Source organism: Engystomops pustulosus, chromosome 7 (genome assembly GCF_040894005.1).
Source record: "Engystomops pustulosus chromosome 7, aEngPut4.maternal, whole genome shotgun sequence".
In the NCBI taxonomy this organism is placed as follows: Eukaryota; Metazoa; Chordata; class Amphibia; order Anura; family Leptodactylidae; genus Engystomops; species Engystomops pustulosus.
In genome coordinates this window covers 11,120,565-11,192,055 of record NC_092417.1, presented here as the reverse complement: position 1 = coordinate 11,192,055, position 71,491 = coordinate 11,120,565, and the positions used below count along the sequence as shown (strand labels likewise).

General features: G+C 43.5%; 3 protein-coding genes across 5 annotated transcripts; all 3 read right to left on the bottom strand.

The window, feature by feature from the left end:
• Positions 1–2,268: 2,268 nt before the first annotated feature.
• On the bottom strand, positions 2,269–10,988 carry LOC140069234 (Fc receptor-like protein 2). Its single transcript, XM_072114693.1, has 8 exons — positions 10,881–10,988; positions 8,696–8,977; positions 7,613–7,924; positions 7,149–7,277; positions 6,412–6,489; positions 3,484–3,552; positions 3,209–3,246; positions 2,269–2,695 (listed from the first exon to the last, which is right to left on the bottom strand). Exons 1-8 carry the CDS (start codon positions 10,894–10,896, stop codon positions 2,534–2,536), a joined length of 1,086 nt encoding a protein of 361 aa, XP_071970794.1. The 5' UTR covers positions 10,897–10,988; the 3' UTR covers positions 2,269–2,533.
• An 8,797-nt stretch (positions 10,989–19,785) lies between these two features.
• Positions 19,786–47,955, bottom strand: LOC140069208 (NACHT, LRR and PYD domains-containing protein 12-like). Of its 3 annotated transcripts, none has more exons than XM_072114645.1 (11): positions 47,871–47,955; positions 35,633–35,685; positions 32,589–32,752; positions 31,575–31,746; positions 29,126–29,191; positions 25,691–27,389; positions 25,332–25,502; positions 24,170–24,340; positions 23,530–23,697; positions 22,558–22,728; positions 19,786–21,752 (listed from the first exon to the last, which is right to left on the bottom strand). In XM_072114645.1, exons 2-11 carry the CDS (start codon positions 35,655–35,657, stop codon positions 21,665–21,667), a joined length of 2,895 nt encoding a protein of 964 aa, XP_071970746.1. In that variant the 5' UTR covers positions 35,658–35,685; positions 47,871–47,955; the 3' UTR covers positions 19,786–21,664. The 3 variants fall into 3 exon arrangements, with proteins under 3 accessions (XP_071970746.1, XP_071970745.1, XP_071970744.1); XM_072114644.1 differs by lacking the exon at positions 47,871–47,955 and adding an exon at positions 47,044–47,282; XM_072114643.1 differs by lacking the exon at positions 47,871–47,955 and adding an exon at positions 45,229–45,381.
• A 3,456-nt stretch (positions 47,956–51,411) lies between these two features.
• Positions 51,412–67,936, bottom strand: LOC140069978 (NACHT, LRR and PYD domains-containing protein 12-like). The gene is made up of 12 exons (XM_072116311.1): positions 67,903–67,936; positions 67,668–67,822; positions 64,569–64,746; positions 64,365–64,430; positions 59,914–61,618; positions 58,740–58,826; positions 57,919–58,089; positions 56,847–57,017; positions 56,407–56,580; positions 54,130–54,300; positions 52,996–53,160; positions 51,412–51,445 (listed from the first exon to the last, which is right to left on the bottom strand). The coding sequence occupies exons 1-12, from the start codon at positions 67,934–67,936 to the stop codon at positions 51,412–51,414; spliced, it is 3,111 nt and encodes a 1,036-aa protein (XP_071972412.1).
• Positions 67,937–71,491: the final 3,555 nt, after the last annotated feature.

The window sequence follows — 71,491 nt, the reverse complement described above, 5'->3', positions numbered from 1 at the left end:
ATTGTCACCTGCTATTGCCCACGCCACTGAACCCAGGAAGCAAAGGACATCCCAGTAGGTGTCTGCAGTGTGCCATTTTTTTCTTGCAGAAGACAGAATACGTGTCATTCTCACACTGTGCCACCAGTCCATTAAGTGTGGCCAAAACCTTAGCAATCTGAGCACCTGATGAATGACCAGGTACCTGCCTGGAAACATCTGAGGCTCCCCCTGAGCCTCCAGCCTGTTTCACTACCTCCCAAGTCACAAGGCAACTTGTCTCCCCATTGAGGGAGGATGTGAGGCCACCACTACCAATGCCACTGCCAGCACCAGCAGCAACATCACCATGCCTGTCCACAACATTGTTCAGCTCTCCATCTCGCAAATCATGGAGAGAAAGCAAACATTTAGGTCTTTCACATGCACAAGCTGATGTCTTGAATAGGAGCATTTCCAAATTGCTGGTATTTGAAATGCTCCTATGGTGGAGATGGACAGCTTTAAAGACCTGTTGGCGGTGGCTGTCCAAGAGTATGAAGTTGCCAGCCACCACCACTTTTCCCGGCAGTCCCTGCCCTGCACCAACAGATTGTGGACAAGATCAAAACTGGACTTTGCAAAGGTGCACCTCACAACTGACACGTGGACCAGTAAGCATGGGCGTGGACATTACAGCTCACTAACTGCCCACTGGGTTAATGTTGGGCTGAGGCAGGAAGTGCTCTGGCTCACATTATGCCCCCACCCAGAATTGATAAACATCACTCATCACTCATACTCTGCCAAGCCAAGCTGACACATGAGGAAGAACAGGAGGAGTAAGTTCCAGGTCAGTCCAACCAAGACTCACAGGGTGGGCTCCCAGACTGGCGGTCTGCTACTGTGCTGTCCAGCAGGGGAACAGTTTTGGAAAGGGATGAAGATGAGGAGAAGTTGCTTGAAACCCAGAACGGCTCACAGGTATCACTGGAGCCTGGCTAGGGAGATGCAGAGGAGGAGGAAACATCTCCCACAGCTTGTCCTTGCCTCTAAGCAGCCTAGGCCACACGAACCACTATATGCTCCAGTGTCTTCTAAATGACTCCCCACTTGTCCGGATACCCAACAGTCCCAAATACTGGATGGCCGCCTGGCTGGATCCATGCTACAAGGATACTGTAGCATCCTTCATTTCACTACTAGAGTGTGAGACTAAAATGAGAGATTATGAACGCACTTTGGTGAAGGCACCACTTGCCAACTTCACTGGGATCTCAGTGGTCACTCGAGGAGGAAAAAATCATGTGGCAGAGTCAGCATTGCCTCAATGTGGAATTCCTCCACTAACATCAGATGGGGTATGTAGTACCAGGGGGCAGAATATGTCCCACACTTCTCCTGGTACTTAATGATGGGTCCTCATAGTTCAATTTGGGGGGGGGGGGGGATTGGGATTAATCACATGGCCCCCTAGGCCTTGCCCCTATGCCAGTGATGGCGAACCTTTTAGAGACCGAGTGCCCAAACTACAACAAAGACGCACTTATTTATCGCAAAGTGCCAACACAGAAATGTAATGTGTGATTTATACTCCCTTCTCTGTCACAGCTTTCATTGATACCAGCACTCTTAGGACACCAATAAAGGAGAAAATAGTCCCAGGTAGAGCTGTCACTTTAAAATAGCTCTGTGCACAGCAAGTCCTGGGCTGTCTGGGACTGCAGGAAGATACCTGGAGTCATCTCTGGTGATGGCCTGAGTGCCCACAGAAAGGGCTCCGAGTGCCACCTCCGGCACCCGTGCCATAGGTTCGCCATCACTGCCCTATGCTTTCAAGTGCTGTCCTGCCCTTCGGCTAGTATGCTATTAGAGTGTGTGTTCAGCACACAGTGTGTTCACCTATAACCAAAGTTAATCTATATATATAATGGTTGGATATTTTGGTTCTGTAGTTGCGTGGTTTCTTAACAACCATCAGCATATCGGACATATAGCTTGAAGCTGATGGGCCCCAGTGCAATGTCTGTGCCAGGTCCCCGACTAAGATGTGTGGTTTATAGCACTAGTCTTCCCATATGGGAAAGTAACACCTTGTGGGCCCCTAATCCTCTTGGGCCCGGATACGCCCCTGGCTGTTACAAGTTATAGTGTCTGAAATCAAATACATCACATAAGAAGAATAATTAGAAATTTATTTCCACATAGAAATTGGAATATTTTTTATTAAAGCATATAATAAGACTTAATTCTATCTATCTATCTATCTATCTATCTATCTATCTATCTCCTATCTATCTATCTCCTATCTATCTATCTCCTATCTATCTATCTCCTATCTATCTATCTCCTATCTATCTATCTCATATCTATCTCCTATCTATCTATCTATCTATCTCCTATCTATCTATCTATCTATCTATCCCATATATCTCCTATCTATCTATCTATCTATCTATCTATCTATCTATCTATCTGTGTATTACTGTGTGTACACATTACATTGATATACACATGGGAGGTGCATATTTTACACTATTAGATTGGAATTCTCTATGTCTATACAAATAATTTCTCAGCCTTCTTTCATGTCTTCCATCAGATTTGGTTGACGATGATTGATGTCATGGGCTGTGATGGTATGGTAGATAGCAGTAGACATCTCTAGAGTCTTTTCATCTGTCGTGGTCTCTGGAGTCACGTCAGAACACTTTACAGTGGAGTACAAAACCTGGAACTGGTGGGACAAATTAATTCTCATCTGTAATCCATAAAAATATACTATGGAAAGACCAAGTACCAAGACCAAGAGCAAATACCAAGACCAAGAGCAAACACCAAGCCCAAGAGCAAACACCAAGACCAAGAGCAAACACCAAGACCAAGAGCAAACACCAAGACCAAGATGGCTGCAAATATGTACTGTATCTCTAAAGTATTTATGCTTAAAATGTAGTTTATTAGTGAAATATAAGTCCCATAGTAATAGTATGGACCAGAGGTGGACACATGTTAAGTATTGGTCCAGCAGAAGACCTATGATGGAGAAGATGTTGGGCCACCAGGATGTTCTCCTTATAGAAATAAGGTTATATAGAATTGGTGGGTGTTAGACTGGATTCTGATTTGATGGATCTCCACCATCGAGCATCATGGTTATGTGGGCACCAGGTCGTATCATACAAGAGCATACAACACAAAGGTGATCGAACCTTAGCACCATATGGTTGTATTATATTTCTATACTTACATCGTTGTCTCTGGCAGCAGCTGGGTAAGAGGAAGCAGCTAAAATTAGACATAAAGAAAGATTAGTGGTTGCCAGATGTTCCACATTCTACTGTTCAGGGTCAGATTTGCAGTGGTTGTATCTATGGTCCACAACCGGGACCCTCCATGCCATTTCCTATCTAGCAGTCACATGGCTCGAGAGGATTTTACTGAATATTTTATCACCACTCAACTTCATATAAAGTCGGTTGTATGGTTAGTATCTGGAATAACAGACAATATTGGGGCACTTACCTTGTGGTGCTCTGATATTAATGTAGGCGTAACTCACATCATCATCGATATCCCTCCGTGTTGCTACTGCTAAAAAATAGAAGTCAATCAACTTCTATTATACAAGCAAATACATTACCCTGCCGATGTGTCATCTGTGTGATGACCTACTGTAATAAAGGATGTACCCGGGAAGGGAAGGGAAGACAGGACAGTAAGCGCTAAACTGATCCCCCAAAAATGGATACCTTCTACATATCCTAAGATGGCATGGGACAACCAGGAGCAGTTCCTAGGCCACTGTGCAGACATAAAACATGACTCACAAACAGAAAATATAGTTAAGTGTGGTCTAAAGTCCTGGTCACAGCAAAGATGGCAGATAAGGCACAAAATTGGAGTCCAAAGAGATAGTCAAAAGCATGAAAGCCAAGACCAGAAATCCAGAAATATCAGAAGTATAGTAATAGCAGGAAACAGAATAATCTCACATAAAATAAGCAGCTCAAGCAAAACTAAAACCAGCTCTGGACTGAATGGGAACCAAACACTTACAGGAGACTGCTCCAGGGGATTGGGGTCGGAAAGAAGGGTTCTCCTTTTAACACCTTGGTCGCGTCTGTGTCTCCTTGCGCAGCTGCACTTTTCTCCGCCCGGCTGCGCAAGGTAGTTAAGTCACGTGCATGCGCTAGATTAGCAGACAGCTGGGTGATGTCACTGGCTGTCTGCAGCACTTGTGGCCGTCTACATGGGGGAAAATCAATGAAGGGGCGCGCATATTTTATTTTCGGACGTGGCCCAGAGGCCCTCGGCTAGCAAAGGGGTGAGCGCCTCTGTCTCATTTGCATAAAGTTATGAAGTCTTTATTTCTATGTAGCAGACATGCCGTAATGTGGCAGGAGGACACCCCTTTCATCCCTAAGGTAAGAAAAAGGCATTCGGTGACATCTGGCTGTTCTTAGTAATGTGCCAAAACGTCTCTATTTGTTACCTTGTAACACAGCTCTTAACATCAAGCGTGACTTTCTAGAAGCTTAATTACATGATGTGGGTAAGGTGAAAAAAGTATATCTATTCCAGAAGGAACAGATTCCCAACTGCAGACAGAGCTGTTTTGATCTGGTTGCAACTCATTGCTGCAGTGCAAGGAACTGGTTTGGAACTGGAGTGAGAGGCTATTGACAATGGTCAGAAAGTAAGGAGACTTTGCCAATTGAGGCTGCCTTGCAAGTGTGTAGAGACTTATAGCCATTGATACTCCAATAGGGATACTGGGAAATATGGAAATATGCTTTCCAAGATGAGGCAAGGAAAATAAAGCCTTTTTATGCAGAAAGAGGGATTGTTTTCCTTGCCTCATCCTGGAAAATGTATATGTATATTCTCAGACAATAGGAGCAGAAGTCTGTCAATTAAAACATTGGCCATGGCTGGACAGAGCAGACGGCAAGAGGATAAGAGTGGGGTGCAAACAACTCCAATTCAGACAGAAATTTAAAGGAAACAGAATAGAAAGTGATAGAAACAGAAGAGAAAGAGAAGATGGAAGAGAAAGTGATAGAAACAGAAGAGAAAGAGAAGATGGAAGAGAAAGTGATAGAAACAGAAGAGAAAGAGAAAAAGGAAGAGAAAGTGATAGAAACAGAAGAGAAAGAAGAAGATGGAAGAGAAAGTGATAGGAACAGAAGAGAAAGAGAAGATGGAAGAGAAAGTGATAGGAACAGAAGAGAAAGAGAAGATGGAAGAGAAAGTGATAGAAACAGAAGAGAAAGAGAAGATGGAAGAAAAAGTGATAGAAACAGAAGAGAAAGAGAAAAAGGAAGAGAAAGTGACAGAAACAGAAGAGAAAGAGAAGATGGAAGAAAAAGTGATAGAAACAGAAGAGAAAGAGAAAAAGGAGGAGAAAGTGATAGAAACAGAAGAGAAAGAGAAGATGGAAGAGAAAATGATAGAAACAGAAGAGAAAGAGAAAAAGGAAGAGAAAGTGATAGAAACAGAAGAGAAAGAGAAGATGGAAGAGAAAGTGATGGGAACAGAAGAAAAAGAAGAAGATGGAAGAGAAAGAGAAGAAGATGGAAGAGAATGTGATAGGAACAGAAGAGAAAGAGAAGATGGGAGAGAATGTGATAGGAACAGAAGAGAAAGAGAAGAAGATGGAAGAAAAAGTGATAGGAACAGAAGAGAAAGAGAAAAAGGAAGAGAAAGTGATAGGAACAGAAGAGAAAGAGAAGATGGAAGAGAAAGTGATAGAAACAGAAGAGAAAGAGAAGATGAAAGAGAAAGTGATAGAAACAGAAGAGAAAGAGAAGATGAAAGAGAAAGTGATAGGAACAGAAGAGAAAGAGAAGATGGAAGAGAAAGTGATGGGAACAGAAGAAAAAGAAGAAGATGGAAGAGAAAGAGAAAGAGAAGAAGATGGAAGAGAATGTGATAGGAACAGAAGAGAAAGAGAAGATGGAAGAGAATGTGATAGAAACAGAAGAGAAAGAGAAGATGGAAGAGAATGTGATAGAAACAGAAGAGAAAGAGAAGATGGAAGAGAATGTGATAGAAACAGAAGAGAAAGAGAAGATGAAAGAGAAAGTGATAGGAACAGAAGAGAAAGAGAAGATGGAAGAGAAAGTGATGGGAACAGAAGAAAAAGAAGAAGATGGAAGAGAAAGAGAAAGAGAAGAAGATGGAAGAGAATGTGATAGGAACAGAAGAGAAAGAGAAGATGGGAGAGAATGTGATAGGAACAGAAGAGAAAGAGAAGATGGAAGAGAAAGTGATAGGAACAGAAGAGAAAGAAGAAGATGGAAGAGAATGTGATAGGAACAGAAGAGAAAGAGAAGAAGATGGAAGAGAAAGTGATAGGAACAGAAGAGAAAGTGATAAAGACAGCAGCGAAAGAGATGAAGTAGAAAGAGAAAGTGATGGGAATAGAATGATATATTTGATCTTTCTTACTATTTTGGTAAATTCCTTCAGAACCGCTTGTATTATTCTGTTGGCCGTCATCTCCATTGTCCTTCTGTGTCTCCCGTCCTGTAGATGAGAGAAATTTGACATCCAGGTTTAGGTGATAGAACTATTTCCTTGTGAAGGCAGTTTTCCTGCAGACCTCATTGTGTAGGTTCTCTGGCCATTCAGTGTAAAAAAAATTTTACCTAGCAACGAGGAAGTGAAGGAAAAGTAAGTATTTTTCTGTTCTATTTCTCATATTAGATGTGGTCATCATAGCTGAGAAGGGGATTGGTAATAAACATCACTTCAGTCCCTTCCTGGTATAGTCCCATATCTCTGTATTGTAGCAGGGTCTTGTGGAAGGTTACATGGGATCTCTTGTGCAGCAGTGGGATGTGATAACCAGCCCCCACCATGCAGCTTAGTGCCGTTGTGGTGGCGGCTTCTAAACTACAGTTGGAGTAGGATGCAGATATTACTATCCATAGTGCATCTAACCCCAGGGGGTCGACCATCCTACTCCGCTGCATATATAACTCCTATTAGAGTGTTACAGCCAATATACTATGGAAGCAGCTTTCTTCCCACTATGTCCACAGTCCAGTGGTGGATCCTAGAAAAGGAACCATGAAAATCCTGTGAAGGTTGAAGAATATAACTCAAAGTTGAACCCAAGAACGGGAATTTTTTTTTGCCTGACCTGTAGTTTTATTAAGAGTATAGATAAAAATAGTCAAAACCTGTAGATGATGGAGTCTTGTGATCCCTTCCAGGACACACAATAGTTTCTCGGAATTTGAAGATCAGGGCAATAATAAGGATGAGGACAAACAGCAGAATCCCAAGCATCGCCCATTGGAAACTATGATCTGTGGAAGAGAAGAAAGTGATTAGAAGAGGAGGATTAACAGCTTGAGAAGAAAAGTGAGAAGACAACAACAATGAGGTACATGAAGAAAACAAAGAAGAAGTCAAAGAAGAAAAGTAGGAGAAAGAAAAGACAAATGTTGTAGGAGATAGTTAACGGCGATAAAGAGGAAAGCTCTGAAGAAGATTGAGAAGTAAAAGTAAAATGAATGGTCATAAATGGAGAAGACAAAGTAGAAAACAAGGAAGAAGATGACATAAAAAGAGAACCTGAAGTTGAAGTATAAGTAGATGAAGAAGAAGACAAGGCCATCTACTGAAGTATAACCAGTCCTACCAGCAGCACTTATGTCCACGATGTTGATGTTTCGGGTTTCGCTGTACACAGAGAAGGTTCTGTTGAGTGCATTGTTGGCATGACACTGGTAGGTTCCTTTATGGTGGTTCTGAAGCGAATCTATGTACAAGACTTTCCCATTGTCTTGAAGTTGATAATGGTCAGAACTTTCCTCCACCAAAGACTCATTGTGTTTCCAGAAGACTGAGATAGAGGAGCCACGCTGGATGGAGCAGGTGAATGTCAAGGATTCTCCAGGTGAAAAATCCTCACCTTCCTTATCTGCGGTAATAGTAATGCCTTCTACCGGCTCTATGGAGAGAGGAACGTTGAAAGCAAAATGTAATACAAATGGAAAACTAATAATATAGAAATAGGCAACATCTTCTTCTGACACCGTGCTAGATGTGATGCAGTACCCAAGTTATGGGTGGCCCCAATACTATGTGGCGTCCACAAGGCACTTTTGTTGCTGCTCTCTGGAAGCGATAGTAAGGTGTGGTGCACCCTAATGGGAAATAAGTCCAGAGAACAGTTTTCTTCTTTATTGAAGAAATTCAGGTACAAAGCAATACAAGCAAATCATAGGACTGACTTCTCCAATCTCTCCCCTGACAGAAGAAGGGTTAATGCTGAGGAAAGGCCTGGGCTAGCTGTCCCTCTTTCTCAGAAGGCTGGTACCCTGGTCATAGGTTAGGAGCCCAGGGTCCATGGCAGATTATCACCATCTCAGCTTCTCCTCCTGGTTATTCGCTTAGACTGGCAGTCTTCTCCTCCACACTCTATTCCCTAACCGCTCGACACTAGGACCTGGTTTATACTCTTTATTTACCTTATACTGACGGAGGAGTTGATACATTCAGCACATTCTTCAATATACTTAAGTTGAGTCCCCATATTATTTTATAGCAGCAAATTTCTAAGTTGGTAAACAACTTTCCAGACAGCACCTGTCATTTCCAGACAGCACCATGTACAGAAGAATGGATTTTACTGGTGGGCCCTTGATATCCCACTGTGATACAGAGTACAAGCTCGTTACTCCAATGTAGACTACATACACACAAAGTATCCAGCACTTACCCATCACAAGCAAACTGACTACCTCGCTGTGTTGTTGTTGGGTATGGAAATCGTTCTGTGAGATACAGTAGTAGAGTCCTCCCATGGTCAGTGACTTAATGCTCAGTCTTAGCTCTGTTGCCTCTTTTTGGTGGGTGGTAATATTTCCTATAAATGTCTGGTTGTGATAGAACCGGTAGTATATAGGGACGGATCCTTTGGAGGACTGACATTGGAGTACAACATCTCCTCCCACGGCAACCACGCTTGGTAAGAGGGTGAAGTTAGGTTTATTCACAGCAGCTGTAAAACATTTTTTTAGAAAAAAACTTTTTAAATGCTATTATATCGTTTTATACAATATTTTATAATTTTTCAATTGTCAAGCACTGGACATAGCCACTTTTGAGGACCCCCTGGATCTGTCCACTTCATTTTTGAAATTGTCTACTGTAACCATACATTTAGTGTCTATTACTCATTGACCACCCTCAGACCTGCCCCCTCTCTGATGGTGTCCCACAAGGTTCTATCCTTGGACCCTTACTCATCTCCTTCTACACCTCTGGCCTAGGGTCCCTACTTTTCATCATCTACATCTCTGGCCTAAGGCCCCTACTCTTCTCCATCTGCATCTCTGGCCTAAGGCCCCTAGTCTTCTCCATCTACATCTCTGGCCTAAGGCCCCTACTCTTCTCCATCTGCATCTCTGGCCTAATGCCCCTACTCTTCTCCATCTACATCTCTGGCCTAAGGCTCCTACTCTTCTCTATGTACATCTCTGGCCTAAGGCCCCTACTCTTCTCCATCTATATCTTTGGCCTAAGGCCCCTACTCTTCTCCATGTACATCTCTGGCCTAAGGCCCCTACTCTTCTCCATGTACATCTCTGGCCTAAGGCCCCTACTCTTCTCCATGTACATCTCTGGCCTAAGGCCCCTACTCTTCTCCATGTACATCTCTGGCCTAAGGCCCCTACTCTTCTCCATTTGCATCTCTGGCCTAAGGCCCCTACTCTTCTACATCTACATCTCTGGCCTAAGGCCCCTACTCTTCTCCATCTACATCTCTGGCCTAAGGCCCCTACTCTTCTCCATCTACATCTCTGGCCTAAGGCCCCTACCCTTCTCCATGTATATCTTTGGCCTATGACCCCTACTCCATCTACGTCTTAGCCTAAGGCATTCTATACGTAATGGGTGCTCAGTGTAGGGTTCTCAATCCTTTAAACATTCAGGTTGGACATGGGGCACACCAAGCTGGCACGTTCCTTAGGGTTGGCACTTTTTATTTCATGCAAACAAGTGTAATCCATAAATAAGCCTTCACCATAATGAGTTTTCTTTAAGCATGAGTAGATTAAAGACAGAATACAAGGAAATCTACCATTGGAATAAAGCATGGATAAACCATGGACCCTTAGCCATAGATCTAGGCACAGTGACTGGAGATCTTCTTATATTTATTACCCCTGGTGTCCTTCCTTCAAAAAATCAACTTTTATAATTATGGTAATGGACCTGAAGTGCTCCAGGAGGTGTAACCAGACCCCCTTTCACAGGCTGTTACACTGTCTCACCCTACCCCCTGCTCCCTCAGCACTTTCCCCTCCCTCTGCTTGATGTAATCTCACACAGTGGGAGGGGCAAAGCTAGAGCACTGAGGTTCTATGGTAATTACCCCAGAAGCCCTTCAGCCTCATTAACATAATTGCAAAAATTGATTTTAGAAGGGTAAATATAAGTTGATTACCACAGTCACGTTGCCTTGGTCCATGAGTAGTGTCTCTGGTTTATCATGATGTTACACCCTGCCATCTCCACCTCAAGAACATCCTGCATCTGAAGCTTTCTCAACCAAGATTCTGCAAAATTTCTAGTCCATGCCCTCATCATCTCCTGATTGGACTACTGATATATTCTCCACTGGGGTCTCCAAGCTAATTTCCATAAATGTCTCCATTAATGGACTTACCAGACTGCATTATGGATCTGATACATGTACTGGTGAAACCTAGAGATACCCAGTGGTGGCTAATACACAGGTCACATCCCAAGGCTCTTTATGTGGTTAAATATTGACTTACAGGGTATGGGGTGAAATGGAGCTCATAGCGCCTCTGGATGGCCAGATGTGACATTACAATATAATTTCTTGGTAAGTGGTGATCATATTACAGACCTCTTGTATGTAGAATGATACTCACATAGTACCTGCATCATTACTCCGCTGCTATTTTTAGAAATACTTCTACATGTCCACGAACATTGGTAGTTTCCATTGTGCTCCTCGGAGGCGTGAGATATCTGATACTTGTTATACCCCAAACCCCTGATAGATAGGGCACTATGCAAAGCAGAAAAGGTACCACGAGAAAGATTGTTAAGGGGAAATAGAGGTACCCATAAGAATAGAGAAGTAGAAGAAGAAAAAAATAGACGCTTCGTGTTTACTTTTGATTACGGACCATGTGAAACCGCCATAAAAACAGCCATTAATAAACATTGGCATATTCTTAAGCAGGACCCTCAGTTGAATCAACTGACCATACAGAGACCTATGATAGCCTTTAGAAGGTGCACGACCCTACGTGACAAGCTGGTCCGCAGTAGATATACTTCCCCCCGGAGCACTTGGCTTTCACAATGTGCCCCTAGGGGGAACTTCAAATGCGGAACATGTCGCTATTGCGACTTTAACAGCCAAGTTAAAAATATTTCTTTTGGAGGAGTCACCCAAGAAGTTAAAGCCTTCATCACATGTAGGACGACTTTTGTCGTCTATGTTGTGTTTTGTCCGTGCCAGAGATATTATATCGGAAAAACGGTTAGAAGCATGTTTACCCGTTTTAGGGAGCACAAAAGGTCTATTACCACTGGTGTTGGCTGCCCACGCCTGATTGAACATGTGAGACTACAACATAATGGGAATGCAGATGTCCTCATGTTCGCTGGTATAGAGAGGGTGGAAAGTACCCCGGATGGAGGAGATCGTGCCCTAAACTTATTACGTCGAGAAAGTAGGTGCATCATGAAATTTGAAGCTATGGGTGCCCAGGGCCTCAATGATCGTAATGAAATGAAGGTCTTCTTGTAGTTAGAGTCATATTCAGTGCTTGATGTATCCCTCTATGACATGTGGGTGTCCCTTGATGTGTGTTTTTAAACTGTTTGTATTGCTTTTTGCATTTTTTAACTTCACATTTTTTACTGTACGTTCCGCTGGTTCGCTGTAAGAATTTATTATTATTGTTACCTCGCTGGTCTTATCGCCTATATAATCTATCAACTTATTGTTGCTAATTATAGCGATGGAGGTATCGTTGTTCCCTTCTTTGCGAACATAAGCGGAGCGTGCAGTATTACCAGATTGTTTTGCTGTTTCCATGACAGCGCGTGCGGGCTTCCGCCTTCTCCCTATTTCCGGCGAGAAGCGCGCATGCGCTGTCATAGCCTGGAGAAAGCGCCGAGTGGCGCGAAACGGCCCGTCGGCTCAGCGGCACTGCGTGCCTCCCTGTATTTTACCCTGCACCAATAAAGAAGACTTTTTCACCATCGGTGAGTGCCATCTCATCTTTTCTTTTCACGTAAGTGAGGTGTGTGCTGCAAAGATAGCCCCTACGGAATAAGTTATTGACATTCTTACTAATCCATTTGTTCGTAGAGAAAATTTAGAATGTGTACATACAAAAATTATTTTGAACATATGTAACACTCATGCAGTTGCTTATACAATAGCTCATCTTTCGCTAACAAGAAACTTGTGACATATCATGATCCTAGTCCCACCATTCCCCCCCGGTACCTGATAGTTTGGCTGCTGTGATCTCGGGCTCCTCTTACATCCCCGTCCTGCCTCATACTATATAAGATCCCGGCTGTGAGACTGTAGAGAGCCACAGCTACTCCCTCCCTCCCCCATGCTGTCCTATGGCTGACAGATTAGATTAGAATAATAATTCTTTATTTACATCATATTCCCCAGCGCAGGGTTTTACCTAGAGATAAGCGTGGGGCTACTAGAATGACTCTCTAAAAAGTCTCAGCTCACAAACACCCCCCCCCCCCCCCTAGTAGTCTGTTCAATCTAACATATGGTTTTAGGATAAAAACTTGTGATTTTTTATTTTCTTGTGGGCTCAGTTTTTACGACTTTCACTCTTCGCTCCAAATAACATATCTACTTTATTCTTTGGTTCGGTGCGATCGCGGTGATACCAAATTTATACAGGTTTTATTGTGTTTTAGTACATTTTCAAAAATTAAACGAATGTGTTTCAAAAAAGAAAAAAATTTTTTTGCCATCTTCTGACGCTAATAACTTTTTCATACTTTGGCGCACGGAGGTGTGTGGGGGGTCATTTTTTGCAAAATGAGGCGACGTTTTCATTGCTACCATTTTGAGGTCTGTGCGACATTTTGATCATTTTTTATTTAATTTTTTATGTTATGTAAAAAGGTGTAAAAGTCGCATTTCGGACATTTGGGCGCCATTTCCCGCCTCGGAGGTCACTGCCGCCCGTAACCATTTTTATATTTTGATAGATCGGGCATTTTGGGACGCGGCGATACCTAATATGTCTGTGATTTTTACTGTTTGTTATGTTTTATATCCGTTCTAGGGAAAGGGGGGTGATTTGAATTTTTAATATTTTATAAATTTTTTTTATTTTTTAAACTTTTTTTTTTCTTTTCACTATTTTTTAGACCATCTAGGGTACATTAACCCTAGATGGTCAGATCGCTCCCACCATATACTGCAATACTTCTGTATTGCAATATATGGCATTTTTGCAGCTCATTCATTACAATGAGCCACTGGCTCATTGTAACGAATCTGCAGATGCCAGATAGTCTCGGGTCAAACGAAGACCCGAGGCTACCATGGCAACCGATCACCGGCCCCTGATAACGTTCGGGCGCGCGGCGATTGTAATAAAGATGGCGGCGCCCGCACGCCTTTGTGACTTTGCCGGCGACTTTGCCGGCGTCGTTGAAAGGGTTAATAGCCGCGGTCGGTGCAAAATGCAAAAACCCCCACCTTTGTATGAAGAGGACTCAGCCCGTGAGCCCTCTTCATACACTTCTTATACCTCTGCGCCGTAGAGCTACGGCGCAGAGCGTTAAGGGGTTAATAAATAGAGCTCAAGGTTCTTAGTTACATTTTGATGACAAATCAAAGAGATGAATAATATGAATGGAAACAAAAGAGCTCAGAAAAACTTCTATAGAGATTAAAAGTGAACTTCAAGCTCAAGGAACATCAGTGTCAGATTGCACCATCCGTCTTTGTTTGAGCCAAAGTGGACTTAATGGGAGACGACCAAGGAGGACACCATTGCTGAAAACAAATCATAAAAACCCAAGACTGGAATTTGCTAATTTACAACTTGACAAGCCACAAAGCGTCTGGGAGAATGTCCTATGGACAGATGAGTCTAAAAGCAAACTTTTTTGGCAAGGAACAATCGCTCGATGTTTACAGCCATTAAAATGAAGCATCTCTTGAAAAGACGCTGTCCCTACTGTGACTCATGGAGGAGGCTGGTATGTTCTGGGGCTTGGCTGCATCTGGCACAGGGGTCATAAATCTGTGCAGAGTACAATTACATCTCAAGACTATCAAGGGGTTGTGGAGAGAAATGTGCTGCCCAGTGTCAGGAAGCTTGGACTCAGCCGCAGGTCCTGCAACAGGATAATAACCCAAAACACAGATAAAAACACCTAAGAATGTCTGAGAGGAGAACATTGGACTACTGTGAAGTGTCTTCTATGAGTCTGGGCCTAAATCCTATTGAGCATCTTTTGAAGGAGCGGAAACCCATCACCCCCCGGACACTGGAAAAGCTCATGAGGAGCGACCATATCCCTGCTGAGAGGAGCAGAGGTCTCCCTGCCAGGAATCGTGTGATCGCAGCGATCGCCTCAAAAGGTTCTGCAACAAGTCAAAGGAACCATCATTACTGTCCAGGACTGTGTCATCAAATTTATTTTTCCTTGACTTTGGGACTTAAAATTACCGTTGTGAAACCCAACCCCAAACCCCCCCTTCACTCATTAATGGGCGTACACAGACGTTGGGTGTAAAGGCCACAGCGGCCGCATTTATTATAACAAAACATCATCATTAATCAATAACATTGTATAACATTACAATTTACATTAAACTCAGCTAGCAAAGGGGTTCCGGGGGGCATCTAAATTGCCATCCAATCCGTTGTCACGAAGTCTCACTTGCCCCCAGCCGTATATGCGCCTGACCAGGGACCCAAAATGGAGACTTCCCCACCTCCTGAGATCCTTGTTCCCAGGAATTCACCATTTATCTGTTAATCCAACTATTCAGGGGACTGGACACCCCCCGTGGTGCCAGCTCCCCCATCTCATCACCTCCTTTTTGCCCCCGAGAACCCCTCCTAAATCCGCCGCTGCGACATTCGTTTTTTGGTTCCCCATCTGCATCCCTTGACACTACCTCATGTCCGTATATTTACAAATATTCCCAAACCCTCCCCTGTACGTGACTGCTCACTACTTACTGTAACATCTCCCCCTCCCATCTCTGACCTTCACCTAAACCCATAGATAGCTCCCATTTAACCCCTTGTCATGCCGCCATTGCGTTACATTGCATTCACTTCAATTCTGTTGCAGTCTGGAAGAAAAGCAATGTCTGCCTCTCGTGTCTTCATTCTCATAGAAGATTTAAATTATTTCAGTGACCATTGTGGGTTTTTCTTTCATTACACGAGGGGAACCAACAATTTTGCCCAGGTGTGTAATTCTTCCATACCCCTGGGCTCAGTAGTGTCTTCTCCTCTGGTGTCTCCCCAGTCCTACTTGGAAAATACAGGTATGAACCAGGCAATATCTCATTTCCGGGGTATTCCAAGGTACATTTAGCTTGTGCTGGCGTATCCGTAAGCCACACCCCCTAATACGCTCCGTCCTCCTGATGTATTCGGCAGGGCAGCGGCGCTGGTGTTAGATACCTCCATGCCCTGAGCGGCGTAGAGTTACACTGTCCCTGTGCCACATATCAGGTTTGGCTTTGTGTATTTGACAAAGGTCTTATCTAAATAGCCCTAATGATTTTCGCCCTCTAACCCCTTTACAGGGATCTTTGGCTGTTACCTTTCAGAGCAGCCCCATTAGCAACTGACCTAGACAGCGCAAAAGATGCCGATTCTTGGTCAGTTCATATAGACGGGGATATTTTTGGCTTTTTTGATTTCTTGCTTTCTGCATCCAAACCTTCAAGAATAGTGATGAGTGGGACCCAAACCTGTAATGTCAGGACCTGTGCTGTAATGTCAGGACCTGTGCTGTAATGTTAGGACCTGCGCTGTAATGTCAGGACCTGTGCTGTAATGTTAGGACCTGTGCTGTAATGTCAGGACCTGTTCTGTAATGTTAGGACCTGTGGTGTAGTGTTAGGACCTGTGCTGTAATGTTAGGACCTGTGCTATAATGTTAGGACCTGTGCTATAATGTTAGGACCTGTGCTATAATGTTAGGACCTGTGCTATAATGTTAGGACCTGTGCTGTAATGTTAGGACCTGTGCTGTAATGTTAGGACCTGTGCTGTAATGTCAGGACCTGTGCTGTAATGTCAGGACCTGTGCTGTAATGTTAGGACCTGTGCTGTAATGTCAGGACCTGTGCTGTAGTGTTAGGACCTGTGCTGTAATGTTAGGACCTGTGCTGTAATGTCAGGACCTGTGCTGTAATGTCAGGACCTGTGCTGTAATGTTAGGACCTGTGCTGTAATGTCAGGACCTGTGCTGTAATGTTAGGACCTGTGCTGTAATGTCAGGACCTGTGCTGTAATGTCAGGACCTGTGCTGTAATGTCAGGACCTGTGCTGTAATGTCAGGACCTGTGCTATAATGTCAGGACCTGTGCTGTAATGTCAGGACCTGTGCTGTAATGTCAGGACCTGTGCTGTAATGTTAGGACCTGTGCTGTAATGTCAGGACCTGTGCTGTAATGTCAGGACCTGTGCTGTAATGTCAGGACCTGTGCTATAATGTTAGGACCTGTGCTGTAATGTCAGGACCTGTGCTATAATGTCAGGACCTGTGCTGTAATGTTAGGACCTGTGCTGTAATGTCAGGACCTGTGCTATAATGTCAGGACCTGTGCTGTAATGTCAGGACCTATGCTATAATGTCAGGACCTGTGCTGTAATGTCAGGACCTGTGCTGTAATGTCAGGACCTGTGCTATAATGTTAGGACCTGTGCTGTAATGTCAGGACCTGTGCTGTAATGTCAGGACCTGTGCTGTAATGTCAGGACCTGTGCTGTAATGTTAGGACCTGTGCTGTAATGTCAGGACCTGTGCTGTAATGTTAGGACCTGTGCTGTAATGTCAGGACCTGTGCTGTAGTGTTAGGACCTGTGCTGTAATGTTAGGACCTGTGCTGTAATGTGAGGACCTGTGCTGTAGTGTTAGGACCTGTGCTATAATGTTAGGACCTGTGCTGTAATGTTAGGACCTGTGCTGTAATGTTAGGACCTGTGCTGTAATGTTAGGACCTGTGCTGTAATGTCAGGACCTGTGCTGTAATGTCAGGACCTGTGCTGTAATGTGAGGAACTCTGCTGTAATGTTAGGACCTGTGCTGTAATGTCAGGACCTGTGCTGTAATGTTAGGACCTGTGCTCTAATGTCAGGACCTGTGCTGTAATGTCAGAACCTGTGCTGTAATGTTAGGACCTGTGCTGTAATGTTAGGACCTGTGCTGTAATGTCAGGACCTGTGCTGTAATGTTAGGACCTGTGCTCTAATGTTAGGACCTGTGCTCTAATGTTAGGACCTGTGCTGTAATGTTAGGACCTGTGCTGTAATGTCAGGACCTGTGCTGTAATGTCAGGACCTATGCTGTAATGTTAGGACCTGTGCTGTAATGTCAGGACCTGTGCTGTAATGTTAGGACCTGTGCTGTAATGTTAGGACCTGTGCTGTAATGTCAGGACCTGTGCTGTAATGTCAGGACCTGTGCTGTAATGTTAGGACCTGTGCTGTAATGTCAGGACCTGTGCTATAATGTTAGGACCTGTGCTATAATGTTAGGACCTGTGCTGTAATGTTAGGACCTGTGCTGTAATGTTAGGACCTGTGCTGTAATGTCAGGACCTATGCTATAATGTCAGGACCTGTGCTGTAATGTCAGGACCTGTGCTGTAATGTTAGGACCTGTGGTGTAGTGTTAGGACCTGTGCTGTAATGTTAGGACCTGTGCTGTAATGTTAGGACCTGTGCTGTAATGTCAGGACCTGTGCTGTAATGTTAGGACCTGTGCTGTAATGTCAGGACCTGTGCTGTAATGTTAGGACCTGTGCTGTAATGTTAGGACCTGTGCTGTAATGTCAGGACCTGTGCTGTAATGTCAGGACCTGTGCTGTAATGTCAGGACCTGTGCTATAATGTTAGGACCTGTGCTGTAATGTCAGGACCTGTGCTATAATGTCAGGACCTGTGCTGTAATGTTAGGACCTGTGCTGTAATGTTAGGACCTGTGCTGTAATGTCAGGACCTGTGCTGTAATGTCAGGACCTGTGCTGTAATGTTAGGACCTGTGCTGTAATGTTAGGACCTGTGCTGTAATGTCAGGACCTGTGCTATAATGTTAGGACCTGTGCTATAATGTTAGGACCTGTGCTGTAATGTTAGGACCTGTGCTGTAATGTCAGGACCTGTGCTATAATGTTAGGACCTGTGCTGTAATGTCAGGAACTGTGCTGTAATGTCAGGACCTGTGCTGTAATGTCAGGACCTGTGCTGTAATGTTAGGACCTGTGCTGTAATGTCAGGACCTGTGCTGTAATGTCAGGAACTGTGCTGTAATGTCAAGACCTGTGCTGTAATGTCAGGACCTGTGCTGTAATGTCAGGACCTGTGCTGTAATGTCAGGACCTGTGCTGTAATGTTAGGACCTGTGCTATAATGTTAGGACCTGTGCTATAATGTTAGGACCTGTGCTGTAATGTCAGGACCTGTGCTATAATGTTAGGACCTGTGCTGTAATGTCAGGACCTGTGCTGTAATGTTAGGACCTGTGCTGTAATGTCAGGACCTGTGCTGTAATGTCAGGACCTGTGCTGTAATGTCAGGACCTGTGCTATAATGTTAGGACCTGTGCTGTAATGTCAGGACCTGTGCTGTAATGTCAGGAACATTGCGGGTCCAGGGCTCCTGAACTTGATCCCTGACTTCAGTCAGTAGGTAAGGTTCACTTGAGTTTTTGCTCACCCCCTCCCAGCCCTTTAAGGTATTAAGGTAGATCCGGTGGTAGGTGCATCTAACGTATGTAAGGATAGCCCTTTACCCCCCTCTATCTTTTCTAATCTTTAATCAGGGTAATATGCAAACTTTCTAAAGAGACTCCTGGGTTGTTTAGTAGCCGCACCGTGTAGCCTCAGCTCCGGCTACTCCACGCCCCAGTAGCCTCTTTAAAAATATTTGCATATTACCCTGATTAAAGATTAGAAAAGATAGAGGGGAGTAAAGGGCTATCCTTACATACGTTAGATGCACCTACCACCGCATCTACCCTAATAGGAAGATCCATAGTGGTAGGTGTCCTTTAATAGCGGGGACATTTAAAGTGGCCGCCGTCATTTTCCCTGAGGTCGTCGCTCCCCGATAACGTCATGGAGATCAACAATCCCCGGCAAAATAACATATTACAGAAGTCTGGGGTGGAGCAAACTCTACATCAGGTGTGAGAATTGGTGGAGGACGTTGGCCCAGTCTGTACAGCTCCACCGTAATGTGCAGGGTGCAACAGATTATAGTGCACCGGCGCACGCTCTCCAGTTATCTGGCGCCCCCTGCACTCCCCGGGGGGTGTGCACCAGCCTTCTTTGGTGCACAGTTACTGGTATATACAACGTGCAACACAGTTCTGTGAAGTAAATGTGGTGAATGGTCCAAATCGGCACCGGACGCCCCCTTCATGTGCACATACATATAGCACACGTTCACCAGGGGTCCTTATACAAGCCATGGCTCATGATAGGGCACAGAATCATACAGCAGCACTCTACTCGAAAAGTAATTACACAGAAATACTTTATTATATAAAATTCATTAACATATTGCATAAACAGACACTTTACATAAAGAACACTGTAAGTATTTGATACTAAATCCTTCATCGTAGGGGGTGATTTATCATTAGGCTCCCTGGGACAGGTCTATGTCTATTTTTGGAGCTCTGGTGCCCATCAGATTCATTATAGCAGCTTCAGCCCTCTATTAAATGTTCTTATGGTCTATTTTCTATCTGGGATTTTTTTTTTCAAAAAGTCCCAAAAAAGTCTCAAAATGCATAAAAAGTCTCAGCACATAGAGCAGCAGGGGACTGGAGTAACTATGAGACTTTTTATGTGACTTTTTGCAAAAGTCCCAAGTCATGACTCCGTCTTTGCTTTGGGTTGTACTCGCAGTAGTTCTAGATTAAAGAGGAGGTGTTTGTAGTCCTGTGAGACTTTTTAGGAATGAAAAGTCCCAAAAAAGCTCCATGTGACTTTTTATTGTACCCAGGAAAACCAATGATAAATCACCCCCCGTAGTCTAGATGAAGGAGAACATGACTCAAAGTGGATTCACAGTGGATTTCTATTCTCCTACCGGAATCATGCAGATTTCTGTTGTGTCTTACACGTCCATGTGCATTTAACCCTTAGTTGTCACGGTCACTAGTGGCCAAGGAGTATAAAGGGTTTTACAGTTGTGTTGTCACCCCCCATTGTGGGGGTGGCCTCCTCTATCAGGCCACTTACCGCCAGTCTCTATCAGCATAATACTGAGAAGTATAACAATATTGGAAAATGTGTGTAAATAAAACAATTCTCCCTGTAAAAATGTATTATTGCATCAAAAAAAAAAATAGAAATAAAGAAAAAAAAAAAAAAGCTAATTTTTTTTTTTCAAAGATATAAATGAAAAAAATGTCAAAAGTTTTACGCTGCACGGTAGACGAGAAACAATTTTGTTCCCTCAAAATGGAAATCCATATGTTTGCGTTAACTCTATAAAAGGAGGCTATTAAAATGAAACACCCCCCTACACAAAAATATGCTGGCGGAAAAAAAAAATTATATAAAAAAAAAAATCCATCGCTGTTTTACCTTTGCGTCACGATGCAAGCAATTCTCTTTAACGTAGTCAGGATTTGGATCTTTACCCGCTCATAGCATCAAAAGTACCATCCTTAACCGGCTTTATCTATGAGTCTCAAATCACAATCTTTAAAATGACGCCAGAAATAGGGTTCTAGGTGATATAAAACTCTCTTCTACACAGCATTTAAATTTGCCTTTGTTGTCATTTTTATAGGTAAACAGGTAGGTTTTAATTTACTATAATGTTAAAAATATCCAGAGGATCTCTACATTAGCTTCATCTATAACCTACAGATTCATTTCATACCAAATAATGTCAATTTTTTATGACACGTGACATACAATGGTAACAGAATGTAACAGGACAAGGGATTTCTAATTACTACTACATTGTAGCGGAATCTCAGCTGTATAACATGAGTCCAGACCGCTCTAGACGTGTCAGACATGCACCAAGCATCACCTATACATGGAGGAACCGTGAGGACATCCCTGAAGTGATACTTGTCCCTTCATCACAGATATTATATACAGGCAGTCCCCGGGTTACGTACAAGATAGGGTCCGGAGGTTTGTTCTTAAGTTGAATTTGTATGTAAGTCGAAACTGTATATTTTATAATTGTAGATCCAGACCAAAAAAATTTTGGCCCCTGTGACAATTGGAGTTTAAACATTTTTTGCTGTAATGGGACCAAGGATTATCAATAAAGCTTCATTACAGACACTTTACAGCTGATCATTGCAGCCTGGGACTATAGTAAAGTATTCAGAAAGCTTCACCAGAAGTCAGAGGGGTTTGTCTGTAACTATGGGTTGTCTGTAAGTCGGGTGTCCTTAAGTAGGGGACCGCCTGTATTCAGAAATATATCCGGAGGTCTGGTTTGCGACTTTCCAGCTCTCGCAAGGCGTCCTTCTCCTTTTTCGTCCATCCATTTCTTTCTAGGCTACAAAAAACAGACATAATTCACCAACATCAGGGACTTTGTATCATGAGAACTTTCTTGAATTATCAGATCAGTTTAATACATTAGTCAGATCCACGCATGGTCCCTAAAGGGTTTTTCCCCCCACGAACACAAGATTCCTAAATATACTCAGGATAACAAAATAACACATTCTCTAATTCACTGTTATTAATTAAAATACAACATTTCACAGATTTATGTCCAACCTATCTCTATCAGTCCTGCTGTACACAATTTTGTTTGTCCCTGGATAAAAGTGTAAATCTTCTGACTATGATCTGATTCTTCTTATGAATAGCTTCTCTTGTCTGCACACTGCAGTGCTCTCTGCCTCCTGCCCCGCCCCCCTGAATTACAAGACCAGCTCAGACACAGGCACAGAAGCAGTGTAGAGACTTACACTACAAGCACTACTAGACAGATGCGGTCTTTATGCAGGATGGAGGCATGTAGCAGAGCTGACTGTATGTGTTATAGGTGAGATAGAAGAGCTGGAGTGCGTCATTGTGTATTATATCCATTTCATGGATCTGTCATCCCTGATCTGTCTCAACTCCCTTTCTATGTGTCAGATACTAGTAGAATGTTCAGAAGCTAAATGAAAGTGTATATAACCCTGTACCCTGATAATCTAAGCACATTGTCAGCACACAGCATCTCACAGCACTAGAGGGATCATGAAGTGCCTGCTCAGATAAATTAGCAGTACGTATATTAGACTTTAAATAAAGTAGGATAAATCTATGTATAAATTGTCCCCACATGTATCATCTCTTATACTCACTGTAATTCCTCTATCCTGCAGCCTGGATTAGACAGAGCGTCCAGCAAGTCACGGAGGTGAGGACCAGACAGATGGTTATCAGACAGGTCAAGTCTCTTCAAGTTATGGTTATTCCTTATTCCAGATGCCAACGGGATGCAGGAAAGGTTTGGTAGATTATTCCGACCCAAACTGCAACAATAAAAAGGTAAGACACCAGTGACACCTCAAACTAACGTTAGCGTTACACCTACCGGAGACTAAATGTCCAGGAAGTCCCCTCTTATGTGTGGCCAATGCCAGGAATGATGTCAGCTATGAGGGTCTCAGAAACCTGGTGGCTTTTCTATTGGTCCCCCATATCATCTGATACATGTTTTGTGTGGCGCTCTATGTGAGGCGCTCCTCCCCAATCTCCGATGAGACCAGGGGAAGACGGGAAAGGGAATCTCACCACCCAAAACGTCACCTATGAAGTCCAAGCCATATACCTCCTCACAGTAGTATGCGGTGCAATAAAAATGGAGAGTGTCATGTCCAGTCAGCTCCGACAGAAGTCATCCAATAGAAGTGTTGACTCCAGCACTCAAGGGCTTTTAATTTTCTTTAAAACTTCATATTTTTTGACTATTTTATTAGTAAATACACATGGCAGTGCTTTTCTCTAGAATGGACCAGCGCTTTTTGACCGGTTCACGTTAATTCCTTACGCATGGTCTGGCGACCCAACAGACGCAGAGTCTTTATGTGGGTTTTACAAAACATTGGACATCACACTCAACATCAGGTGGAAATCTCGACCAAGCGAACTCACCAGAAGTTCTGAAGTTGTAAAGAACCCAACAATCTGTGAAGTCCTGAATTCAACACATCTACCAGATGACATTCCTGACCATCTTCTTTCCATGACAGGGAATAGAAGTGAAGCGAGGAGGAGGATAGACACATAACTCGGTATATTCAGAAGCTTGTGGTGCCATCTCTTATACTTACTCTAATATCTCTATCCTGCAGTGTGGACTGGACAGCGCTTCCATCAATTCCTCGATATGAGGACCAGAGAGACTATCAAAGAGGTCAAGTTTCTTCAGATACTGGTGTTTCCTTATCAGAGATGCTAGCTGGATGCAGGCAGTGCCATTCAGATTACTGAAGGTCAACCTGGGACAATAAAGAGATGAGTTGGTGGTGACACATCCATAGAGGGTTAGTATAACAAAACCCGAACAATGAGAGGCATTAGACAAAGTGTCGGTGAATAGACCAGAGCAAAGTCAAACTCCACAAGTCTCATTCTGCTCCAGATAACTCAACCACGGTGTTAACTGTTTACATTCCTTTGGAAAAAGCCATTGGTGGCGTGAATTCTAGGATTATTGCTCTCCGAGGATGTCACAGGGAGCGATGATCCTCAGGAAAATGATGCCATGTGAGAACCTCTGGCAGTATTTAAAGGTGGGGCTGAGCGTTTGGGTTCTGAACGGGTCCGCTCACCCCTAGTCGACAGTTATTACTATTTTTGAATAGGTTATAAACCAAAGTTTCCTCCGATAAGAAAGAATTTCAGAAATATCTTCATCTGTATCGGTTGTGCAAAAATTACTCAGGTCATATACACATCTAATCCACTCACCGTAACTCTTCCACCCTGCAGCTCGGACAGGACAGAGCTTCCATCAAGTCACCAAAGTGAGGACCAGACAGACGGTTACTGGCCAGGATAAGTGTCTTTAAGGATGGTTTATTTCTTACTATAGATGGGAAATGTAAGTAGATGTTGTCCGGTAGATCATCCTCATAGAAACTGCAAGAAAATAAGAAGAGGAGAAGTTTAAATTGTGAATTTGGAGAGAAATGGTCTTGGTCTTTCTCTCATATCTATAAGTGCCTTCACTAGAAGCTGCCTCTTGGGTGCTAATGTGGTTGGAAGCTAATCTGAAAGGGTGCGGGTTTGTCCAAAAAAAAAAAAACGCTAGGTAGAGTTTCCAGAAATTCATGCACTTAACGCCAAAACGACCCTATTCGTATGAATGTAAGTGTAGAAATGTTGACCGGCCGGCTTTATCTCATGTTCACTGTCCACAACTTGTTTCTGATGCCCTGCGCTGTTGTCATTGTGATTTCCCGTTGTGACCCCGGTTCCGTTCCTGACTACGGTCCTTCACTGCCTGTCTTGACCTATTGCTATGTCCCCGACTCTGATCCCGTACTGCCCATCCTGACCTCCTGCCTGTCCCCAATTACAAGATTGCCTGCCGTTACTTTTCCCCCGACCTTGGCTGCCACCACGGACAAGTCACGCCTGTGGAACGACCTGGTGGTACCACGCCGCAGGAAAACAATCCTGCTCTGCTTAAGAGGTCCCAGGTGTTGGCCTGTGTCATCGTCTGCAGTGGTTCTGAGTTAGAACTACCTCCGATCCTGACAAGGTTGGTCTTTTTCTCAGTTGGGGCTGTCATGTGGATTCTCGAGAAGAATAAAATAAAATAATACCTGGTATCCAACATTCCATTGGTGCCACCATGAAGAACGTGTAGTACAAAATAGATTAAACTCCCCCCCCCCCATTTCTCATCCTATATCTTAACATCTGCAAAGAGTATGTATGTTCTCTCCGTATTTGATTGGGTTTCCTTAGGGCCCTCCGGTTTCCTCCCACACTCCCAAACATACTGGTAGGGGAATTAGATTGGGAGGTCCATGGAGAAAGGTACCGATTTGGCAAACTCTGTGCAGCGCTGTGTAATCTGTGTGCGCTATATAAATATAGAACTTATTATTATTATTATACTTACTCTAACAACTCTATCTGGCTGGCTGAACTGGACAGAGCCTCCATCAAGTCACTAAGGTGAGGACCAGACAGATGGTTGCAGGATAGGATAAGTTTCTTGAGGGACCGGTTATTTCTTATTACAGATGCCAACTGCATGCAAGACGTGTCTGGAATTTTATTTCTTGTCAAACTAGAAGAAAGAGATTTGATTTTGGTAACTTACTTTTGATTTCTGGAATTTATAAATCATTATCTTGGGCAACCCTTTAACTTCTGGGGGCCATCAAGTAACCTGAAGCCAACGAAAGTCAAAGGGAGAAAGAAAATGACCCATTAAGACAACCGGCAGGTATATAGATAAAATAATTATTTAAGTACCTCAGAAATTTTAACTTTAGTAAACCTGGTGCCAGTCTTTCTAAACCTTCATTGTCTAAGGAACTGTGTTCAAGAGCCAATTCTTCTACATATCTGCAGTTTTCCAGAATAAATGCCAATAACGTGCAGTCAAGAGCAGACAAGTGAATTCGAGAAAGATCCAAACTTCTGAGTGATTTAAAATATTCCTGCACTAAAACCTTATTCCGGGATTCAAAGAGATAGTAGAATATATTGAGAAGAAGCTGCTTGTTTTCATTACTGAACATGAGTTTTTCTTCTTCAACATTGAGGTCCTTCACCCAAGTGATGACTTCTCTGGAGGCCTGAGCTGCTTGTGTGTCTAGGTATTCAGATAGTATTGACCTGGTGGTGTCATCTGATAGACCACACAGGAAGCGGAGGAACATCTCACCTCGTCCATCAGGATAAAATTTGGCTTTATTAAGTGATTGCTCTAATTTCTCTAGTGAAAAATCAACATAATGGACCAATGCAGAGAAGAATTCCTGGACAGTGAGATGTAAGAAGGAATAGGACACAGGTTCCTCCGATTCCATCAGAAAACTTGACAAGAGCCTTGACCTATTGTCCACCTCGAAAGACTCCAGATCCCGACCATCAAATATAATCGTGTGATTCATGACCCCATGTTCTGCCATCCATCCCATGGACTGCAGGAGCTTCTGGGCGCCACTTTTCTCCGGGCTGTGATTGGACAGGATGTTGGCGACAAATATGGCAAAGAGCTGGGTCACGGTTCTGGGTAATAATGAGACCTGCTGGTCACTACTTGTGGTCTGGAAGCTCCTGGATAATACTGTACAGATGATCCAGCAGTAGGACGGGAGGTAACAGAACGTGTACAATGTGTCATTCTGCCTCACATAGGTAAAAGCCTTTTCTGCCAGTTCAGGGTCACGGAAGAAATTGTCAAAGTAAATCCGTCGCTCTTTTGGAGAAAATCCACTGATTTCTACCATTCGCTGGAAAGCCTCACAATCCATTGATGCCAGTCTGGTCGGGCGACTGGTCATCAGAACAGAACAACCATTAAGAAGAGACTTTCTCACCAAACTGACCACAATGTCACCACAACGTTCCGGCTGTTTAGGGTCGGAGCACAAGTGACGTGATGTGAAATCCATTGTCTGATTGCTTTCATCTAATCCATCAAATATAAAGAGAAGTTTCTCTGGATCCTGGAAGATGTTCCCGAGCTGCTGCCACAGATATGGGTAATGATGAAGGATCAGGGTCTCCAGACTAACCTTATCCAGTCTGTTGAGTTCTCGGAATTTGAAGAAAAAGACAAAGGAGAATCTTTGATAGAGATCCCCCTTCACCCAGTCATAGACAAACTTCTGCATCAGCGTGGTCTTCCCTACCCCGGGCACTCCAACCACCATCACCATATGTGGCACAAGTTTGGATCGGTGGCACCAGCGGAACATCTTGTTGAGGGAAATACATTGTAATTCATTTTGGATTTCTCTTAAATATTCCTCATGTTTTACCCCGGTCTCTATGAGCTCATTCTCAGAGCGTTCCCTAAAGTGATGAGTGGAGACAATGATGAGGTTCACATAACGTGTACAGAAGGGAAAATGTTCCTCTTCCTGGTTACATCTTGGGGGCTTGAATTCTCTAAGTTCCTTGGACTTCTCATACAAATTTTTTTTGTGACAGGTCTGGATATCTAAAGAAAATAAAGATGAAAATAAAATTAGTATTTTTCACAGACTCAATATATTGTGCAAATTACTTACCGTATAAACTTGAGTATAAGCTAAAACCCCTCACCTCGGCTTATACACGAGTCAATAATAAAATAAACATACTGTACATACTCACTTTCCGGCGTCCCCGATGCTTGGCCCGGGTCCTCTTTTGTCTTCTCCACAATGCTCCTCTTCTGTCTGCTGTAACAACCGGCAGAGCCGCGGCCATGTGGCCTGAAAGGCTGGCACACAATATGATGCGGCCGCTGACAACGTTGTAGTATGCGCCGGGCTGTTACAGCAGAAAGAAGATAGAAGAGGAGCCACAGGGACCGGAACATTGGGGAGCTGTGCCAAGCATCAGGCCCACCCGAAAGTAAGTATGTAAGTTTTTTTTTTTCATATGCTAGGCAAACTGGGGGCTGGCTGGCTACTAAAGGGGGCTGGCTGGCTACTTAAGGGGGCTGGCTGGCTGGCTAATAAAGGGGGCTGGCTGTAGACTACAGGGGCCTGGCTGTATACTAAAGGGGGTTGGCCAGCTGGCTAATAAAGGGGGCTGGCTGTAGACGACAGGGGCTTGGCTGTATACTAAAGGGGGGGGGGGTGGCAGCCGCTGTCAGCGTGCCGCATCCATTTGCGATCCAGCGGCGGGTTCTTTGACGCTGATTCGGGTCTTACGACGATTCACTAAGGTAGTGCGCCTGATGTCCACCAGGTGTCACTGCTGTGCTGAAGTCCGTCGGAGTTCACTGGAGTTCACCAAGCTATTCCTGGGTGCAGGTTAGCGCGCGTCGAGCGACACATTTTTGTTAAAAAAATGCGGCGGTTTTTCCGAATCCGTCAGGTTTTCCGCTAGCCACACCCCCCATTTCTGTCGCGTGCATGCCGGCGCCGATGCGCTACAATCCGATGCGCTAAAAAACCAGGGGCAATTCAGTGCAAATGGGTAATTTTCGGGCAACCCAACGAAAAAATGTGAATCGTCCTTCCCTCCCGTGTGTTCCCAAGGCCGTGCCTTCCAGGGTTCCAGCCCAGCGGTGTCTTCACTCCGTACCAGCGTTACCAGTGCTTCCCTGTGTTCCTGCTGTCATCTCAGGCTTTGACTGTTTCCTGCATTTGCTACCTTGGCTGCCACTGCGGGTCTCATACCATCCCCAGCTGTGGCCCAGAGGGTCCAAAGACTCTTCCCATAGAGACTTTCCCTACACTTGTCAACTCCTTGTTATAATCCACAAATTACAAAATGTATTATGACTGCTGATATCTGATATCTCCTGACCCCCTTGGCTTCTATACGGGTATCCCTTTAGTCTACCGATTTGGTACTTTGTTTGTTCTTTTTTGTGACCCCGCTCTGGTAACCAATCATATCTGTTTATATTGCTTTGTAATTATGTTTGTGTTTTGCACTATGGAGCAGGAAGGGATCGGTGCCCAGTTACTGGCCACCATTTAGGGTGGTTATAGTAAGTAGGGCTGGTCTGGTGGGTCAGGATTAGAGCTCACTTTCTGTATCTGTGTCCTCATTGTGTTCGTAGACCCCGTGTTACACTGTGTATCTCTGTACCTGTCTATTGATCTATATTGATATCGATGATGGTACCAGAGACCAGGATGTTACCGCGGATGTGGAATAATGTTACGTTAGCTTCCATTGTGATCCCGTTTGAAGGCCAAGATTACATTTCAAACAGTCTCGATTTATCACTCGTACCTTTCAGTTCTGGGTGAAGGTGATGTCCCTCTTCATCCAATAGGATTTGCTCCACCAGACTGTCTCCTGAAAAGAAACAACAGAATTATTGCATTTTCCATGACATAGTTGTCCTCAGTGCTGGATATACAAGTAACATGAGAATATTTAGTGGCTACAATCAGGTTCTCTGAGGGTAGATGATTAGTACTTACCTCCCCATCTCCTCCCTCTGTGCTGGAGTCTTAGTTTGTGTTGAGCTGGAACGGCCTCATTTTTATGAAAATCTAATATTATAATATCTTTAAAATAAGTTGAGGTTGTGACATCATCGACTCTTTGTACGTCCTGTAGGCGGTGCCAGGCGGGACAATGCAGGATCGGGGGCGTGCATAAAATAGGCTTTGCAGAGCCCCTCAGCCTTATTTGAATAACAAACTACGGTTCGAGCACAAGGGGTGAAATTTGGAGGTGAATTTAATAAATTGCACAGGTTATAAAGTAACTAGTGACTAACAGTGTCTTATTTATCAGTAGACACCGGAAGGCTGGTGGCACCTTACTGGGGGATGTTACTATTATTCAGACATCCTATGGAGGTGTTATCCAAAAATTGTGCAAAAAAAACCTGGGGTTCCTGGTTTCGGTGTCGTTGTAGTCGGCTGAGCAGCACATGAGGCTTAAATTCATCTACTACACCATGTGCAACGTCTCCATGTGCTGCGTAGGCAATAAATTGGCTATAGGGGGCTCCATGTGCTGCGTAGGCAATAAATTGGCTATAGGAGGCTCCATCTGATGCGTAGACAATAAATTGGCTATAGGAGGCTCCATCTGATGCGTAGACAATAAATTGGCTATAGGAGGCTCCATCTGATGCGTAGACAATAAATTGGCTATAGGAGGCTCCATCTGATGCGTAGACAATAAATTGGCTATAGAAGGCTCCATCTGACGCGTAGACAATAAATTGGCTATAGGAGGCTCCATCTGATGCGTAGACAATAAATTGCCTATAGGAGGCTCCATCTGATGCGTAGACAATAAATTGGCTATAGGGGGCTCCATGTGCTGCGTAGTCAATAAATTGGCTATAGGAGGCTCCATCTGATGCGTAGACAATAAATTGGCTATAGGGGGCTTCATCTGATGCGTAGACAATAAATTGGCTATAGGGGGCTCCATGTGCTGCGTAGGCAATAAATTGGCTATAGGGGGCTCCATGTGCTGCGTAGTCAATAAATTGGCTATAGGAGGCTCCATCTGATGCGTAGACAATAAATTGGCTATAGGGGGCTCCATGTGCTGCGTAGGCAATAAATTGGCTATAGGGGGCTCCATGTGCTGCGTAGTCAATAAATTGTCTATAGGAGGCTCCATGTGCTGCATAGACAATAAATTGTCTATAGGGGGCTCCATGTGCTGCGTAGGCAATAATTGGCTATAGGGGGCTCCATGTGCTGCGTAGGCAATAATTGGCTATGGGGGGGCCCCTGTGTTCCAGATATAATCTCCCTGTGCATGAATATCTCTGATATATGTAGTTATATACATATGTTCTAAATATATTTTCTACTAGAACAGTAAGTCTTCGTGTAGACCATGGTTCAGTTAACCTATTCATAAACAGAGAATTGGTATAAATTCTTAATTCTTATAAATTCTTGTTCATTTCTCGTTTTTCTCGTTCTCTTCTATGTCCTGACGTCTTCTCTCGAGCCTTCTCTTTCCCATCAGAATTATTATAACCACAAGGTCATTCAGGTTCCTCCTCAAAGTTGTCCTTATCCAGGATGTGTCTCCAGTCTCCTTGTTCCCATAACAATTATCGTAGGTCTAAGGCACCACGGTTCCTCCTCGTTGTTGTTTTTAGTTACAAGGTCTCTCCAGGCTTTGTTTGTCTCCATGTTTGTTCGGCAGGGATTGTGTCCATGAACTCTAATTTTCTAGAGGGCGGTTGTCTGAGTTTTCTTAAGGGGTTGAGGCCTATAAAAAACATATACCGGTATGTGGCCTTTCTGCCTAAAAAAATAAACTTGTACTTACCTCTGTAGTCCCTCCTGGTGTCCCGCGCCGTCATATTTCCGGGCTCAGACCAGCTTCCAGACCAGGTGGCTGACTACGCTCACCTAGTGCCTGGTATAGCCCTGGGAATGGTGTCAGATGGGCGTGGCCGGTGGAGGTAAGTACAAGTTTATTTTTTAAGCCAGCTCCTCCCGGCCACATTCTGTTTTTCGTAGGTCTCTGACAACCCCTTTATCACTGTGCTGTATACTACCATGTGATTCAAATGATTGCATTACCTAAAATGTTAATGAAATACAATGGAAGTGGTGAGGTATTTTATGGTGACAAACTTTAAAAGCCCAGATGTCTAGTGATGCAATAGTATTGTAGATATCTCTGTTGCTAGGGGGGGGGGGTCTTTACAAGACCCCAATAGACTGATCCATCCTATACACAGTGTTACCTCTGTGGTGGAGCTCTTCCAGTAAAGCTTCCAGGGTTGGGGATCCATGATCCTTCTGTAAGACGTGAAGACTGACCCACAATGTTATTACAGCTTCTCTTCCTCTAAGGAAAATATCGTTGAGTAAATCATGGGCGATTGTGCTACTTCCCTTTTCTAGACCCTGATATTTCTAGAACACAAGAAAGGACAGACATAAGGGTCATTATACATGGATACATAATATAAGGGGTAAGTTTGTCATTACAAATGGAGCTTAGCCAAGACATGGCTAATCAACCTGAGCTACATCACTCATAAACAGCAGCTGGGGGATGGTTCAGCAATTGATTATTCTGCCTTCAGGGACAAAACAGGGATTACATCATCCTGTGAGCACTAATGTGCTAGGAATTGCACTGAGCCCAGACAAAGGAGCGGGACAGCTTCATTATCATAATTTTATAATTGATTTATAAGCAAAACCGCTCAGTGCAGGTATTAAACAAGATATGTTTCTGCATCAGTGAAGCTACAGCATTCTCAAGCTATGTTTGGTTTATAGTGCATCAAATTAAATGGTAGATTTTCTTTAAGAACCTTTGCAAAAAGTTACACCAAGACTTAGTCACCGCTAAAAGTAGACTTGCCACCCTGTCTTGATGAAGGAAGAGACTTAAAACTGAGGATATTGGAGAGAAGGCCAGTTGCCTACAAGTAAGTTTGGTCAGTGCGGCACAGAGCCGCACGCTGGACAGAGGGGTGTGGGCGCTGGTGCCCGTCCATAATGTTGGCCAAGCTGTATCTTTTTCCCATCAATGGTACAGTACAGTGACACCAGTGGGTGCTCTCCACACCGTGGCCACATAGTCATCTATGTGGACCTATATATACGGTTGTGCAGCTGGATATCAGTCTCCACAACGTTCATGTGAAAGGGGCCTTAGAGAGATGCCAGAGAGATGGATGTAACATCCCACTCGTGGCAAATTGTAAAGGACCACAACAAACCTGATGTAGATCATGTCCTCTCACCTTAAGATCTGGGATATTTCGGGAGCTCAACTCATGCAGAAGTGACAGGGATCTCCAGTTCTCCACAATGTACTGAAGATCCTCCAGGAAATATTCATACGTTGCCCTCAGGATGTGATGTTCATACAGACAAAGCTTCTGGTAAAACTGCCGGGTCCAATCATCTTGGAAAGGAAGGAGACACAGAAATAAAATCTTCTAAAACATTGAAAAACCCGACAACATTTTATGGAGAAGGTGATTTATTTCCTATGTTAGATTTTCATAACCTGATAGAATAAATTATCCTAATCCTAACTAAATCAAAGTATTGTGTCATAACAATGGGTGGTCCTGTACGTCTTGGAATGTTCTATTAATATCACAGAGTTACAGGATATATTATAATCCGTATACATGATTACAGGGGCCTTCAGGTCTGCACTTTGAATGAAGCAATAAGGCACCTGTTAGTTTTCCACTTCATTCTTCTAACATGGATGGTCTCACCAATTAGCTTTCAGGACACAATAGGGATAATTTTGTGATAATATGTGATCATTTAGGTCTAACCGACCGATCGCAAGAATCGGGATCCTAATCCTACTCCTCCTGAGGTCTATGGTGGTCCTTGGATTATAGTATGCAGTGCTCATGAGAGCGGGAAAGCCAAGAGATGTGTTTGGCTGCTTCCGGCACTTCCTATGGACATTGAAAGTGTCCAAAGGATTCATGTTCAGCCTCCCTCTCCAACAGTTTGGGAAATAGGACACCCATTCTAATGATTAATGGGAATTCCTGTATTTGGTGCTTACAACCAAAATAGGTGAACCCATTTAAGCCGGGAAAACCCCTATGAGTAGTAAGATGTCAAAAAGAATAGCTTTTGCTAGACTTCTTCTGTCCCTCATTTCCAGACCTCATTACAAACTCCAGTAGATCCAGGTGAGTGGTTACAAAAGATTCAGCTTTGGTTAGGGACAAGATGGCACCATCGGCAAGGTGAGAGGCATCAAGTGGATCACCGTGTTGTGACCTCAGGCAATGACCTTGACAAGAAGAGCATAACCAGGCCATAAATACCGAACAAACTCTTCTAACAAGTACAGGCATAGAGCAGATATACACTCACCGGCCACTTTATTAGGTCCACCATGCTAGTAACGGGTTGGACCCCCTTTTGCCTTCAGAACTGCCTCAATTCTTTGTGGCATAGATTCAACAAGGTGCTGGAAGCTCCTCAGAGATTTTGGTCCATATTGACATGATGGCATCACACAGTTGCCGCAGATTTGTCGGCTGCACATCCATGATGTGAATCTCCCGTTCCACCACATCCCAAAGATGCTCTATTGGATTGAGATCTGGTGACTGTGGAGGCCATTTGTGTCCAGTGACCTCATTGTCATGTTCAAGAAACCAGTCTGAGATGATTCCAGCTTTATGACATGGCGCATTATCCTGCTGAAAGTAGCCATCAGATGTTACAGGGTACATTGTGCTCATAAAGGGATGGACATGCTCAGCAACAATACTCAGGTAGGCTGTGGCGTTGTACCAAGGGGCCCAAAGAGTGCCAAGAAAATATTCCCCACACCATGACACCACCACCACCAGCCTGACCCGCTGATACAAGGCAGGATGGATCCAAGCTTTCATGTTGTTGACGCCAAATTCTGACCCTACCATCCGAATGTCGCAGCAGAAATCGAGACTCATCAGACCAGGCAACGTTTTTCCAATCTTCTACTGTCCAATATCGATGAGCTTGTGCAAATTGTAGCCTCAGTGTCCTGTTCTTAGCTGAAAGGAGTGGCACCCGGTGTGGTCTTCTGCTGCTGTAGCCCATCTGCCTCAAAGTTCGACGTACTGTGCGTTCAGAGATGCTCTTCTGCCTACCTTGGTTGTAACGGGTGGCGATTTGAGTCACTGTTGCCTTTCTATCAGCTCGAACCAGTCTGCCCATTCTCCTCTGACCTCAACAAGGCATTTCCGCCCACAGAACTGCCGCTCACTGGATGTTTTTTCTTTTTCGGACCATTCTCTGTAAACCCTAGAGATGGTTGTGCGTGAATCCCAGTAGATCAGCAGTTTCTGAAATACTCAGACCAGCCCTTCTGGCACCAACAACCATGCCACGTTCAAAGGCCTCAAATCACCTTTCTTCCCCATACTGATGCTCGGTTTACACTGCAGGAGATTGTCTTGACCATGTCTACATGCCTAAATGCACTGAGTTGCCGCCATGTGATTGGCTGATTAGAAATTAAGTGTTAACGAGCAGTTGGACAGGTGTACCTAATAAAGTGGTCAGTGAGTGTATCTCCACAATAGACCATTCAGTCTGTGACATGAAGGGTCACCACCCCTAGGAGACCATATCATCCTGATGAGAGCCTGGATGGTGACATGCGCTGTCCCAAGGCTTCGATGAAAGGCCTGATTGTTTTTAGATATAATTGTATTTTTGTTAGGTTTAGTTAATGTGTGTAGGGAACATTGTAGGAGTTTGGGCTTTTAGAAGATGTCTGTAATGTAAGATGTAGAGTGAGGTTCCCTTAGATGGAAATAGACAGTGTGGTGGAGATACGTCAGGCTGCATCCAATTTTGCCGATAATTCTTTGTAAAATGATTATTTTGTGTCTGTTTTATGTACTATTACCATGAAACAGTCAATAAATTTAGAAATTAATTATGAAGAAATTGCTGGTATTGGATGTGGCTGGCCCCATGTTGGCCACGTCATGTACGAACTGGCTATTCGCACCATTGGTTAGACCTTAGTTTAGTCTGCTGCAGTGGTGTAGCTTGAAGCTGATGGTTCCCATTGAAAAGTCTGTGACAGGCCCCTGACTATAATGTGTTGTTTATAGCACTAGTCACACCTTACGGGCCCCGTAAGACTCTTGGGCCCGGTTGTGTCTGCACCCTCTGCACCCCCTAAAGTTACACCCCTGGTGTGCTGTTTGTTGCAGGAACATGTAAATAACTACAGAATGTCCAACTATCAATTGTAGAGATGTCATAGAATGGTGCAGGTACACGGGATGGGAAGACTCCTTACCATCACTGGGGCGTAGGGGACTCATTTTTGGACCTGAGGATGTTGTAAAATCCCTGCAAGATAAATAAAACACATTTATGACATGATAACAAAAGACTGGTGAGGATGGGTGGAAACACAGTGGAAGAGAGGATGGGAGAGAGTTAAACAGGACAGACCCTTTCCTAAATTTTGTGTACATATTGTGCTATTGGCCAGTTTTTTCATATTAGAATTCTGTCACATTTTCAGACATTATTTATGTATAACATAGGAAATTTGACTATATATTCTATTCTGTATATACATACACATATCTATCTATACTTTGCTATTGTATACAGGTCATAAGGTCCAATCTCACCCCTTGATAAGGGCCGCTGGGTGTCCAGTGCTATGAGCAGAGCTAAGACAAGGGGCACTGCCTCCTGCTGGAGAAGAGAAGGTTTACTCTCCAGAGGAGAAAAAGCTTCTTCACTATAAGAACTGTGAATGTGTGGAATAGCCGAGCTCAGGGGCAGAGCACAGCAGGGAGAGAAGAGAGCTTCAAGAAGGGTATCTTTTTACATCAAAATAACAATATTTATACAATAATATAATATTGCGTTGCCTTACATCCCTTCGCTAACACACCCCATTCCCTGGTTCAGTGAAAATGATGGTCATTTACCTGTTTTCAACTATTAGTACTAGTACTAACTATTTAAATGCCATTTTTTTGTTTTACTAAAATAAACACAACTCCTGATGCACGTAAAATACTATTATAAAAATATGATGGATAGGTGTGGAGCATAGTGATGATGTAGTGGAAGGTGAAGTGTAGGTGTTTAGGTGTGGAGCATAGTGATGTTGTACTGGAAGGTGAAGTGTAGGTGTTTAGGTGTGGAGCATAGTGATGTTGTACTGGAAGGTGAAGTGGAGGTGTTTAGGTGTGGAGCATAGTGATGTTGTACTGGAAGGTGAAGTGGAGGTGTTTCGGTGTGGAGCATAGTGATGATGTACTGGAAGGTACATGGTACTGGAGCATAGTGATGATGTAGTGGAAGGTGAAGTGGAGGTGTTTAGGTGTGGAGCATAGTGATGTTGTACTAGAAGGTGAAGTGGAGGTGCTTAGGTGTGGAGCATAGTGATGTTGTACTGGAAGGTGAAGTGGAGATGTTTAGGTGTGGAGCATAGTGATGTTGTACTGGAAGGTGAAGTGGAGGTGTTTAGGTGTGGAGCATAGTGATGTTGTACTGGAAGGTGAAGTGGAGATGTTTAGGTGTGGAGCATAGTGATGTTGTACTGGAAGGTGAAGTGGGGGTGTTTTGGTGTGGAGCATAGTGATGTTGTACTGGAAGGTGAAGTGGAGGTGCTTAAGTGTGGAGCATAGTGATGTTGCACTGGAAGGTGAAGTGGAGGTGTTTAGGTGTGGAGCATAGTGATGTTGTACTGGAAGGTGAAGTGGAGGTGCTTAGGTGTGGAGCATAGTGAAGTTGTACTGGAAGGTGAAGTGGAGGTGTTTAGGTGTGGAGCATAGTGATGTTGTACTGGAAGGTGAAGTGTAGGTGTTTAGGTGTGGAGCATAGTGATGTTGTACTGGAAGGTGAAATGGAGGTGTTTAGGTGTGGAGCATAGTGATGTTGTACTGGAAGGTGAAGTAGAGGTGTTTAGGTGTGGAGCATAGTGATCTTGTAGTGGAAGGTGAAGTGGGGGTGTTTAGGTGTGGAGCATAGTGATGTTGTACTGGAAGGTGAAATGTAGGTGTTTAGGTGTGGAACATGATGATGTTGTACTGGAAAATGAAGTGGAGGTGTTTAGGTGTGGAGCATAGTGATGTTGTACTGGAAGGTGAAGTGGAGGTATTTAGGTGTGGAGCATAGTGATGTTGTACTGGAAGGTGAAGTAGAGGTGTTTAGGTGTGGAGCATAGTGATGTTGTACTGGAAGGTGAAGTGGAGGTGTTTCGGTGTGGAGCATAGTGATGTTGTACTGGAAGGTGAAGTGGAGGTGTTTCGGTGTGGAGCATAGTGTTGCTGTACAGGAAGGTGAAGTGGAGGTGTTTCGGTGTAAAGCATAGTGAAGGTGTACTAGAAGGTGAAGTGGAGGTATTGAGATGTGGAGCCTCGTGATGTTGTACTGGAAGGTGAAGTGGAGGTGTTTAGGTGTGGAGCACAGTGATGTACTGGAAGGTGAAGTGGAGGTGTTTAGGTGTGGAGCACAGTGATGTACTGGAAGGTGAAGTGGAGGTGCTTAGGTGTGGAGCATAGTGAAGTTGTACTGGAAGGAGAAGTGCAGGTGTTTAGGTGTGGAGCATAGTGATGTTGTACTGGAAGGTGAAGTGGAGGTCTTTAGGTGTGGAGCATAGTGATGTTGTACTGAAAGGTGAAGTGGAGGTGTTTAGGTGTGGAGCATAGTGATGTACTGGAAGGTGAAGTGGAGGTGCTTAGGTGTGGAGCATAGTGAAGTTGTACTGGAAGGTGAAGTGCAGGTGTTTAGGTGTGGAGCATAGTGATGTTGTACTGGAAGGTGAAGTGGAGGTGTTTAGGTGTGGAGCATAGTGAAGTGGAGGTGTTTAGGTGTGGAGCATAGTGATGTTGCACTGGAAGGTGAAGTGGAGGTGTTTAGGTGTGGAGCATAGTGATGTTGTACTGGAAGGTGAAGTAGAGGTGTTTAGGTATGGAGCATAGTGATGTTGTACTGGAAGGTGAGGTGCAGGTGTTTAGGTGTGGAGCATAGTGAAGTTGTACTGCAAGGTGAAGTAGAGGTGTTTAGGTGTGGAGCATAGTGATGTTGTACTGGAAGGTGCGGTGCAGGTGTTTAGGTGTGGAGCATAGTGAAGTTGTACTGGAAGGTGAAGTAGAGGTGTTTAGGTGTGGAGCATAGTGATGTTGTACTGGAAGGTGAAGTGGAGGTGTTTAGGTGTGGAGCATAGTGATGTTGTACTGGAAGGTGAAGTGGAGGTGTTTATGTGTGGAGCATAGTGAAGTGGAGGTGTTTAGGTGTGGAGCATAGTGATGTTGTACTGGAAGGTGAAGTGGAGGTATTTAGGTGTGGAACATAGTGATGTTGTACTGGAAGGTGAAGTTGAGGTGTTTAGGTGTGGAGCATAGTGATGTTGTACTGGAAGGTGAAGTGGAGGTATTTAGGTGTGGAGCATAGTGATGTTGTACTGGAAGGTGAAGTGGAGGTGTTTAGGTGTGGAGCATAGTGAAGTGGAGGTGTTTAGATTTGGAGCATAGTGATGTTGTACTGGAAGGTGAAGTGCAGGTGTTCAGGTGTGGAGCATAGTGATGTTGTACTGGAAGGTGAAGTGGAGGTGTTTAGGTGTGGAGCATAGTGAAGTGGAGGTGTTTAGGTGTGGAGCATAGTGATGTTGTACTGGAAGGTGAAGTGGAGGTGTTTAGGTGTGGAGCATAGTTATGTTGTACTGGAAGGTGAAGTGGGAGGTGTTTAGGTGTGGAGCATAGTGATGTTGTACTGGAAGGTGAAGTGGAGGTATTTAGGTGTGGAGCATAGTGATGTTGTACTGGAAGGTGAAGTGGAGGTGTTTAGGTGTGGAGCATAGTTATGTTGTACTGGAAGGTGAAGTGGGAGGTGTTTAGGTGTGGAGCATAGTGATGTTGTACTGGAAGGTGAAGTGCAGGTGTTCAGGTGTGGAGCATAGTGATGTTGTACTGGAAGGTGAAGTGGAGATGTTTAGGTGTGGAGCATAGTGATGTTGTACTGGAAGGTGAAATGGAGGTGTTTAGGTGTGGAGCATAGTGATGTTGTACTGGAAGGTGAAGTGGAGGTATTTAGGTGTGGAGCACAGTGATGTTGTACTGGAAGGTGAAGTGCAGGTGTTTAGGTGTGGAGCATAGTGATGTTGTACTGGAAGGTGAAGTGGAGGTGTTTAGGTGTGGAGCATAGTGATGTTGTAATGGAAGGTGAAGTGCAGGTGTTCAGGTGTGGAGCATAGTGATGTTGTACTGGGAGGTGAAGTGGAGGTGTTTAGGTGTGGAGCATAGTGCAGTGGAGGTGTTTAGGTGTGGAGCATAGTGATGTTGTACTGGAAGGTGAAGTGGAGGTATTTAGGTGTGGAGCATAGTGATGTTGTACTGGAAGGTGAAATGGAGGTGTTTAGGTGTGGAGCACAGTGATGTTGTACTGGAAGGTTAAGTGCAGGTGTTTAGGTGTGGAGCATAGTGATGTTGTACTGGAAGGTGAAGTGGAGGTGTTTAGGTGTGGAGCATAGTGATGTTGTACTGGAAGGTGAAGTGCAGGTATTCAGGTGTGGAGCATAGTGATGTTGTACTGGGAGGTGAAGTGGAGGTGTTTAGGTGTGGAGCATAGTGAAGTGGAGGTGTTTAGGTGTGGAGCATAGTGATGTCGTACTGGAAGGTGAAGTGGAGGTGTTTAGGTGTGGAGCATAGTGATGTTGTACTGGAAGGTGAAGTAGAGGTGTTTAGGTATGGAGCATAGTGATGTTGTACTGGAAGGTGAGGTGCAGGTGTTTAGGTGTGGAGCATAGTGAAGTTGTACTGCAAGGTGAAGTAGAGGTGTTTAGGTGTGGAGCATAGTGATGTTGTACTGGAAGGTGCGGTGCAGGTGTTTAGGTGTGGAGCATAGTGAAGTTGTACTGGAAGGTGAAGTAGAGGTGTTTAGGTGTGGAGCATAGTGATGTTGTACTGGAAGGTGAAGTGGAGGTGTTTAGGTGTGGAGCATAGTGATGTTGTACTGGAAGGTGAAGTGGAGGTATTTAGGTGTGGAACATAGTGATGTTGTACTGGAAGGTGAAGTTGAGGTGTTTAGGTGTGGAGCATAGTGATGTTGTACTGGAAGGTGAAGTGGAGGTATTTAGGTGTGGAGCATAGTGATGTTGTACTGGAAGGTGAAGTGGAGGTGTTTAGGTGTGGAGCATAGTGAAGTGGAGGTGTTTAGATTTGGAGCATAGTGATGTTGTACTGGAAGGTGAAGTGCAGGTGTTCAGGTGTGGAGCATAGTGATGTTGTACTGGAAGGTGAAGTGGAGGTGTTTAGGTGTGGAGCATAGTGAAGTGGAGGTGTTTAGGTGTGGAGCATAGTGATGTTGTACTGGAAGGTGAAGTGGAGGTGTTTAGGTGTGGAGCATAGTTATGTTGTACTGGAAGGTGAAGTGGGAGGTGTTTAGGTGTGGAGCATAGTGATGTTGTACTGGAAGGTGAAGTGGAGGTATTTAGGTGTGGAGCATAGTGATGTTGTACTGGAAGGTGAAGTGGAGGTGTTTAGGTGTGGAGCATAGTTATGTTGTACTGGAAGGTGAAGTGGGAGGTGTTTAGGTGTGGAGCATAGTGATGTTGTACTGGAAGGTGAAGTGCAGGTGTTCAGGTGTGGAGCATAGTGATGTTGTACTGGAAGGTGAAGTGGAGATGTTTAGGTGTGGAGCATAGTGATGTTGTACTGGAAGGTGAAATGGAGGTGTTTAGGTGTGGAGCATAGTGATGTTGTACTGGAAGGTGAAGTGGAGGTATTTAGGTGTGGAGCACAGTGATGTTGTACTGGAAGGTGAAGTGCAGGTGTTTAGGTGTGGAGCATAGTGATGTTGTACTGGAAGGTGAAGTGGAGGTGTTTAGGTGTGGAGCATAGTGATGTTGTAATGGAAGGTGAAGTGCAGGTGTTCAGGTGTGGAGCATAGTGATGTTGTACTGGGAGGTGAAGTGGAGGTGTTTAGGTGTGGAGCATAGTGCAGTGGAGGTGTTTAGGTGTGGAGCATAGTGATGTTGTACTGGAAGGTGAAGTGGAGGTATTTAGGTGTGGAGCATAGTCATGTTGTACTGGAAGGTGAAATGGAGGTGTTTAGGTGTGGAGCACAGTGATGTTGTACTGGAAGGTTAAGTGCAGGTGTTTAGGTGTGGAGCATAGTGATGTTGTACTGGAAGGTGAAGTGGAGGTGTTTAGGTGTGGAGCATAGTGATGTTGTACTGGAAGGTGAAGTGCAGGTATTCAGGTGTGGAGCATAGTGATGTTGTACTGGGAGGTGAAGTGGAGGTGTTTTGGTGTGGAGCATAGTGAAGTGGAGGTGTTTAGGTGTGGAGCATAGTGATGTCGTACTGGAAGGTGAAGTGGAGGTGTTTAGGTGTGGAGCATAGTGATGTTGTACTGGAAGGTGAAGTGGAGGTGTTTATATGTGGAGCATAGTGAAGTGGAGGTGTTTAGATGTGGAGCATAGTGATGTTGTACTGGAAGGTGAAGTGGAGGTATTTAGGTGTGGAGCATAGTGATGTTGTACTGGAAGGTGAAGTGGAGGTGTTAAGGTGTGGAGCATAGTGAAGTGGAGGTGTTTAGGTGTGGAGCATAGTGATGTTGTACTGGAAGGTGAAGTGGAGTTGTTTAGGTTTGGAGCATAGTGATGTTGTGCTGGAAGGTGAAGTGCATGTGTTCAGGTGTGGAGCATAGTGATGCTGTACTGGAAGGTGAAGTGGAGGTGTTTAGGTGTGGAGCATAGTAATGTTGTACTGGAAGGTGAAGTGGAGGTGTTTAGGTGTGGAGCATAGTGATGTTGTACTGGAAGGTGAAGTGGAGGTATTTCGGTGTGGAGCATAGTGATGTTGTACTGGAAGGTGAAGTGGGAGGTGTTTAGGTGTGGAGCATAGCGATGTTGGACCGGAAGGTTAAGTGGAGGTGTTTAGGTGTGGAGCATAGTGATGTTGTACTGGAAGGTGAAGTGGAGGTGTTTAGGTGTGGAGCATAGTGATGTTGTACTGGAAGGTGAAGTGGAGGTATTTAGGTGTGGAGCATAGTTATGTTGTACTGGAAGGTGAAATGGAGGTGTTTAGGTGTGGAGCATAGTGATGTTGTACTGGAAGGTGAGAGGAGGTGTTTAGGTGTGGAGCATAGTGATGTTGTACTGGCAGGTGAAGTGGAGGTGTTTAGGTGTGGAGCATAGTGAAGTGGAGGTGTTTAGATTTGGAGCATAGTGATGTTGTACTGGAAGGTGAAGTGCAGGTGTTCAGGTGTGGAGCATAGTGATGTTGTACTGGAAGGTGAAGTGGAGGTGTTTAGGTGTGGAGCATAGTGAAGTGGAGGTGTTTAGGTGTGGAGCATAGTGATGTTGTACTGGAAGGTGAAGTGGAGGTGTTTAGGTGTGGAGCATAGTTATGTTGTACTGGAAGGTGAAGTGGGAGGTGTTTAGGTGTGGAGCATAGTGATGTTGTACTGGAAGGTGAAGTGGAGGTATTTAGGTGTGGAGCACAGTGATGTTGTACTGGAAGGTGAAGTGCAGGTGTTTAGGTGTGGAGCATAGTGATGTTGTACTGGAAGGTGAAGTGGAGGTGTTTAGGTGTGGAGCATAGTGATGTTGTAATGGAAGGTGAAGTGCAGGTGTTCAGGTGTGGAGCATAGTGATGTTGTACTGGGAGGTGAAGTGGAGGTGTTTAGGTGTGGAGCATAGTGAAGTGGAGGTGTTTAGGTGTGGAGCATAGTGATGTTGTACTGGAAGGTGAAGTGGAGGTATTTAGGTGTGGAGCATAGTGATGTTGTACTGGAAGGTGAAATGGAGGTGTTTAGGTGTGGAGCATAGTGATGTTGTACTGGAAGATGAAGTGGAGGTATTTAGGTGTGGAGCACAGTGATGTTGTACTGGAAGGTTAAGTGCAGGTGTTTAGGTGTGGAGCATAGTGATGTTGTACTGGAAGGTGAAGTGGAGGTGTTTAGGTGTGGAGCATAGTGATGTTGTACTGGAAGGTGAAGTGCAGGTATTCAGGTGTGGAGCATAGTGATGTTGTACTGGGAGGTGAAGTGGAGGTGTTTAGGTGTGGAGCATAGTGAAGTGGAGGTGTTTAGGTGTGGAGCATAGTGATGTCTTACTGGAAGGTGAAGTGGAGGTGTTTAGGTGTGGAGCATAGTGATGTTGTACTGGAAGGTGAAGTGGAGGTGTTTATATGTGGAGCATAGTGAAGTGGAGGTGTTTAGATGTGGAGCATAGTGATGTTGTACTGGAAGGTGAAGTGGAGGTGTTTATATGTGGAGCATAGTGAAGTGGAGGTGTTTAGATGTGGAGCATAGTGATGTTGTACTGGAAGGTGAAGTGGAGGTATTTAGGTGTGGAGCATAGTGATGTTGTACTGGAAGGTGAAGTGGAGGTGTTAAGGTGTGGAGCATAGTGAAGTGGAGGTGTTTAGGTGTGGAGTATAGTGATGTTGTACTGGAAGGTGAAGTGGAGGTCTTTAGGTTTGGAGCATAGTGATGCTGTACTGGAAGGTGAAGTGCAGGTGTTCAGGTGTGGAGCATAGTGATGCTGTACTGGAAGGTGAAGTTGAGGTGTTTAGGTGTGGAGCATAGTAATGTTGTACTGGAAGGTGAAGTGGAGGTGTTTAGGTGTGGAGCATAGTGATGTTGTACTGGAAGGTGAAGTGGAGGTATTTAGGTGTGGAGCATAGTGATGTTGTACTGGAAGGTGAAGTGGGAGGTGTTTAGGTGTGGAGCATAGCGATGTTGGACCGGAAGGTGAAGTGGAGGTGTTTAGGTGTGGAGCATAGTGATGTTGTACTGGAAGGTGAAGTGGAGGTGTTTAGGTGTGGAGCATAGTGATGTTGTACTGGAAGGTGAAGTGGAGGTATTTAGGTGTGGAGCATAGTGATGTTGTACTGGAAGGTGAAATGGAGGTGTTTAGGTGTGGAGCATAGTGATGTTGTACTGGAAGGTGAGAGGAGGTGTTTAGGTGTGGAGCATAGTGATGTTGTACTGGCAGGTGAAGTGGAGGTGTTTAGGTGTGGAGCATAGTGATGTTGTACTGGAAGGTGAAGTGGAGGTGTTTAGGTGTGGAGCATAGTGATGTTGTACTGGAAGGTGAAGTGGAGGTGTTTAGGTGTGGAGCATAGTGATGTTGTACTGGGAGGTGAAGTGGAGGTGTTTAGGTGTGGAGCATAGTGATGTTGTACTGGAAGGTGAAGTGGAGGTGTTTAGGTGTGGAGCATAGTGATGTTGTACTGGGAGGTGAAGTGCAGGTGTTCAGGTGTGGAGCATAGTGATGTTGTACTGGGAGGTGAAGTTGAGGTGTTCAGGTGTGGAGCATAGTGATGTTGTACTGGAAGGTGAAGTGGAGGTGTTTAGGTGTGGAGCATAGTGATGTTGTACTGGAAGGTGAAGTGGAGGTATTTAGGTGTGGAGCATAGTGATGTTGTACTGGAAGGTGAAATGGAGGTGTTTAGGTGTGGAGCATAGTGATGTTGTACTGGAAGGTGAGAGGAGGTGTTTAGGTGTGGAGCATAGTGATGTTGTACTGGGAGGTGAAGTGGAGGTGTTTAGGTGTGGAGCATAGTGATGATGTACTGGAAGGTGAAGTGGAGGTGTTTAGGTGTGGAGCATAGTGATGTTGTACTGGAAGGTGAAGTGGAGGTGTTTAGGTGTGGAGCATAGTGATGTTGTACTGGGAGGTGAAGTACAGGTGTTCAGGTGTGGAGCATAGTGATGTTGTACTGGGAGGTGAAGTTGAGGTGTTCAGGTGTGGAGCATAGTCATGTTGCTGACATGTCCAGGGTGGCACATAGCGGAGTTGTACTGGTGCTGTGGGCAGTGGGAGGTGTGAGGAGCAGCCGGGTGACACCAGATGATGTTGTGAAGAGTTGACTTCTATCAGTGCTCTCCAACCATGGTCACATGAGATAAGTTTCCTCACCGCTCCATAAGAGTTATGGTCAGGAAGCTCTCAGTCCTCTTTATTCCATCGCTGTTATAGCAGGAACCTTCAGAAACATTTCTTGATCCACCACACTGCCTGGCTCTGTGTCTGTCTGTCTGTGGATAGTCACACACTCCCCCCACTTCTGCCGCTACAGCTGCCTGCTAGGTCCAAATCTCATAGTCTCCTCTCCTTTGTATCTGTAGTGAGGGAGCTGGATCATAACATGTGGAATGTGAGGGCTTGGCGGGAATGTATCACATGTGACCAGTGCACTGCTAGGCCCATCATCCTCCTGTAATTAACTCTTAGTATGCAGGTTTTAAAATTACACTAATTACACACATACACACACACATACATGCATACATACATGCATATATATAAACACATATACATCGAGTTACAAAGGTATTTATATCCCTTAAACTTTATCTTATTTTTACATGTGACAACCAGAATCTTAATGGACTGTGAACCTGGCAGATGTGTAGCACTTACATTTCCCTTTCTCTTTGCACTTAGTGGGACTGTTCTTAGTGAATAAAGAAGCAGGGTGCTTCAGGAGGTGCTCAGGCTGGAGTCATCCGAGCAGCTTTTATGCTAGTCCTGCCTGCTCCCGCCTATGGAGCTCAGGGATAGCCGGTGATGTGAGAGATTCCTTAGCCTGGCAGCACTTGGTGAGAGTTGCGGGGGTCTGTATACAATCAATCCATGAGGGGCTGTATACAATCAATCCATGAGGGGCTGTATACAATCAATCCATGAGGGGCTGTATATAATGAATCCTTGGGGGGGCTGTATATAATGAATCCATGAGGGGCTGTATATAGTAAATCCATGAGGGGCTGTATATAGTAAATCCATGAGGGACTGTATATAATGAATCCATGAGGGGCTGTATATAATGAATCCTTGGGGGCTGTATATAATGAATCCATGGGTGGCTGTATATAATAAATACATGGGGGGCTGTATATAATGAATCCATGGGTGGCTGTATATAATAAATCCATGCGGGGCTGTATATAATAAATCCATGCAGGGCTGTATATAATGAATCCATGCAGGGCTGTATATAATGAATCCATGCAGGGCTGTATATAATGAATCCATGAGGGGCTATATGTAATGAATCCATGGGGGGCTGTATATAACGAATCCATGGGGGGTGTATATAACAAATCCATGGGGGGCTGTATATAATGAATCCATGCGGGGCTGTATATAATAAATCCATGCAGGGCTGTATATAATGAATCCATGAGGGGCTGTATATAATGAATCCATGGGGGGCTGTATATAATGAATCCATGAGGGGCTATATGTATTAGAACCATGATGGGACTGCACAGGCGGTCCCCTACTTAAGAACACTCGACTTACATATGACCCCTAGTTACAAACGGACCTCTGGATATTGGTAATTTATTTACTTCTACTTTAGCCTTGGGCTACAATAATCAGCTGTAACAGTTATCACTGGTGTGTATATAATGAAGCTCTGGCTGGGATTACAATGATAAAATATACAGTTCCGACTTATATACAAATTCAACTTAAGAACAAACCTACAGACCCTATCTTGTATGTAACCCGGGGACTGCCTGTATATAGATACACTATGAGGGGGTGTATATAAAACAACCATGACCGGGCTGTTTAGGAATTATAAACTAGGGAATATTTTAGCTCCTGAATTTTTTATGCTGCCACATGTGTTCACCACAAAGGGGCGCACTGAGGCTCTGTCGCCCAGGGGCCTGGTGCATCCCGGAGCCGACCCTGTCTGCTATTGTTTCCAGTACTCACCTCCTCCTTCAGGTCCACACACTGTAAGTGTTCAGGCGGCTCAGCCTCATCTCTGGATGTTTTGTGGTGTCACATGTGCGGCCGCCCTCCCCCCGCTCTCCTGGAGTCCACATTACACCTCTATCACCTCCAGATAAGGAACGGACTCATCCGAAATTTTGGCAGATAGAATTTTCCTATGTGTTCCATCCACCCCCAGACAGATCAATATGGAAGTTACATGAGCCCCTCCCCCCTCCAGAGTCCAATGACCTGCAGATAACTTATTGCCTGTCACAACAAACTAAAAAGTTTAATATGTAACCAAATCTATACGCCCCATCTCCTCCCCCACCGCCTGCCCCGGGGCGGATGTATCTGAGGGAGCCAGAGACAGGACGTGGTTAGATGCATAGAAACCATTGGTGGCTATTTGTATCAGCAGCGTAGTGGGGGGGGGGGAGGGGACAAGGGGGGGGTTATATATTTATGGGGAAGGGGGAACAATAGAGGGGGAATGATACATTTTAGGTGCCAGAATTGGGGAATAGACTACCTTAAAGAATATGGTGGAAAGGGGGCGATAATAAGTGAAGGGTCACATATAGGAGGGTCATAATGTTAGGGGGGCTTACAGGAACATGTATTATAAGGTGAGAGGAGACTATACAATGGGGGGGGTCATATATAGTGATTGCCATATATATTTATAGGCATCACAACTGCATCTGTGTGACCGCTCCCTGAGCCGCATGAAGCATCTAGTGACATCATCATGTGATCCGATGACATCAGAACGGACCTTGTCTAGGTATTTCCTTATACGCTGTTATCCATAATCATCTTACCTTATAGGGGGCACAGTAACGGCCACTCCTCCGGCACGGGGCACCCAGCGCTCCCCTTACACTTGTATCCTGCGGGGCTCAGCTATCATCCCAGTCCGTAGTAATACAAAGTACTACATAGTAATAGATAGTAGTACATAGTACAGATATACAGGGTGACTGTGAGCCGGTTGGTTTGCCAGTGTCGGAGTGTTAGAGCAGATATCCTGTTATACACCCCCCTCCCCCCCCCTTAGTTGTGCGCGGGGTACAGCAGTAACCACAATACAAAGACACATTTCTCCTCTGCAGATCCGGCTGCATCTGTCCTGAGCTCTGGCTGCACTTTACAATGTCTGCGAGTCACTATTGATCATTAACATGCCTGTCAACTATGAGCATGTGGAAATTAGGATGACAGATTTGCATTCCCTAAGCCCGACCACCTTACTCCAACCCTACACACATCTCCTAAGGTACCAGCACAGTATAATAAGCCCTCTGAATGGCCCCAAAACGATATATTGCCCCACATAGTATGATGCCCCCCTTTGGATGGCTTCTACCAGAGGCGTAACTTGAGGGGGTGCAGAGGGTGTGGTTGCACCTGGGCCCAAGAGGTTTAGGGGACCCATAAGGTCTCAATTTCCCATATGAGAAGACTATTACTATAAACCCTACATTATAGTCGGGGGCCCGGCACAGACTTTACACTGGGGCCCATCAGATTCAAGTGACACCACTGGCTTCTACTGTATAATGCCTCCCATTCTATGGCCCTTACAAAGTGAATACTACCTACCTGTGGTCTGCACTTACAATCCCACTTAATGTGCCCAACCAGCTAATAATGCCCCTCATTTTGTACCAACCAATGTAGAGCACCCCGTACACCCAAACTTGAACGCCGAGTCCACTCATCTCTAATGATAACTGAGGTTGTTCTTGCAATCTGCCACCTGAGATGACTATCACGTAGGTAAGTGACTATCACGTAGGTAAGTGACTATCACGTAGGTAAGTGACTATTATGTAGGTAAGTGACTATCACGTAGGTAAGTGTATGCGGTTATTTCAGGATGGTGAAAGAGGAACACACATTTAAAAAAAGGAAAATTTTACTTGCAATTTTCTTCTTTCATATCGTCCAAACAGGAAGAACAGTGCAAGTATATCTGACCTTTGCGGGAGGGTGAGATAGAGAAGAAGACAATGCTCCTCATCTAAAAGCATGAAATTCCCACCTCAGGCGGCAGATTAAGGACCCCTGTTGGGGATGGCAAATCACCAGTAGTCAGTGTTTGGCAAGTCCTCACAAGTCCTGCTGGAGGCATCCGGGAACTGCCTTATATACTTGTCCACTCCCATCAGTCTGATCTCTGTATCTAGTACTTTGCTTGCTGCTTGTTATTCTGTGTTTTGACCTCTGCCTTGTCTACTGACCATTCTTTGCTATACGATTCTGTACCTTTGCCGGCATCTTGGTTTCGACTCCACTTGTCTGTCTGCATCTGTTGTTTGTACCTCAGTGTTGTGTCTCTCCCGTTGTTATCCTGCTTTCCTGGTCTCAGTCCTGTGTTAGTATTCTGTTCCCCAGTGTGAACACTGTTCTATCTCAGTATTCCTGTTACCTATCCGCTCCACCATCCAGCAGCTGCCAGACGAAGTAAGTCTTCCCTGTCATCTTGTAGGGTCACTCAGGGACCGTCAGTTAGGTTCCTGATAGTGGGTTCTCCCTTGTCAGGGCGGTTCATCTGCTTTAGGCAGGGCCTTAGCCCACAGGGATGTCGCAGGGTGAGTTCACCACCACCTACCTAGTCTGACAGCTAGCGCCAAGCCTGGTTGTGGTTGCTGGACAAGTTACTGACAATACGAGGTTACTGACAATAAGTTACCTCATATCCTGCCCCCCACACACTTACACACACATTACAAAATATATGAGGTAAAGTGGCCAACCCCTTTAGTGAATATGTGACTTTTTAACTACAAAAAATTAGCAAAAAGTCACAAACAGCTGTACGTTCTTTCCTGCTCCTGGTAGGCGGAAGCCATGGATTGGTGCCAAAATTTGATGACTTTCTTACAACTTTTTTTTTAATAAGACGCACATCAGGAATCGGGCAAAACCTAAGGAAACACTGCGCAAAACTAGACAAACTTTGAAGGTAGATACATTAGATACAAGAGCCCCCAGTTTGGTAAAATTCACTTGAACACTGGTTTGAGTACATTTTGAATACATTCAATGCTTATAAAACAGCAAACAAGTCCGTTCACCCAGGAGAACCACCACCACCATCCAATAGAGAAGATAAGTCTTCAAAATAGGACTACACTGGTTCCCAGCACTGAAATCTTGTACTAGAAAGGTTTAGAGTATACTAAAAGACTTTTTTATTGAGAATTTCTCTGGTGTCACCTTCATATGGAGTTATGGAGTGCAGAACATGGTCCAGTGGATGAAGCCGAGTGTCTAGAGTGGGCACAGGCCAGGTGAGGAAACATCACGTGAAATGGATACAGTGGGGCAGATTTACTTACCCGGCCCATTCGCGATCCAGCGACGTGTTCTCTGTGCTGGATTCGGCCAGGATTCACTAAGGTAGTTCCTCCGCCTTCCACCAGGTGGCTGCTGCACTGAAGAGCATCGGAACGCACTGGAATACACCGAGCCGGGCTGAGTGAAGTTACCTTAGTGAACTACCTCTGTATTGTGGTTACTGCTGTACAATGTGCAATTTTCGCGACACATTTTTTTTTTTAAAAAATGGGTTGGTTTTTCTGAATCCGTTGGGTTTTCGTTTGGCCACGCCCCCCCCCCCTTCCCGATTTCCGTCGCTTGCATTCTGGCGCCGATGCACCACAATCCGAGCGCGTGCGCCAGAATCCCGGGGCAATTCAGGGGAAATCGCCGCAAATCGGAAGAATTCGGGTAACAAGTCGGGAAAACGCGAATCTGGCCCTGAGTAAATGACCCCAGTATATCATGGTGGCTTCATTCCGTACTTGGCCAACAGCTTGTGGTGTGGTCTTCTCTGCCGAGCTGCAACATTCTCAGTTATTGCAAACTTAGATGAGCTGAACGAGCCCAGGAGGTGGTGGAAGAGTTTTCTTTGTGGTGTTACAGAATGTTCCTCCAGCCAATTGCATAGTTCAACTCTGTCATTCGTGAAGATTCCTGATGTCACATGATGGTCGATGTCACATGATGGTAGATGTCTTTAGCTTTGAACTTTCAGATCCAGCACTCAGAGCACGAGTGTCAACGCCCTTAAAAACTATTTTGTGGACGAGAGAGAACAAAACTAAACACTACCGGAAAATATGACTGGACACAGTTTTGGAGGGAAGGGTCTTCCTTAAAATAGACTTTGGCCTGCCATCCATGTGAGGAACACGGTTTATTTACAGTATATCCATAAATATATGTGTAGGTATGTACAGTATAGGTAGAATTACTTGGGGTCCCGTCATGCATCTACACAAAGCCCAGAAGATCAACCACAATGTAACACAGAAATGTGAGGAGACTCCTCCAATGAAGGAGTCAGATTCTCTATCAAGGTTTCAGTGATACCATCTTGAAGTTCATTCTACAATGAAAAAAATATCTTGGGATTAGAGTTGGGTTTTATCTTCTGGATACACAGCTCCGATACCTAGAACAATTTCATATGGATTACTGACTCGAAGCCGACTATGGACAACAACTATGGACTATTTCAGGTAGGAATTTGGTGGAAGTCAATGATTGTGTCTGATCAACAGAGATGTCATTACTGTGGGGGCCAATGCTGAACTTCAAATGACCCCCCCCCCCCAAAATCATGGTAAAAATTCACCAAAACATGCAAGGTTTCATGGCTCAGTACAGAACTAAAAACAATTTAGACTGTAGACAAAAACTTTCCAGGATGCGCCTGTTTTTCCTGATTAATGAAGAGTTTGTAACTCGGGAAAACATGAACGTCCTGGAGATTACTAGTGGTATACCTGAACAATTTGCCTGGGGACTTTCTGACTGTAGATAACTAAGATCAGGACCTGTCACCACCTCACACATGTGGAGATGGACATAGCATGTTCTAGGGGCTACTACATAAATCCACGGCACTTTAAATTTTCTTTCTAGCTCCCACGGTTGTTGAGATATAAATCCCGGTATCTGACCATTGTAATCCTCTCCAGTGTCAGAGAGGAGGAGTTAGAGCAGAGGAGGAAGGGGCGTGTTATGATAAACTTGTCAGAGAATATCAGCATTACACACACACCCTCAAAGCTCCCACTCTCTGACAATGGAGAAAATTATAATGGTCACATACTGGAACTGCAACCATTGGGGTTAGAAAGAAAATTCAAATGCTCCTGGATCTGTGTAGTAGCCCCTAGAGATTGTATGTGCAACACCCCTCTCAACGTATACGCAGGCTGGTAGTTGCAAATAGCGCCCTCTCCGGGTTAGGAGCTGTTGGAGGTAGCCATGAACCCTCTTGTAAGTTTCTAGCACTGGGTCATTATGGAATAGCAGCTGTAGCCTCTGCCTGGTAAGGCAATAGTTAAATGGATGTAAGATGTTACCCAATGATGTAGCTGTATTGTAAGCTGGAGTGTGATTGGAGAGGAGCTACCACCTGACCAGGGGGAGTATAAAACCCTTGTGCAGGCGGAGCAAATGTTCCAGTCTGCAATGTCTCAGTCTGTAGTCTTCCTAGCAGTCCAGACCTCATGGTCTGAGTGAAGAGAGAGAGTCAGTGTGGAGAACACCTTCAGTGCTGCCACAGAAACCAATCCCAGGGCCAGAGTCAGGAGACTCTAACCCAGAGCTGCAGCTTCCACAGTTTGGACACAGCTCCATCTCCATTATCCCAGCATCTACTACCAGGCTGGTGCCTTATCCTGAGGACCCTCTCCATGACCACTCCGGTTCCAGAATCCGAATCTGCCGCTTGACCGTTTAGTTGTTATGCACAACATTGCCTCCGTCTGATCCCTGGATACTGCTGTCTACCACCACGGGCTTCCTCATCCATTACCCAGGGACATATACTACAGATACTCAGGGGTTGCCCCAGGGAGAACCAGTACATCAGCGTAATAATGCAACATAGTGCCCTACATGTGCTGCTCCAGCTTAGTCATGTACCTGAGCTCCTTCATGCTTGGTGAGGTCTTCATTTGTTCCATAATATGTGTAAATTTACTCTCATCAATACTGTTACGGTTCAGGTCCAGGTATCTCAGGTTCTTGTTTTTCTTCAGAAATACCAGGGATGAGACGTGTTCAGTTATCACCTTGATGTTCTCCAGCCTGAACGTGACATAGAATAGACCAGATAACTTCTAGAAGATATCAACAGATGAGACTGAGACCGGAGGAGGGGAGAGAGGTGGGGAAGGTTTTTATGTTTTACTTAACTTGACCTAACCCCAAATCCATAAACTACAACTCTTTGGTCCTTTAATATGTATTTTCCATTGATTCTGATGTATTTGTACTTTCTCTAGTGCCCATCGTTGCCTAGTAAATCAATGTCATAATTTTCAACTGTCAAATGGGAGGAGCCAAGACAACTTCTCTAGCCCTGGACCACCCATCTGTCAGTAGAGAGCCTTATTAGCATACTGGGTACTGAAACTACCCTGAAATTTTGCCATGAGCCTCTCAAATGGGTGGTCCCAGATGTTTTCGACCCTGCCCATTGGACAGTTTATCCCAGAAAAATGGGTGGTCCCAGATGTTTTCGACCCTGCCCATTTGACAGTTAATCCCAGAAAAATGTGAAATGTATTGCTTGGGGATCAGTAAGGACTAGACTAATAATTGCAGCTACAACAGAAACAATGGAACAAAGTCTAATAAATGATGCAAAGAGCTAAAGCGAAGGTGGTTAAAGGTTCTTAAGTCAAGATATGTACGCGATTCACAGATGGTTTCCATTGTTCCATCAATCGCTATAGACCGCGAGTCCATTTCCATTATTTACGGAAGTAAACGCCGGAACACGAAATCTCGTCAGCTTGCTTCTCACAGCAAAATGATATAGCAGACGCGTTTCGGTTCATCCTCAACCCTTTGTCAGTAGTTGAGGATGAGCCGAAACGCGTCTGCTTCATCATTTTGCTGTGTCATTATCACTAAAGAATAAATCCAGCTGACGAGATTTCGTGTGCCGCAATTTACTTTCTTATGTAGATTTTTGTCTTTTGCCGACCCCCTGAGCACCACTGGGCAGTGACCATCCAATTTTGGTGTCCTGCCAGGGAAACTTATACTCACAGTAATTCCTCTATCCTGCAGGAGGGACTGGACAGCGCTTCCATCAGATCCCCAAAATGAGGACCCCCTAGTGTGTTATACGACAGGTCAAGCTTCCGCAGGGACCGATTCTTCCCTATCGCCATTGCCAGTTGAGGGCTAGTGATGTCTGTCAGGCCTGTATCTCGCAGACTGCAGGAAACACAAATATATACATACCATATATACTCGAGTATAAGCCTAGTTTTTCAACACAAAAAAATGTGCTGAAAACCCAAACTCGGCTTATACTCGAGTAAAAATATATAGGTTTTACCAGTTTTTTGTGGTAAAATTAGGGGCCTCAGCTTATACTTGGGTCGGCTTATACTCGGGTATATACGGTATATCTTAATATTGCTTTAATGCTTAAAGGGAACCTGTCAGAAGGCGTGACCATATAGACTGCAGTCATTGTTACATATGGTCCCTGGAGAGATGTGTAATTATATGCATGTGATAGTAGCAGGACTGCGATATATAGTTTTATATTACAGGATTGAAGTTTCTCTAGGTGCACGGGGGAAGTGTGTCCTTACACTGCTGTGCTCTTTGCTCTCTGCAGTTAGTGTTAGGCATTGTCCCTGGAGATCTGTGCAATCATATCTTTGTGTATGTTGTTAGTAACTGAAGAACTGTAAAATATAGATTAATATTCTAGGATTGTAGCTTAACCAAATGCACCGGGGGCGGTGTCCTCACACTGCTGTGCTCTCTGCAGCCATTGTTAGACATTTTCCCTGGAGAGATGTATAATCATACCATTCTATGTATGTAATTAAGTAGCAGCAGAACTGTGAAATATGGATTTATATTCCAGGATTGCAGCTTCTCCAAATGCACTGGGTCCATGTCCTCACACTGCTGTGCTCTCTGTATTCAGTGTTATGAAAAGTCCCTGGAGAGATGTGCATAGCTCCCAACTGTCCCGATTTTGACGGGACTTTCCCGTTTTTCTTACCTCTGCCCCGCGTCACGGGCAGCTATGAGATTGTCACGGATTTTCCCCCCAGGTCCCGCTGTGTCCCGGCGCTGTGTCCGCATAGTAAATACTTTGAAAGCCTGAACTCACAGTACAGAATGGCTTCTACAGACATCGGGAGGGAATCCTTTTCAGAGAAGTGTCGGGCTTAGCGGAGAGCAGGGACCACGTCATCAGCTCAGATCAGCATCTGTCCATATATGGTCACTGCATCTCCTAGGCTTCCCCAGAGCAGACATCGGGCAGGGAATCCTTTTCAGAGAAGTGTCGGCTTAGCGGAGAGAGCAGGGACCACGTCATCAGGTCAGATCACCATCTGTCCATATATGGTCTCCAGGGCTTCCCCAGACACAAGCTCTTTATATAATTAAATTAAATAAAGTTTTGCCCAGGCTGAGAATCGAACCTGGGACCCTCTGCACTGTAGACAGGAGCCTTAACTAACTGAGCTATAAGCCCAGTGATACAGAGCTGAGGATTTCTGGTAACTAAGAAGTGTTATCTGCCAATGTTACACTGTGACACAGACTAATGCACTGATATATACAGAGGGATCTTCTCAGAGATTATTATTGTAATTATTGAGACTATTATTATTATTATTATACATTTTATTATTTTTATTATTATGGAGATGATTATTAATAATAGTAAAAATAATAATCATCTCAATAATAATAATAATAATAATAATAATAATAATAATAATAATAATAATCTCCATAATAATAATAATAATCTCCATAATTACAATAATCTCTGAGAAGATCCCTCCCTATATACCAAGGCATTAAATCTGTGTCACAGTGTAACAGTAGTCATAGTTCTTAGTTACCGAAATTCTACACCTAGATAATCACTGAGGTTATAGCTCAGTTGGTTGGGGCACTGTGATATTATTATACATGGACACTGCAGGTTCTGGGTTCAAATCCCTATGAGGATAATTTTTTTTTTTTTAGATGATTTTTATTATTATAATATGGCTAAAATTTGGGCGTGGCCAGGGAGTGATTGGGGGTGTGGCTTAGGGGGATCGCTACGCGTGCCGCCATTTTGTCCCTCTTTCCCTTTCACAAATGTTGGGAGGTATGGATGTGTAATCAGACCTTTGTGTATGTTGTCGATAGCAGCAAGACTATGAAATATAGATTTATATTCCAGGACTGTCGCTTCTCCAAGTGCCCTGGAAAGGGGGGGGGGGGGGGGGGTCCTAACACTGCTGTGCTCTGTGCTGTATATTACTTTAATAAATATTTAAGAAACGTTATACTCACATCAACTCCTCTATCCTGAAGGACGGCCTGGAGAGAGCGTCCAGTAACTCAGTGAAGAGAGGTCCGACCAGTTTACTTCCACACAAGTTCAGTTTCCGTAGTGATTGATTATTAGATATAGTAGATCCTAGTTGGATACTCGACTGATCGATCTTTCTGCCGTCGCAGCTCAATCTGGTTTGAAGACGAACACAAAGTCACCCCAGATACCTACAGGTAAGTGTGATCCATCCTGGGGCTATGTGTATATGGTCAAGATGAACTTACTGTATCCCTTTAACTGTGAAGAACTAACTCTCACAAAGAAAGTCAGGGGGGTGTGGCCATGAAACGGGAGACCGGTGCTAGGACCTGGTCATCCAATGGGAGCCCTGTGTACAGAACCAGTGGCCCAACATAAGCGTCACCTCCCCACATAACAAGTGAGACAATATACTCACATCAACTCTTCTAACTTGCATGTTGGACTAGACAAAGCTTCCAGCAAGTCTCTAAACCGGGACCCCTCTAGCCGATTGTCAGAGAGATCGAGGGTCCTCAGGGAGGGGCTTTTTCTTATAGGAGAGGCCAACTGGGCGCAGGAGCTGTCTGTCAGGTCACAATGAATCAAACTAGGAAAAAAAAAATGCAAGATGCCTTCACAAGGCTAATGTTACATGTTATACCCCTCCTGACCACCTGGTGTGCTGTTCAGGAATGGAGTATAGCTCTGTGCTGTACAGTTACTTTCTATTGTTTTGTGTTATCCTATAAATAAAGCCGTGTTCATATTCCTAATTGGGGAACTTTAATTGACATTTGGGACGTACTAGAAGTAAAAAGGAGGAGCTATACACATCCCACACACCGCTCATTATAAAGATATGGGGGATGCTGTACCTCAGGTAAATCATTATTGAGACAGGGGTATCATAACAGGCGGCTGGGGGAAACAGGACAATAGGAGGGCTGCCGGCAAGGCAAAAAAGAGGGCAACATAAGAGAGGGGCTGACAGAGAAGGGGCATTATAAGAGACGGGGCTGATGGGAACAGGCAATTAAAAGAAGGGGCTGGAGAAAATGGGACATTATGATAGAGGGGCTGCACTAAAAGGGGCAATATAAGAGAGAGGGCTGATGGAAACAGGGTATTATGGAGGGGGGGCTGATGGAACGGGGGTATCAAAAGAGAGGGCTGGAGGAAACGGGACATTGTAATAGTGGGGCCGCCCGAAAGTGGGCATTGAAAGGAAGCAGCAGCAGAAATGGGGGCAATATAAGATGGAGGTTGATGGAAAGGGGTTGGGTGAGGTAGTTTACTATTATTTTTTAATAACCGTTGGGTATCCCCCTCTGGTTATTCGATGAAACAAAAAGGGTCATGCAGCCGGTCCCTGGTTACAAAAAGTTAGGGGACGACTGTTGTAGAGCGGTATCTGTATTTACGTAATATTTTACCATAACCTATGTTGACTTATTACCTCATGAATTAGATGCAACCCCCTAGGATACATGGAGACCTTCTACACTCACAGTAATTCCTCGATCCTACAAGTCGGACTGAATAGAGCTTCCATCAAGTCATTGAACTGAGGTCCTGACAGGTTGTTGTAGGACAGGTCAAGCTTCTTCAATGACTGGTTTCGAGCTATGGCAGACGCCAGCTGGGGACAGCAGACGTGGGTCAGACTGTTACTGCTCAAACTGTGATAAAGAAGACAAAACATAAGTATTAACCCAATGTATATATACAGTATATATATATATATACCCTCTATAACTACTGTGAGAGGCACAGTACAACACCCAATACCAGTTCAGAAATGACCTTATGACAACAATGGGGCTCATTTACTAAGGGTGCGTCGGACGCATTTCCATCGGGTTTTCCAAATTTTCCATCGGATTTTCCAAATCCGGGCAATTTTCCCGGAATTGCCCCAGGATTTTGGTGCACGTGATGGGATTTTGGTGCATCGGCGCCGGCTTGCACGCAACACAAATTGGGGGCCGGGGCGTCGGACAACCTGACGGATTTGGACTACACGTGGGATTTAAAATTTAGAATTGTGTCGCAAGTGCACTTACATGCAACGGGAAGAAGAAGGTGAATTCTGGTGGACCGCGTCGTGGAAGCGACGGATGCAGGAACTCTGGTGCACGAGCTACGTGAATCGTGCCGGACTTCTTCCTCGTCGGACAGTCCGGATCGGGGATCGCGTCAGGACCAGGTAAGTAAATTTGCCCCATTATCTTATCATCCGTCCCACCATCTCCATCCCCACATGACTATTTCCATTATGGCCATTATTCTCTTCAGAAAGTTATCTTACAGGAGGTGAGTAACAACTTACCACAGTTTCTGAATCTTACAGTTTGGTTTATTCAATGCCGAATATATGCATTTTATATCTCCATCCTTAAGACCGTTGTTACGGAGGCTACAAAAAAGTAGAGGAAAGTGTGAATAAAGTCATCTATAGATGGGTTTCTTGTTAAAAAGATTGAGAAAAAACCGATGGAAACACATCACAGTACAGCAGCCGGTGAAGCGACTTTAGTGCAAGACATTTCTATGACTTGGGTAAGGAGGAAGAGCAAATACACTTTATATTTTCATAATATAAATTTATATTATGATACAGGGTTTTCCAGGAAAGTAACTTATTCCCAATCCACAGGATAAGCAACAGATTGATGGGGGTCCGACCTTTGGGATACCATTACCCATTGATAGGGAGAAGTGTGTAAGCAAAAAGAATTGGGGAAAGAAGAACCTACATCGAAACTTCACTTCAATAAGGATATAGGTTGGATATAGGTTGGACTTGATGGATTTGCGTCTCCTTCCAGCCTTATATACTATGATACTATGATACTATGATACCATCCAGTAGGCCAATGGAAGGGAACGGAGGGTCAAGCTTGGATAGCTGGGTGGGAGTTAGAAGAATCTGAGACTGAAATTCCCAGTGGATAGACCCTGAGCAATTGTCCCACAGGATACACAAATTACCTCCATAACACAACCTCTTTAAGAGGAATCTGTCACTTCTGAACGAACACCAAAAATCCCAAACAGGACCTTCAAACAGTGTGCTTGTATCATGAACCGTTTCAGCATTTCTCTAAAAAAAATCACTTTTATTCATGCTCTCTCATCCCTAACATAAAGTCAAGGAGGTTGGGGAACTGATCCTTCAGCCTCCTCATAACCACTTGGACTTCTCTCCCTGCCCTCCGAAGGCGACGTCACTGTCTTCCCAGTACTCTCAGCCCTTTACGTTGGAAGTCGGTTAGAAGATCTAAAAACACAGTTTGGACACTTTGAATTTACTGAAAAGGGAACTTTTTAGGGTTTTGGTGGAATATCCAAGGTGACAGAATAACTTTAAGGTCAGGTGTAGAGCACTAAGATCACTGCAGACTAGACTTGATCATGAGCACTGATTTACTTCTCATCCTTACCCAAGCTGAAAGTCTTCTAATGATAACATGGATAGAGATGATTGGAGAGAATCTTTTTACCTGAGGTCTTTTACAGTATGTAGGACTTGGGAAAGTTTTTCTAATCCCTCACTATGAATATGACATGATTCTAGATTAAGCTTTTCCGTCTCTATGCAGGAGTCCAGAATAAATGGAAAAATGCTACAGTCTAAAGGCGTCAATGGGACATAAGAAAAATCAAAACATTTGGATGATCCCAAAGATTGCAACACAAGATCCTTATTTCGGGTCTCAAAAAGACAGACAAATGCGCTCAGGAGCTTCCTGTCATCATCTTTATACTCATCCCCCTTCCATGTTTCATGGATGGTCTTCAACAACCACTCAATGACCATCTTTGAGGTTTTAGTGGACATTGCCCCTAAATATTTCTTGAAGATGGATCCAGTGGATATATCCGATAGGCCGCATAGAAACCGAAGAAATATTTCACCACGATTGTCGTCATAGCATTGGCAATCCTTAAGAGACTTCTCAAGTTTCTCTTTGTTGAAGTCCAGGTAGTGAACCAAGGCAGCAAAGAACTCCTGGACAGTGAGATGAAGGAAAGAAAAAGTCACACTTGGGGGTTCTTCAATTTCGTTTAAAAAACTTGATAGTAGTTGAGAAGAAGCATCCACATTGAAAGATCCTAGATCACGATCATCAAATATAATCCTGTGATTCCTGACCCCATGTTCTGCCATCCATCCGATGGACTGCAGGAGCTTCTGGGCGCCACTTTTCTCCAGGCTGTGATTGGACAGGATGTTGGCGACAAATATGGCAAAGAGCTGGGTCACGGTTCTGGGTAATAATGAGACCTGCTGGTCACTACTTGTTGTCTGGAAGCTCCTGGATAATACTGTACAGATGATCCAGCAGTAGGACGGGAGGTAACAGAACGTGTACAATGTGTCATTCTGCTTCACATAGTTAAAAACTTCATCAGAAATGTCCTTATTTTTGAAAAAATTGTCGAAATATTCTTTCCTTTCGCTTGAAAAGAAGCCCATGATTTCGAATACTCTTTGGAAAACCCCTGTGCCTATGGAGGCCAGTTGGGTTGGACGACTGGTCATTAACACATAGCAGCCCGGGAGAAGTGACTGCTTAACCAAACTGACCACAACCACGCCGACACTGTCCACCTGCTTCGTGTTGTTCAAGAGTTTACTTGGCCAGAAATCCATTTCGTGAACAGCCTCATCTAAGCCGTCAAATATAAAAAGTAATTGCTCTGGATTTTGTAAGATGGTGCCAAGAAGCTTCCTTAGATATGGGTATTCCTGAAGAATCATCATCTCCAAACTGACCTTCTCCAGTTGATTAAGAATCCGGAACTTGAAGAAGAAAATAAAAGCAAATCTCTGATAAAGTTTCCCATTCACCCAGTCGTAGACAAACTTTTGCATGAGGGTGGTCTTCCCCACACCCGGGACTCCTCTCACCATCACTGTGTGGGGTACACTCCCTATTTGGTGACACCATCGGAACAACTTGTTGGGGAGAACACGTTCCACATCGGTTCTTTTCTCGTACATGTACTTCTCATGTTTAATCCCAGCTTTTATCAGCTCATTTTCGGTTTGTAACTTTTTTTTGTTTTTAGAGACCACCATGATGTTTACAAAGCGCTCAGCAATGTCGAAGGTTTGTTTTTCGAGGATGGATCCTGGTGGCTGGTTTTCTACCAAATGCCGATTTTTTTTCCATAGATGGGTTTTATGGAGCTTCTGGGTGTCTGAAACGATGGAGAAAAGCATTTACGTGTCAGGCAATAGAATGACATCATGATATAATATCCTGCCAGGTGGTTACACTATTACACTAGTCCCAGGTGGTGGATAACAGGTTTGGCCAGGACTTGCTATTGAAGGCTTCTTCTTGTATAGGGCTGACACGTGGTCACACACCGATACAGGTGCATGAAGAGGTTATGAGTTGGCTCTAAGTGCCACACGTGCCATAGGTTCGTCACCACTGGTCTATAGGATACTCTCACCACAAAGGGGTAGAAGAAATGAAATGATTATGCCTAACCATAATAACAATAATAAATATAAATAAAGGAATTATTATTATTAACCATCGTATATACGGAGATCAACTAGGATAACTCCAAGGACACCTGGTGGTAAAAAATGTGTAGTGTTAACCCAATAAATACTAGTTTTCTCTGCCCAATAAAATATATTGGGGCAGATTTACTTACCCGGTCCATTCTCAATCCAGTGGTGCGTTCTCTGTCGAGGATTCGGTTGTTCCGGCGATTCATAAGGTACTGTGCCCGATGTCCACCAGGTGTCGCTGCTGCACTGAGGTCTGCTGGAGTTCACCATGTTATCCTGGGGGCAGGTAAGCGCGTGTCAAGCGACACATTTTTTTTTTTATATACAGTGGTTTTTCCGAATCTGTCGGGTTTCCGTCGCATGCGTGCCGGTGCTGATGCGCCACAATCCATTTGCGTGCGCCAAAAACCCGCTGCAAATCAGTAATGTTCGGGATGCTTATAAATGATAAATGACTAATGATTTATCTTTATTTTTCTTCCTGCTTCAAGGTCCCCCTGAAGTCCTGGGGGCTGGGATTCAAATTCAAACCGTTGTCTGCTCCACCTTCTTTAGCGGTGCCCACACACTGAACCCCCCTCCATGTGACATCACGGATGGGCGGCCACTAGGAACCATGGGAGGGACGCCTGATACCTGGCTGCAGGTGTGTAACCTCTTATTACCACAATCAATAGTGACCGCAGCATGCACTTCCAGCACTTCCAACAACGTGACAAAAGAAAAACGGTCAAAAAATCAAAAGTACAATATTTGATATTTGTAAGAAGTGCAGAAAAAATGTAAGAATTTTTTATCGACACATTTGAGTAATTTATTCTATGAAAAAAAATATTCTAAAAAATAAAAAGAAATAACTTAAATAACATAACATAAAGTAATATTTAATTAATTGATACCAATAGAAAGTACAATTGGCCGTCCAAAAAAATCAGCCTGCACTAAACTTTCTCAATAGAAAAATTGAAAAAAATGATGGTCCTACATTGGGTATAACATAAACTGTGTGGGGTACACTCCCTATTTGGTGACACCATCTGAATAACTTGTTGGGGAGAACACGTTCCACATCGGTTCTTTTCTTGTACATGTACTTCTCATGTTTAATCCCAGCTAAAAATACAATTTTTATTGCGCCAAAATAGTAAAAACTATATAATCTATTCTAGCTGTAGGCCGGGGGGCATCAGCCATAAGGTGCATTGAGCATCTTGCCTCAGGCAGCAACCACTTGCAACAAGATGAGGGGGGGCAGCATCAGAGGCATCTGCTACAAAGCAGGAGCTACCACTTAGAAATGGTGTCTCTAGGTGTGAGACACTGCATGGAGAACCCACTTAATAAAAACTAAATCTAATACAATAGTACTTGATGGGAGAAAGAGGGCCCCCTACTATAGCCCAGTAGCAGAGAGTTTATGTTGACCCCGGCTGTAGGCATACTGAATGAAAATGAGTTAGAGTGTCAACATTTTTCTATCTGGACTAGAAAGAGTTAACAAATCTTAACTGCCTTTATATGTCCCCAAATCCTACCATCGAAAAAAAATACAACTCGTCACATAAAAAACAAGTCCTCCCATAGATATCTCAACAACAAACATTCACCTTCATAGTTAGAAATTTTTCTCTTGCTTCCCAAGGAATAATTAGGCTCTTTGCTGTGTAGTGGGGGGGGGGGGGGGGTGTGCAAGAATAAAGGAAAGCCCTAAGGGTCATATTGGATGTCGAAACTAACAACATGGATTTCATGAGATGAGTGTGCGCTGAAGAAAAATTCCAATTCCAACATGTATGATGGAGTCATCCTCTCTGTGGAACGCGTCTCAGGAGGTGCTGATTGTGTCCTTGTGTCTACACTGTAGTGTGAACATTGGTTTAGGTTTGCTAAACAGTTTGGATTGACTAGCACTTCATCTGTCTCTTCCCTGCAGACTAACCCTCTACTCAGATCCCTTCCTTGCTCTCTCGATTTTCTGGATTTCCCAATCACTAATGAGGCCAGGGCTCTGGTATCACCTGCCCACCCTTGTTAGGATGTTGGGTATAGAAATTCTTAGTTAGCTCCATACTACTCTGGTGACTCTGATCTCTGTCTCCTGGTAACCTGACCACAGCCTCATGTTCAGACCTTGTGATTTTGTACATCATTTGCCTTTTTGTTGTGACATGTCCCTAATGACTATTCTGTTTGCACTTGTCTAATCTTCATCTCCATGTTTTACACTTTGGCAAAGGAAGGGATTGTCAACCAGTTGTTCCTTACCATTAGGATATGCAAGGCAATCAAGTAGTGGCCTAAGAATTGGGGTTCACTGTCTACTTTCCTCGTCTTTTCCCAGAGCGTCGGTTTCACTGTGTCACAATTAGTGGAATGACACTTATAACAAACGTTTCAGTTGTAAACTGTAGTATTTACCTTTCACCTCAGTGGTCAAACATGGACCTTCTTTGTCCAGTAGGATCTGTTCTGTGAGGGTGTCACCTACACAAGGAGGTAAGTTCAGGGGTGGAGACATATTATTGCTATTAGTAAACATGTTCTGTTCTGATACCAATATTGGCCAGAAAAGCTGAAATTCTTCCATTAAAAGTACAATACATAATAAAACATAATAATTACCGGCATGAACGATTTCTTCCAGTATTGTTATTATATTGGGATTTGAGCGCCCGGTCTCTACAGAGAAGAGGCTTTCCCAGAATGTCATCACAGCACTCCTCCCCGCACACAGAATGTCACCTACCAACTTCTCAGCATATGAGGAGGAGCCAACGTTCTCCTTCAGTTCTAAATAAGACTAAAATAATGAAAATACATAAAATAGTATCAGATTTATACTTGTACATAGGGGGCAGTATTATAGTAGTTATATTCCTGTACATAGGGGGCAGTATTATAGTAGTTATATTCCTGTACATAGGGGGCAGTATTATAGTAGTTATATTCCTGTACATAGGGGGCAGTATTATAGTAGTTATATTCCTGTACATAGGGGGCAGTATTATAGTAGTTATATCCCTGTACATAGGGGGCAGTATTATAGTAGTTATATTCTTGTACATAGGGGTAGTATTATAGTAGTTATATTCTTGTACATAGGGGGCAGTATTATAGTAGTTATATTCTTGTACATAGGGGGCAGTATTATAGTAGTTATATTCCTGTACATAGGGGGCAGTATTATAGTAGTTAGATTCCTGTACATAGGGGGCAGTATTATAGTAGTTATATTCTTGTACATAGGGGGCAGTATTATAGTAGTTATATATCTGTACATAGGGGGCAGTATTATAGTAGTTATATTCTTGTACATAGGGGGCAGTATTATAGTAGTTATATATCTGTACATAGGGGGCAGTATTATAGTAGTTATATTCCTGTACATAGGAGGCAGTATTATAGTAGTTATATTCTTGTACATAGGGGGCAGTATTATAGTAGCTATATTCTTGTACATAGGGGGCAGTATTATAGTAGTTATATTCCTGTAAATAGGGGGCAGTATTATAGTAGCTATATTCTTGTACATAGGGGGCAGTATTATAGTAGTTATATTCTTGTACATAGAGGGCAGTATTATAGAAGTTATATTCCTGTACATAGGGGGTAGTATTATAGTAGTTATATTCCTGTACATAGGGGGCAGTATTATAGTAGTTATATTCCTGTACATAGGAGGCAGTATTATAGTAGTTATATTCTTGTACATAGGGGCAGTATTATAGTAGTTATATTCTTGTACATAGGGGACAGTATTATAGTAGTTATATTCTTGTACATAGAGGGCAGTATTATAGTAGTTATATTCTTGTACATAGGGGGCAGCATTATAGTAGTTATATTCCTGTACATAGGAGGCAGTATTATAGTAGTTATATTCCTGTACATAGGGGCAGTATTATAGTAGTTATATTCTTGTACATAGGGGGCAGTATTATAGTAGTTATATTACTGTACATAGGAGGCAGTATTATAGTAGTTATATTCCTGTACATAGGGGGCAGTATTATAGTAGTTATATTCTTGTACATAGGGGGCAGTATTATAGTAGTTATATTCCTGTACATAGGGGGCAGTATTATAGTAGTTATATTCTTGTACATAGGGGGCAGTATTATAGTAGTTATATTCTTGTACATAGGGGGCAGTATTATAGTAGTTATATTCTTGTACATAGGGGGCAGTATTATAGTTGTTATATACTTGTACATAGGGGGCAGTATTATAGTAGTTATATTCTTGTACATAGGGGGCAGTATTATAGTAGTTATATTCCTGTACATAGGGGGCAGTATTATAGTAGTTATATTCTTGTACATAGGGGGCAGTATTATAGTAGTTATATTCCTGTACATAGGGGGCAGTATTATAGTAGTTATATTCCTGTACATAGGGGGCAGTATTATAGTAGTTATATTCCTGTACATAGGGGGCAGTATTATAGTAGTTATATTCTTGTACATAGGGGGCAGTATTATAGTAGTTATATTCCTGTACATAGGGGGCAGTATTATAGTAGTTATATTCTTGTACATAGAGGGCAGTATTATAGTAGTTATATTCTTGTACATAGGGGGCAGCATTATAGTAGTTATATTCCTGTACATAGGAGGCAGTATTATAGTAGTTATATTCCTGTACATAGGGGCAGTATTATAGTAGTTATATTCTTGTACATAGGGGGCAGTATTATAGTAGTTATATTACTGTACATAGGAGGCAGTATTATAGTAGTTATATTCCTGTACATAGGGGGCAGTATTATAGTAGTTATATTCTTGTACATAGGGGGCAGTATTATAGTAGTTATATTCCTGTACATAGGGGGCAGTATTATAGTAGTTATATTCTTGTACATAGGGGGCAGTATTATAGTAGTTATATTCTTGTACATAGGGGGCAGTATTATAGTAGTTATATTCTTGTACATAGGGGGCAGTATTATAGTTGTTATATACTTGTACATAGGGGGCAGTATTATAGTAGTTATATTCTTGTACATAGGGGGCAGTATTATAGTAGTTATATTCCTGTACATCGGGGGCAGTATTATAGTAGTTATATTCTTGTACATAGGGGGCAGTATTATAGTAGTTATATTCCTGTACATAGGGGGCAGTATTATAGTAGTTATATTCCTGTACATAGGGGGCAGTATTATAGTAGTTATATTCCTGTACATAGGGGGCAGTATTATAGTAGTTATATTCTTGTACATAGGGGGCAGTATTATAGTAGTTATATTCCTGTACATAGGGGGCAGTATTATAGTAGTTATATTCTTGTACATAGGGGGCAGTATTATAGTAGTTATATTCTTGTACATAGGGGGCAGTATTATAGTAGTTATATTCTTGTCCATAGGGGGCAGTATTATAGTAGTTATATTCTTGTTCATAGGGGGCAGTATTATAGTAGTTATATTCTTGTACATAGGGGGCAGTATTATAGTAGTTATATTCTTGTCCATAGGGGGCAGTATTATAGTAGTTATATTCTTGTACATAGGGGACAGTATTATAGTAGTTATATTCTTGTACATAGGGGGCAGTATTATAGTAGTTATATTCTTGTACATAGGGGCAGTATTATAGTAGTTATATTCTTGTACATAGGGGCCAGTATTATAGTCGTTCTATTCCATACTGTATTGTACTTTGCTTTATACTAATAATCAGGATATGGTGCAGTCAGTGAATAACTATGAATGTTTCTTACCTTTGTATCTATAGTCTCCTGCAGTCTGGAGAGAAGATTATGAGGGCCCATGGACTCCACAATGAGGGTTAAATCCTTTCTGAAATATTTGTATATCCTCCTCACCTTGTAGTCTTCATAGTTGGAAAGTTTTTGTAGGACATTCTGGACGTCCCCTGTGGAATGGAGGTGTCAGTATGACAATCGTTAGGTGATGTGGGGACACTCTGTACATACACATAGAACATACACTGACCGTCTCGTATCACGCGCTCCGATCCGGGATCCATCTTTACTCCTTCATGACTAGTAGTAGAATGATCGTGGTTATCACTAGATTACATCAGTCATAAAGTTTATGCTATACTTTCCTTCCACAATAAGTAACAGCACTTGGGGCGGTATTTTCTTATATCACATGTATCACCAGTAATACACCCCCCATCATTATAGGAGCCCTAATAATCTACGACTTGTCTCTATCCAAGTCTTCCACGTGTATCGGGAAAGACAAAGAGCGCAGTCTCTTTGTATCCTTTCCTTATACTCATAGTATCATCTCATCCACATGTTGTCCGGCTTCTATATAATGGAATTGATAAGACGACAGCCGAGAACCAGATCCTCCATGGTAGGGTCCTTGGTCCGTGGTAGGCAGCTGCCCACGTCGGGGTCATGCCGATACTCGGTTACTATTACTTCTTGATCGACTCGTTCAGTGCAGGTGACTCCTCGTCCTGGAAAATAGAACAATCTTTATGGCCTCTAATTGTTGTTGGACTTTGCCTGATACAAGAGAATCAAAGGTTGTCGGGGCCTTATAACTTGTATCTAATGGTGGGAGGTGATGAGCCTCCTCCGACACGGATAACTCTACTGCATCCGTAATGTATATAGAACTCAAATATCCGGTGGAATCCAGACAGTCAGAACCCTCCCCCCGCCCTTTAGTTTCTATCTCATGTTTGTGATGTGGGATAGTAGTTGTATAATTGTAGAACTCATCCAGAATTTGCTGTAAATGGATTGTGCCCCCCCCCCCCCCTCAAGGGGTCCAGAGTTTATAATTGCACATTTAGTGCAGAAAAAAAAAATTGAACAAAACTTATCACATAGAAACTATAATATAATTGAGGCCCATATCACATGCAGGCCCGATTCTAGTCTATTTGCTGCCCCCCACAACACTAATACCGGACCACCTATATTCCGGCCCCTGAATTTACAGACACATTTTTAAAAAGCATCTAAAACCTGATTAAAGTGCTGACATTACTTAAAACTGTTCTCCTGTGACTGACACCACACATGCTAGGACACACACACCACACGTGACGTCTTATACTCATTGCCTATGGTAACCATATTAATGACCTGTGGCAGAACAGCAACCGAACACAGCTCAGAGCTCATATTAATGACCTGTGGCAGAACAGCAACCAATCACAGCTCAGCTTCCAACTGCCACAGCAGCAGACAATGGCTGGTGTATATGAGGGTTAATAAGTGGATTTTGGAAAGTGTGGGGTGAAAATTTTGTCTCAAAACCGAGTCTATGACATTCCCTGAGTCACAGAGAACGGCTGTGCAAAATGTGGTGATTGTAAATGTGAAGGTGCAGATTTCTTTAGCGCACATACATACACATGCATACATACATACATACACACACACATACATACATTCATTCATACATACACACATACATACACACATACACTCACTCACATACATACACACATACATACATACATATATACACATACATAAATACATATATACACATACATACACACACATACACTCACATACATGCACACATACGTACATATATACACATAAATACATATATACACATACATACATACAAACATACACTCACATACATACATATATACACACATACATACATACATACATACATACACATACATACACACACATATACACACACATACATTCACAAACACATACATACATACAACTTCCCCTAATTTTAAATATATAAAAAAAGCTCCTCTCTCTCAATTAAATTATATACATCCCCATTATTATATTATATACAGCTCCTATAGTTTAATTAAAATCCAACCCCTATATACAAATTCTCCCACATGTTTAATTATATACAGATTAACTACCCACATTTTATTTAAATCAGCCCCTCCCATTTAAATATAGCCTCCTCCTATATTTAAATAATATACAGCCCCCATATATTGATGTAATGCTTCACCTTCAAGTTATATTATATACAGCCCATCCTGATTATATAATAAGTAGCCCCTCCCATAGTTAAATTATATAAAGCAACCCCCGCTATATAATGTCCAGCTCACCTCCCATATTATATTATATGCAGCCTCCCTTATTACATAATATACAGCCTCCCCTTATATGATATGCAGCCCCCATATTACATAATATACAGCCTCCCTTATTATATAATATACAGCCCCCCTTGTATAATATACAGCCCCCTTATAAAATATACAGCCCCCTTGTATAATATGTAGCCCCCTTATTATATAATATGCAGCCTCCCTTATTATATAATATACAGCCTCCCTTATTATATAATATACAGCCCCCCTTGTATAATATACAGCCCCCTTATATAATATACAGCCCCCCTTGTATAATATACAGCCCCCTTATTATAAAATATACAGCCCCCCTTATATAATATGCAGCCCCCTTATTATATAATATGCAGCCTCCCTTATTATATAATATACAGCCCCCCTTGTATAATATGCAGCCCCCTTATATAATATACAGCCCCCTTATATAATATGCAGCCTCCCTTATTATATAATATACAGCCTCCCATATTATATAATATACAGCCCCCCTTGTATAATATACAGCCCCCTTATTATATAATATGCAGCCCCCCTTATTATAAAATATACAGCCCCCTTATATAATATGCAGCCCCCCTTATATAATATACAGCCCCCTTATATAATATGCAGCCTCCCTTATTATATAATATACAGCCTCCCTTATTATATAATATACAGCCCCCCTTGTATAATATACAGCCCCCTTATTATATAATATGCAGCCCCCCTTATTATATAATATACAGCCTCCCTTATTATATAATATACAGCCCCCCTTGTATAATATACAGCCCCCTTATTATATAATATGCAGCCTCCCTTATTATAAAATATACAGCCCCCCTTATATAATATGCAGCCCCCCTTATATAATATACAGCCCCCTTATATAATATGCAGCCTCCCTTATTATATAATATACAGCCTCCCTTATTATATAATATACAGCCCCCCTTGTATAATATACAGCCCCCTTATTATATAATATGCAGCCTCCCTTATTATAAAATATACAGCCCCCCTTATATAATATGCAGCCCCCTTATTATATAATATGCAGCCCCCCTTATTATAAAATATACAGCCCCCTTATATAATATGCAGCCTCCCTTATTATATAATATACAGCCTCCCTTATTATATAATATACAGCCCCCCTTGTATAATATACAGCCCCCTTATTATATAATATGCAGCCCCCCTTATTATATAATATACAGCCTCCCTTATTATATAATATACAGCCCCCCTTGTATAATATACAGCCCCCTTATTATATAATATGCAGCCTCCCTTATTATAAAATATACAGCCCCCCTTATATAATATGCAGCCCCCCTTATATAATATACAGCCCCCTTATATAATATGCAGCCTCCCTTATTATATAATATACAGCCTCCCTTATTATATAATATACAGCCCCCCTTGTATAATATACAGCCCCCTTATTATATAATATGCAGCCTCCCTTATTATAAAATATACAGCCCCCCT

What these genes read in the sequence shown, in the direction of transcription:
- LOC140069234 (XM_072114693.1), bottom strand. An exon ending in CGTGGACATAAGTGCTGCTG is followed by an intron (nt 7,278 to 7,612) that starts GTAGGACTGGTT and finishes TCTCTTCCACAG; the next exon opens with ATCATAGTTTCCAATGGGCG. An exon ending in TGAAGGAATTTACCAAAATA is followed by an intron (nt 3,553 to 6,411) that starts GTAAGAAAGATC and finishes TCTATTTTTTAG; the next exon opens with CAGTAGCAACACGGAGGGAT.
- LOC140069208 (XM_072114643.1), bottom strand. An exon ending in GAAATATCCCAGATCTTAAG is followed by an intron (nt 31,747 to 32,588) that starts GTGAGAGGACAT and finishes CTTGTGTTCTAG; the next exon opens with AAATATCAGGGTCTAGAAAA. An exon ending in GGAAGAGCTCCACCACAGAG is followed by an intron (nt 29,192 to 31,574) that starts GTAACACTGTGT and finishes GTTTCTTTTCAG; the next exon opens with GAGACAGTCTGGTGGAGCAA.
- LOC140069978 (XM_072116311.1), bottom strand. Translation starts at nt 67,936, where the DNA reads ATGGATCCCGGATCGGAGCGCGTGATACGAGACG. An exon ending in AGGAGACTATAGATACAAAG is followed by an intron (nt 64,747 to 67,667) that starts GTAAGAAACATT and finishes TCATTATTTTAG; the next exon opens with TCTTATTTAGAACTGAAGGA. An exon ending in TGCAAGTTAGAAGAGTTGAT is followed by an intron (nt 56,581 to 56,846) that starts GTGAGTATATTG and finishes TCTTCAAACCAG; the next exon opens with ATTGAGCTGCGACGGCAGAA.